Source organism: Arvicanthis niloticus, chromosome 8, assembly GCF_011762505.2.
Source record: "Arvicanthis niloticus isolate mArvNil1 chromosome 8, mArvNil1.pat.X, whole genome shotgun sequence".
NCBI classification, from domain to species: Eukaryota; Metazoa; Chordata; class Mammalia; order Rodentia; family Muridae; genus Arvicanthis; species Arvicanthis niloticus.
The window spans coordinates 3,972,201-4,044,289 of NC_047665.1; the positions used below are offsets into that span (position 1 = coordinate 3,972,201).

The 72,089-nt window shown below is 45.5% G+C and overlaps 1 long non-coding RNA gene across 1 annotated transcript; it reads left to right on the forward strand.

Moving 5' to 3' along the window:
* Nucleotides 1-18,863: 18,863 nt before the first annotated feature.
* LOC143443236 (uncharacterized) lies at nucleotides 18,864-25,710 on the forward strand. Its single transcript, XR_013112020.1, has 4 exons — nucleotides 18,864-21,193; nucleotides 22,290-22,342; nucleotides 23,367-23,515; nucleotides 25,280-25,710. It is a non-coding gene; the product is annotated as an uncharacterized LOC143443236 (long non-coding RNA).
* Nucleotides 25,711-72,089: the final 46,379 nt, after the last annotated feature.

Genomic DNA, 72,089 nt, shown 5'->3' on the forward strand with positions numbered 1-72,089 from the left:
AATCACTCAGAACTGTCCTCATCCAATAACCCAGAGCTGCATTGTCCAATCACCTAGAGCCACCCCCATCAATAACCCAGAGCTGCCTCTTCCAATCAAGCTCTCCTCATTCCCCACAGTGTGAGCAGACAACATCTCAAAGCTATTTTGATTCTCCTGTTTTTCACCAATACACTAAGTACAGCCTACTGTGTGAAGCCCCTGGATGACTCCACTGTGGGTAATTCTGTCCCTCAAGGAGCATTTGGTCTGGAAACCAGGGCTAGTTTAATGCAGGTCACTGTGCACTGGCTCATGGCTGTGGCTCCCTGGTCCTGGGCTTAGTTTAATGCTCTGGTGTCTCTTATAAGTTGTCTTCCTATTTGAACTTTGCCATGTGCACATAGCAGAGAAGCTTGATAGGTGGGCAGCCATTCCTTCCCCCTGATGCCCCGTGATCATGACTCTAGTGGTCATGACTGAACTGGACTTCAGCAAGATGCAATCAAGCACATCTCACACATAACTGAGGAGTAGGCCCACATGGAGCCCCCAGATGCCATACTTTCTGCTAAACCAGAACTTTCTTTGAGTGCAGAAGGCTGATGCTGTTGTTCTAGGAAACTGTGAGCAAACACAGACCCCTTCCTGTCATTCCTCAGACAAGCAATCTTCCTGTCCCAGCTGGCAACCTGTGCCTCTGAAAATGATGCCAGGGAAGGAGACCGGAAAAGGTGAACCATAGCTCTTTCCACTCAGGCTCTCGTTACTCAACAGTGAGCTGAAGGTGAAGTGTTCTAGAATGTGCGTGCTTCCTGCAGGATTTAGGCTTCTTGGCATCTCCATAGCTCCATCGACAGCCCCTGAGGTGGGGGGAGCCGTGCACTGTGTACTAGGTACATGTGCTTGTACTTACAAATCCAGCACTCTGCAACTAAGAGACAAATAGTAACATTGTAATAATAAGGTCTTCATTGTAATGTAGACTGGGGGAGGGACAGGGGGGATAATTGATTGATTTCTATTCTGTACCTTCCTGTGATTTTGAACAGAAGCCTACATCTTATTTTGTAGTAGGCCAAGCCATGATATAAGCAGCCAGAATAGACAGCTTTCTGAAAATCTCACAACTGGGGCAAGTAGATAGTTTTGGCTTCAAGGGGGATCTTAAGATGGCACACACACAAAAGGGCACAGAGCTGCCCTCTACAGGAGAGAGTCACGCCTAGGCAGAGAGATCTCCTGCCCCAGCTAGACCTAGTTATAATGTGCACTATGGCCATCTCACTTTAACACATACTGATAGCATCCAGCGTGTTCTCCGGTACAAGAACAGAATTTAATAAACATTATCAATAAATACTTCTGCTGAAAGAAGAGAGGAACAGCCTTTCTATGGTGTCACTGCTGTTACAGCCTTGATCACACCAACAGCCTTTGCAGTCAGCAGCTGGGCAACACAATCCATTTACATGAGTCAACTCTTCAACAGAGCTGGAAACGGGAGTGAGTGTCAGGAGGCAGAGGCTGGCGGAAGGAAGTCCGAAGTCCATGAGTTTGAGGCTAGTCTGGTCTACATAGAGACAATAGAGAGGTGGGGTGGGGGGAAGTGAGAGTGAGGGAAAGGAAAGTGTCAACTGTTAGTTACCCTGATTTCTGACCTGAGGTTTCAGCACTGGATACTCTTCAGTTGTCAGGCCACCGTTATAAACAGTGATCTTGTGTCCTGTTTCGTACTGAGCTGCTCTGAAAGTTAGAGACTCACTCAAATCCCTACGTTGAAAAATGAAATTCAGGTTTGCATTTCTCTACACCTGTTGCACACAATTCCTCCTCAAGGGTTCAACTTGAAACTCCATTCTCCTTCCCAGCTCACAAAGTGCCCCTGCGTGGGAGGCCACGGGCCAAAGAAGATGTGGTTCAGAGTCCAAAGCCGTACGTGGCCCAGTTGGCTGGGACGGCAGGGCTCATGGGTCTAACCTCCATGACACTGGGCCATCTTAAATGCTAGGAGACCTGCACCCTGGAGGCTCTCAGTGCTGGGAGCTGACACAGCAGTGAAGAAGAAGTATCCCGCATGCACTCAGTGCTTTTCCTGAGCCAACCATACAGTCTGTGATGGTAGTGATGGAGTCTTCCTTCATGGCGGCCTGCACCTGGTCCACTGAATGTGGAGGGCGGAAGTGAAATCAATGTGAAGAGGATGAGAGGTAAACAAGCGGGTGGCGCCTCAACTTCTTTGAAAGCAAGCATGAAGTCCCACTTGTTTTTAAAAGCATTTGCTTAAACAGTTCAGCTAGAGAACGTGTCCCACAGCAGATCTCCAATACAGGAGAGCTTCTATTTACAAACCTTGACCAGACATCCCTCCTACCCCAGTGGTGTGTCGTGCGCATGCAAATGTGATGAGATGGAGTCAGACTTCTCAGGCTTTATCCTAGCCTGGCTTGTTAGCCGGATAAAAGGCGTGAGCAAGCGCGCTCTCTCAAAACCATGTTCCTCCTCCTCCTTCTCTTATTGAGATACAATTACTGAAATTGCATGCGAATTAGACATGCCTTACTGGAAGAAACCAGAGGAAAAGACACTAATAATTTTAGCAGGGCAGAAGGTTCAAATTCAGGGCAGACCCCCAGAGCTCCTTCATTTGAAAGGCCTCTGCTGTGAGTGAATATCCTGCTCACACCCTGCCACCGAAACTTCTGCTGGGTGCCAGCCAGAACTCAGAGGTATGAATTCAGAGGTGTGGTGGTGAGCCTGCGTTCTTGTTCCCGTTCTTACGGATTCCTGTCCGTGGATTCAGAAGTTAGAATCAGGAGCGCTGGCTTCCTTCTGTGGACATTTTTAAACACCAGTTTGGTGAGACAGCCATGGCTGGATTTGCAATTTCATGCTTCAGAACCTCCTCGTTTGAGGCAGGGTCCCCGGCATTGCTGAAGAAGGCAGTGGGTCTTTGTCTGAGGTCACAGATTCCTGGCAACAGACACTTCAGTTTGGGCTAGCTAGCTGCTGGAGGCCTGCCAAGCCTCACACCAAGAAAATGACGTTTAATTGGGGGGGGGGGGGGGAGACTTGCTTTAACATGAAAGAAACGAGGGAGATGAAAAAAAATTAATTCATGACTATGTAATAGGTGTAAAACATTTTAACTATGTGGAGGTTGTCATTTGACAAAATAGGAAAAGAAAGAAAGGAAAGGAAAGGAAAAGAAAGGAAAGGAAAGGAAAGAAAAAGAAAAGAAAAGAAAAGAAAAGAAAAGAAAAGAAAAGAAGAGAAAAAGCTGTCTTCTTATTAGACCACAGTAAGGCTGTCTTGACCACTCGGGGCTTTGGCAGCCAAAGGCAACATGGAAGCTCAAAAGTCATTGCAATAAACCTCTGAGCTTTGCCCCATTAAAAATGTCAGAGTCATAAATCACAACTTTAATGACCAAGGGGGGAGGAGATCAATAAGTTTGGAGAAGTCATCTATAGAGGAATCATATGGTGTTATTTAACACAAGATCACGAAGGTGGATGACGTCTCCCAGCAAGCCAGGGTTCAGTGTGAAGGTCCACATTGGAACTTGATTGATTAACTCAGATTAGAACTTAGGCTTGATTAACTTTTAGGCCAGGAGTTTTGGAGTAAGAGCTTCTAATCCTAGGCAATGATTGGTCTTTTAAGTTGCATTTTGTTTAAAATTAAGCAAGCTTGTTTTCCAACTTGTTTATTTATTTATTTTTTTGAATCTTCAAACTGCAGTTTTGTTTTGTTTTTTGTTTTGTTTTTTTTTTTTAAAGAAACTGGAAATTTCGTCAGTTTTATTCATCGGAGTCTTTAAAAACCATCCTTAAACGTGGCAACCATTTAGTAGGTGGAAACAACAGGAAGTTAAATTAAACAAAGGCTAAAACTGTCTGTTTAGGGCACGAATGTAAAATAATGTGCCAGTAGGTCTGTGGCTTCTGTCCCAGAATCAAACTGTCAAGCCCAAAGAAAAACGATCCCATAAAAGAAATAATCCAAGGCGTAGAATTATCCCTTATAGCTTTTCCTTCTGTCTTCCTCGCATCTTCGTATCTCTGAATGACAGCTGTGGTCACAGACCTTCTCCCCAGGAGGAGAAAAAAAATCCCACAGTTTTATAAGTTATTGATTTTAGCAGAAAGTTTCAAAATCGCCTTATTTAATGAGTTACACTTTACAATCACAAAAGAGATAAACCGAGACACAGGGGTAGCAGGCAAAGGTCTTCTGGGGTCTTGGTGGAACCGTTTAGCAAGGACTGAAGACCACTTCTGATGCTCATTCTAAAAGAAATATTTTAAGCAAACCATAAAAGTAGGCTTGACCCTTCCGTGAGCCTATCGTAAATCAACTGTTAAAGGAAGGGTAAAAACTGGGGAGGAGGTCAGAGGTGGCAGAGAGGCCACAGAGAAAGGACAGTGTGAGAAAGCAAGGGCAAAAACCAGAGGGGAGATAAGGCATCTGCGGCTGAGGAGCAGTGTTCATTCCCAGCCTTCAGCTGTGTCACAAAGGAAAGAAAGGCCACAGGGAAACCTCACGTTCCAAAGCAAAGGACAGATGCAAAGATAAAGCCTTTCACGGCAGCAGCCAGAGGAAAACTTGGTTGGTAGTAAACACCAGCAAGTCCTCAGGAAAGCCCACAGCACCGCCATGGGAAGCAGACATTAGTCTCACTGGAAGGTAGACTTTAAAATATTCAGGAGGGACAGAAACCTTCTGCAGGTGTGCTGTCTCACAGAGGTCATCCGTACAACATCTGTGATGGCTGGCATGTTTTTAGTATCTTGACGAACTGTCCTACACACACAAGAAACACTTTGTTTCTCAAAGAGAAAAAAATGATACAGAGGTTGATAACAAAAATAAAACTTGCTTTTATGGATATATATGTCATATATAATATATGTTATTATACATTTTATATATAATGTATATCATATATATGTCATATAATTATATATATTATATATAATATAACATTATATATAATATATATATATATATATATATATATATATATATTATATATATATAATTAAGTCTTAAATTTGACCAAACAACATGCCTAAGCATTGTGTCCTCTGAGTGCAAGCAGGTTTGAAGCCCAGACAATTATCACAATTCACATTTAAATGAAAGCCGGCTGGATTGATTGGTAACACCACAATTTATTTGGTAATAATGGCATTCCTTGAGTTGAGCCAGCAAAACAAAGGTTGATTTACTCCCTAATAACAAAGACAAATGGCCCTTCTGCTGGCTTCCTCCTTCATCTCTGGGTGAAGGGCCAGGCTGCCAGCCGACTCCTCTCCCTCCGTCAGCAGGAAGATTCTAGATAGACTTAACAGTAGTTTGTACGGATGTTTTCAAGTCTGGAGGACTAGACTATCCCCTGGACCGGGTCCACAGAAGTACCATTTCCTGGTGGCTGAGTGAAGAAAGGCTGAAGAGCCGGCTGCTCTGAGATCTTGTCTAACTGTGGATATGAGCCTTATATGAAGATGCACAGGCCGGTAGGAGCGGCTGCTGGATGGAAGGGACAGAATAGGCAGAAACCTGCTGAGCCCTCGGAAATGAGGTTCTGGGGGTGACATACAGCACAGGCTGTCACAGTCGTGCTCCTGGTGAAATCACAGGAGGCATGATCATGTTGGTACCAGTTGGAGAGTCATAGGACCTTGAAACAAAACTGAGCAAGTGGCTTCCTGGCCGAGCTGTCCCCGGGTGACCACGTCTTCCCAGTTTCCTGGTCAGCTTTGCCCTGAGAGTCATCAGCCTTCTTTCTATCTGTGGATCTGCCCTGGAGAGCAATCAGAGCATTTGGCAAGCCTCTCTCCCACATACCATTCTGCTTTTCAAGATCTATTGACATAATGAGAAGAACTTAGATCAGAAGCCACCACTTGAGTAATTAAACCTTGAGACCTCATTTGCATGTGATTAAAATGTGATACAACCTATTCACTTAATGAGACAGAACAGCTGCCATTCAGTGCTTAGAAATATGTCAGGAAGTAAGACCTGCCTTCCTCCTGCCATACGGAAGTTGTTGTGGCCTGTGTGGGAGGCGTCTTCGCTACCTAAAAAGCCCAGGGTTCTGGCAACCCTGAACCTTGTCCTCGTGGCAAATCCAGGTCACTACAAGGATGATTGGAGGAGGCTGAAAAAAAAATATGGCAACATTGGTCATCTGACTTTTGAGTGTCGTAATTTTCTAGTCCCCCAAAGGGACATTGTGTTAGATGTGAGCAAGCGAGGAGCTGAGGGGCTGAGGAGAAGACTGCAGCCTTGGCGGGAGAAAAGAGGAAACCAAGAAGAGGGCCAGAGCAAGGAGAAAACTAAATTGCAAAGTAGAAAAAAAAAAAAAGAGGGAAAGGTCTTATCCAGCTCCACTACAGAGATCACTTCATAACAGAAGAAATAAAAGTATCAGAAAAAAAAAAAAAGAAAAAGAAAAAAAATTTAAGAAGGAAAATGTCCCAAAGGCAGGGGAGGGGAGAGGAAAAGGGGGAGAGCGTTGTTCCCCTAACCATCCGGAATGTCCCCCTAAAGTAAAGGAGTCTTCGTCCTACCTTGGGAAATCTATTTTTAAAATAATTTTTATCTTTCCTTAGAATTGCTATATAATTACACCTCTTCCATGTAGGCATTCTTCACGTGTTAGGACCTTTCTCCTCCCTCTGGCCTTCTGTATTCAGTCTGTCTTGTTACTGGACAGCCATGTCTCAGGTATAGACATTCACACATGCAGAGCAGGCCATTCTTGGTATTTGTGTTTCTGTGTGCGTGCTTGTGTCACTTGATAAGTTAACTATAAGACAGCTTTCCCACAGTCAAACAAGTGATCTGCACAGCAGCTCCTGAGTCCTGCCCAACTTCCGGGGGGGAAGCTGAGTCTGTGGAGTGATTTATATGCTGCATCATGAATAAAGAAAGTGAGAAGCTTCACTGTTTCTCTTAAATCACTGGGCTTGGAAAAAAATATCACTGAAGATCAACCTGTGTTACTTCAGTAAGTTTTTAACTGAATGTGATCTACAGGAAGCTAAAAATGAAATATAGTGTCATTGTATTTTTGAAATGTGTGTTTCTAGAACCTGCTGGGGATGTTTCTGTAACAAATTAAAATATTTCTTCTTTTTAAAAAGAGAACCACTTAGCTTATACTACAAAGTCTGGCAGGAAGATTCTGTGCTGGTTGGGGTTACGAGGGTCGATCCTGGGTTGATTCACTAATACAAAATATTGACATGTCTTACAATGACACCTCAAACACAGAACACTGTGTGGAAGCAGAAAATTGTCATCATTAAAACAGATTTTCATTATTTCTAGTGCATGTGATGCTCGTGTCCATGAGTACTGTGGTAGTGTTTAATGCATGTTTGGATATATTTGTTTGTTTTCCTTTTTTTCTTTTTTTCATCAATTTATTTATTTATTCACTTTATATCCCCATCAATGCCCCCTCCTTCCTTACACAGTCCCTCCCTCTATCCCCCTTCCCCTCTCCTCTGAGTATCCCCCACCCTGGCATATCAAGTCTCTGCAAGGCTAGGCACAACCTCTCCCATTGAGGGCAGACAAGACAGCCCAGTTAGGGGAATGGATTCCACAGACAGGCAACTGCTTTAGGGACAGCCCCTACTCCAGTTGTTCAGGCCCCACAAGAAGATCAAGATGCACATCTGCTACATATGTGTGGGGTGTCTAGGTCCAGCCAGTGTATGCTTTTTGGTTGGTGGTTCAGTCTCTGAGAGCCCCGAGAGTCCAGGTTAATTGATTCCGTTGGTCTTCCTGTGGAGTTCCTATCTGCTACCGGGCCCTTAATTCTTCCCCCGACTCCCTGAGCTCCACCCAATGTTTGTCTGTGGATCTCTGCGTCTGTTTCAGTCGGCTTCTGGATAGAGCCTCTCAGAGGACAGATATGCTAGGCTCCAGTCTGCAAGCATAGCAGAGTATCATTAATAGTGTCAGGGATTGGTGCTTGCCCATGGGAAAGGTCTCAAGTTGGGCTGGTTAACTGGTAGGCCATTCCTTCAGTCTCTGCTTCATCTTTATCTCTGTGTTTCTTGTAGACAGGACAAATTTTGGGTTGAAAGTTTTGTGGGCCGGTGGGTTGGTGTCCTTATCCCTCCACTAGGGGTCCTGCCTAGCTACGGGAGGTGGCCTCTTCAGGTTCCATACCCCCACTGCTATGAGTCTCAGCTAGGTCACCCCTATAGACTCCTGGGAGCCTCCTCCAACACAGATCTCTGGTACCTCCTAAAGATGCTCCCCCACCCACCTATCCACCAGATGCAGATTTCCATTCATTCTGCTGTTTCTCTGTTTATCTCTGTACCTCGTTTCTTCATTTGGTTTGTTGGTGTCTAACTTCTTGAGTTCTTTATATATATTGGATATTAGCCCTCAGCCAGATGTAGAATTAGTTAAGATTCTTTCCCAATCTGTAGGCTTTTGAAGGAAAATTTTAAAATTTTCTCTGTATCTGTTTTTATATCTCCCTTTTCATTTCTGATTTTGGTCATTTGGATACTGTCTCTCTGCCTTTTAGTTAGTTTGGCTAGGTGGTTATCTATCTTGTTGATTTCCTCAAAGAACCTGCTCTTTGTTTTGTTGATTTTTTTTCCTTATTGTTCTCTTTGTTTCTAATTGATTGGTTTCAATTATTTTCTGCTCTTGGCTGTGTTTACTTCCTCTTGTTCTATGTTCTGGAGATTTCATGTGTGCTGCTAAATTGCTATTACGAGAATTCTCCAATTTCTTTGTGAAGGCACTTATTGCTATGAATTTTCCTCTTAGCACTGCTTTCATTTTGTCCCATAAGTTTGAATATGTTGTGCCTTCATTTTCATCTAATTTTAGAAAGTCTTTGATTTCTTTATTTCTTCTTTAACCCAGTGGCCATTGAATAGAGCATTGTTCAGTTTCCATGAGTTTGTAGGCTTTGTGTTGTTTCTGTTGTTGAAATCCAGCTTTAATCCATGGTAATCAGATAATGTGCAAGGGGTTATTTCAGTCTTCTTGTATCTGTGAGGCTTGCTTTGTGACAGATTATGTAGTCAATTTTGGAGAAGGTTCTGTGAGATACTGAGAAGGTATATTCTTTTGAATATATTTTGGGTGAAATGTTCTGTAGATATCTGTTATCTCCATTTGGTTCTGAACATCCATTAGATTCATTATTTCCCTGTTTTGATGACCTGTTCATTGGTGAGAGTGGGGTGTTGAAGTCTCCCACTATTAATGTGTGTGGCTCAATGTGTGATTTAAGCTTCAGTAACTTTTTTATGAATGTGGGTGCCCTTGCATTTGGGGGCACAGATGTTCAGAATTGAGATGTCCTCTTGGTAGACTTTTTCTTTGATGAATATGAAGTGTCCTTCCCCATGGCTTTTGACTACTCTTGGTTTGTTAGATGTTAGAATGGATACTCCAGATTGTCTCTTGGGTCCGTTTGCTTGGAAACCTTTTTTCAGCCCTTTACTCTGAGGTAGTGGCTGTCCTTATTGCTGAAGTGTGTTTTTTGTGTGCAGCAGAATGATGGATCCTGTTTGTGCATCCAGTCTGTTAGGCTGTATTTTTTTTTTAATTGGTGAATTGAACTCATTGATTTGAGAGATATTAATGACCAATGGTTTTTAGTTCCTATTATTTTGTTGTTGGTGTTGTTGGTGTGTGTGTGTGTGTGTGTGTGTGTGTGTGTGTGTGTGTGTGTGTATTTCTCTTCTTTTGGTTTTGATAGGAGATGATTAATTTCTTTTGTTTTCTTGGGTGTAGTTACCTCCTTGTATTGAAGTTTTTCTTCTAGTATCCTGTGTAAAGCTGGATTAGTACAAAGATATTGTTTAAATTTGGTTTTCTTATGGAATATCTTGGTTTCTCCATCTATGGTGATTGAAATTTTGCTAGGTATAATTGGTCTGATATCTGTGGTCTCTTAGGGTCAGCAAGATATCTGTCTAGGATCTTCTAGCTTTTAGAGTCTCTGTTGAGAAGTCAGGTGTAATTCTGATAGGTCTGTCTTTATGTGTTACTTGGCCTTTTTCCCTTGCAGCTTTTAATATTCTTTCTTTGTTCTGTATATTTAGTGTTTTGGTTATTATGTGGTGGGAGGGTTTTCTTTTCTAGTCTAATCTATTCAGTGTTCTGTAGGCTTCTTGTATGTTTATGGGCATTTCTTTCTTTAGGTTGGGGAAATTTTCTTCTATGATTTTGTTGAAGATGTTTTCTGGCCCTTTGAACTGGGAATCATTTCCCTCTTCTACTCATATTATTCTTAAGTTTTGCTTTTTCATAGTGTCCCAAATTTCCTGGATGTTTTGTGTTAAAAAGAAATTTTAGATTTGGCATTTTATTTGACTGATGTATCAATTTCTTCTGTGGTATCTTTTACACCTGAGATTTTCTCTTCCATCTCTTGCATTCTATTGGTGATGTCTGTGTCTGCAGTTCCTGTTCACTTTCCTAGGTTTTCCATCTCTAGCATTGCCTCAGACTGTGGTGGTTTTTTTTTTTTTTTTTTTTTTTTTTTTGCTTCTATTTCCCTTTTCAGATCTTGAACAGCTTTATTCATTTCCTTCACCTGTCTGGATGTATTTTCCTGTATTTCTTTAAGGGGTTGATTTATTTCCTCTTTAAAGGCCTGTATCATTAACTTGACTTATTGTGCTATAAAGCATTGAAAACCAACCTGTTGTCATGGGTCAGCACCAAAGGTTCTAAGAACCTTGCTATAGTGTGCTTACACAGTTTCAAATTAGCAACTACAGATGTGGCTGTGGGCAAATTCATAGTGATAAAATCAGGTAAGTGCATGACATTTTGCAGGTTGGAGAGGTTTACCAATTCTCTTGCACCCAAATTGGCTTGCCCAGGTCAGACTTGGGGCCCCATGAGTCCCTTAACTTACCCTTACAGCTGCTCAAATTTCATGGAAGCTGTACCCTCACCTTTCCTAACGGTGCATCCAGGAAGCTTGCAATCTTCAGCTTTTTCATAAGCTGATTACTCTTTTAGCCCATAAGAAAGAAATCCTTTCGTCTAAAGTTTAGTTAGCTGTTAGGACTAAAGCATAGAACTGTTAGATTTTTAAGGCTTCATTTTGTCTATGCTAATCTTGTAAAAATTTAGTTCTTTGGTTATCCAGATTAGCAAAAATAAATTTTAAAATATCATTTAAAAAATCACTTTTTTTAAATAGCAAGGGTCTGGCAAGGTGGCTCAGCAGGTAAGAGCTCTTTCTGCTCTTTTAGAGGACTGAGTTCAGTTCCTGGCATCCACACTGGCAAGCTCATAACCACCTGTTGCCCTGCTACTCCAGCTTCAAAGGACCCAGTGATTTTTGGCCTCTGTGGCATCCATGAGCACTTAGTAGATACTCAAAAGACACATATATGTACTTGTAAATGTAAGGTTTTTACATTTTTAAACTTAAAAGGAAACAGCAAATACTACATAAGGAAATGGCCTCAGCCCGTTGTAGGTAGAAGCCAACAACTATTAACAATGACTGTAGTTGTAAGTGAAGAGTTCATAATATTTGTAAATTTTATTTATGCTAATTGTAAGACAATATAAGTTGACTCATTTGAGTATTTTTTGAGTTGTGACACAGTAATTCATAAAAATTATATATAATCAGTCTTCCCTCATTAATCTGCCATAAAAAATCTTTTATTTTACTTTTTAATGGACCTATCATTTTCCCCTAAAGAGCACTGCAGACTTTTCTGAGGTCTTAGAAATATAACAACTTAATTATGAAAAATAAAGACTTTTAATACGTTCCTACCATCATTCCTTAGCATGTAAATATCAACTTTGCATTAACCAAATTGTATCAGATTACTTGACTTTTAAAAAAAAAAAGCATGCTTTTTGAAGGCTAGCAAAATGGCTTACTGGGTAATGGTGCTTGCCAGGAAGACTGACAATCGGAGTTTGATTGGTGAGACTCACTTGGAGGAGGAGATAACTGACTCTACACATATACTCTGATCTCCACAAGCATACTGGTGTGTGTACGTGTGTGTGTGTACAAGTGTGCATGTGTGCAAGTGTGTGTGTGCAAGTGTGTGTATGTGTGTGTACAAGTGTGCATGTGTGCAAATGTGTGTGTGCAAGTGTGTGTATGTGTGTGTACAAGTGTGCATGTGTGCCAATGTGTATAGTATGTGAGTGTGTGTGAATGTATATATGTGTGGGTGTATGTTTGAAAGCGTGCATGTGTGCTAATGTGTGTGCAAGTGTGCATGTGTATGCAAATGTGTGTGACTGTGTGCATGTGTGCGTGTGAGTGTGTGTGTGTGTGTATTTAAATATTGCTGTTTGAGTTGCTGACTTGTTCTTATATAACAAATTTTGGCAAGGGATCAGAAATTTCCAACAGCTTCTGGAAAGGTCTTAAACATCCCTCAGTCATTTTGTACAGCATATTTATGTGAAGCAGAAGCTCTATATTAATAATTACAAAACACACATTGATATTGAATTTAAAAAATATTGACAGTGGTGCTTTGTATCCTGGGGTGCCAAAAACTCAGTTAAGATTCAATCCCCTGAGTAAAAATAATTAACATGCAAATTTGTTCTCACCTTCAGCCACTCATGAAGTTACATGCATAGCAAATAATTGTTTTAAAATAAATTGATTTGTGGCTTATTAAAAGTAAATGTTTGGTTTATAAATCTGTATTCCAGGGATCATATAATAATTTCTGGGGTGAACAAGGGGTAGCCAACAGAAAACAATCCAGAAGCCATCCTCTCCATGAGGACCCCCTAGGACTCCTCAGACAGAGGGCTTAAGCATTGATACTGTATAATCTAAAACTACGTACCAATAAAGCTTTTTTCTTTGTAAGTGAACTGTCTCAGTTATTTTTCGGCAGTAATTTGAAGCGAACACAACCAATACCCCAGAAATTCCTGTTCCCATCACCCTGTGTATCATGCCTCTGAGGTTATCCTCCGTTGTAGCCCCAGGGTGTTGTTTCATTCCTAACCTTTTCTCCACCTGAAAATATTTGTTCATCTTCTAGAGCTTCTTTCTTCTTATCCCCAAACACTTAGAACCTAGACTTAGGAAATGGCGAGAACTGACGAAATGGGTAAAACAAATCGCTCTTCCGCGAATGCGCGGTTCATCTCTAATGGGGACAGAGGCATGATCAGAAAGGCTTTTCCTTATATGGCCCCTGAAAGGTTTGGTGATGGTAGTGGGTGGCCTGACATACTTCTATTTGGTCCTAAAGCTCTGGCTTCAGAGGCCGAAGACACTGAGAGTCCACCGCCTCTACATCCCCTCCGTATAAGCAGAGACCAGACTGCTAGAATCTTCTGCCCCTTTCTCTGCCCCGGTCAACACAGAGTAAACAAGGGAGAGCTGGGGAGATCAGCCGAGCATCAGTCCAGGAGTCCAGGAGTCCAGGAGTCCAGGAGTCCAGGAGTCCAGGAGTCCAGGAGTCCATGCTGTCCTTGAGCCAGCGATCAACTTGGTTAGGGACTGAAACCCCCTGTGACTCAGTGACATTCAGTAAAAGCACATGGAGCTTTGAGGAAGAAATCCACAGTGTGAGGTGCATTCTCCAGCATGTAAACACACACAGCGTGCACAGAGACAGGAGGAGTTGTATAACTGCGGGAACAGACGAGAAGGCAGGGAAAGATAGGTGTCAAATCAAGAAGAGGAATGCAGATAGCTTGGTGAATGATTACGACGGAAAACTGGAGCAAACAAAGAAAAAAAATCACACTTTTCCCAAAGCTACCTCAAAGTGGATATGACTGTTACTTGCCTGTTCTTACACTGGGGAGGACTCTGGCAGTTGACTGAGCCCTAACACAGCAGTATTCCCTAAAGCCCAGACTCCAGTCTCTGTTCTCACACAGGGTGGGTGGCAGCCGAGGACTCCAAGGTTCTCTCTTTGGCCAACCTGAGGGAATCTTAGGGCTTGCCCAGACAGGGCCCACAAGACACTTTTATTTTGTGTCTAGCATGATTAATCTAATTTGTTTTAGGTTCTGGGAAACAGGCTATACTACAAGGTAGCCTTCTGGAAACTTAGGAGAACTTACATCCAAAAATTCTTGAGCAAATTAAATGATAAAGAGCCAATTGTTTTGAAGCAATACGCTGCTACCCCGGGAAAGGCAAGCCATTCAGAAGACAGTTCAGACATTTAGGAGAAAGAGGGTCTTGGGCTCCATGTCTTTGGTCCTTTGTGAGTTGTCCTGGATTCTTCTAAAATCTGTCCCCAAAGTGTCACCATTTGGAAGAGACTCACCTGGAATAGAAGTGGGTCTGTTACACTCTGGCAGAGAGTCCTTTCCATGTATGCCTATAGCCCCTGGAGCAGAAGGTCCTGCCCCCCAAAAAAAGATGGCTCAGTGGTTCAGAGTGTATACTGCCTTTACAGAGGACCCATGTTCAGTTCCTAGAACCCATATCAGGCAGCTCATGACCATCTGTAACTCCAGTTTCAGGGTATCTGAAACCCTCTTCTCCCTTCCACAGACACTGACACTGACATGCAACTCTCTCTCTCTCTCTCTCTCTCTCTCTCGAGAGAGAGAGAGAGAGAGAGAGAGGGAGAAGAGAGAAAGAGAAACATGTTGGCACAATGCCTGTGGTGGCAACAAGGCTCAGAACAGGCAAAACGGCTTCCTGAGTGTGGGTTTGAATAAGTTTGGCCCATAGAAAATGGCACTATTAGGAGGTGTGGCCTTATTGGAGTGGGTGTGGTCTTGTTGGAGTGGATGTGGCCTTGGTAGAGGAAGTATGTTATTGTGAGGGTGGGCTTTGGGGTCTCCTAAAAGAGCTCAAGCTCCATCCAGTACAGAAAAGCGTCTCCTCATAGCCATCTTCATAAGGCAGTCCCTTCCTGGTTGCCTTTGGATCAGGATGTAGAACTTCCAGCTTCTCCAACACCATGTCTGCCTGCATTCTTCTTTGCTTCCTGCCATGATGACAGTGGACCAAACCTCTCAAATTGTAAGCCAGCCCCCAATTACATGTGTGCCTTTATAAGAGTGGCCTTGGTCATGGTGTCTCTTCACAGAAATGAAACACAAATGAAGACACCGGGTAAGACAAGCATGGCCCACCACCAAACGGGAAAGTCTTCCAGAAATTCTATCCTTCAGTTTCTGGCCCTCACCATCTTGATTCTGTGGTGCTGACAGATATATTAATCAGTCACCAGGGTGTGCATTTCTACAGTTGCCCACCACGGGCCTGTTTCCAAACAGAATTTGACAGGGTAGTTCTAGGAGATGTGTCTGTCAGTCCAAGATGGCATAGGAGCTGGTATTCATTGATTAAGGTAGGGTGGCTAGGCAGTGAATACCAGGAGTTTGCCTCCCACCTCCCTGTCTCTCTATGCTGGGATAACAGGGGCACACCACCATGCTCAGCATTTTGTATGGACGCTGGAGATAGAACTCATGTGCGAGCATGTTTAAAGCCATCTCTCCTGTCCCCAGAAAGTATTATTTGGTTTTTCTGGGATTTTTGTTTTTGTTTGATTGCTTGTTTAAGACATATTTACATCATCTAGGACAGGACTGAACACCCAACCCAAATCTCTCTAAAAGCCACAGACTGAGAGCTCCATTTTTACCCCGCTAAACCTTAGTTGTTCAGGCAAACAACTGGGGTTGCAGATGTCTGAACACACATTGTACTCCTTGCCCGGGAGAAGATATTTTGGCAAGTACATATTGAGTTTAGTTTCTTGGGTGTCCTCTGAAGACAATCTCACTTATACACAGAATCAAGTGTCATGCTGCATCTCAACAGTAATAAAGCTACAGCAGCTATTGGCTTCTCAAAGCAGCCTTCTTCTACTTCATACAGAACACTATTTAACCTCTCTTTCCTTTCTAGGAAAAAAAAAAAAAAAAAGAAACCACCCCATAACAACAGAACTTTGCTTTAAAGTGAGAAAACTTGTATCATCTACCTATGCCAAAAATAAGAGATTAAAAACACGCCCAGTAGTATGGAGTGTGGAATGCAGTACTTTGTTCAGAAATGCATCCCGAGAGACAACAGTACCATCGGCAAAGCACAGGCATGATCTGATATCAAAGCTGGAGGATCTGATATTAAACAAAGCCAGCCACCTCAAGGTCACCATTTATTCACATAAGTTCACACCTTCCAAGGGCTCCAGTTTCTGCCCAACCTTCTGGAAATCTACCAAGATAGTTGGCAAAATCATTTGATCAACAAAGCAGCTATTGTTGTTCTCTGTAAGATCCAAGATAACGACATGAAAGACTTAAGAAAAACATGTCTTTGGTGAGAAGCTTGCAAAACCATGAGGTTCGACCTGGGAGCACCCTTCTGTGCTGGGATGACAGTTCATGAGGAAGGGCAGACTTCACAACCACTTAGTTCTTTGAGGCTTGGGTACTAGATGGCCACACTAGCTATGGACTAGGGGACAGGAAAGGTTTTCCAAAAAAGGATCCATCTCAACCACCTTCACCATCAGGTTAGGAAGACCAGATTGGATTTTTACCTGTAAAACCCTGCTCTCCTTTGCAGCAACGCAACTCAAGGATGCAAGTTCATTTAGCCAAGACAGCCAAAGAGTTTTAACCTCCCCGAGTTCTTGCTATAGGAAGCAGTACAGAGTTTGTATGTATACCAACTGAATTCAGACATTAAAAAAACAAACAAACAAACAAACAAAAAAACAAGTTCTTGTTACCTGCTCGACAGCATTTAAAAAATATTGTGTATGTTCTGACTTTCTAGGAAGAAGAAACAAACAAAAGACCTCATGTAGCCAGAGTCTTGGATGCCATAGTTTAGAATTTGAGGGGAAATTCTTTCATGTGAACTTATTTGAACTGGTGTTTGGAGCTTAGGCAGCCACAGTGACCCCACCCTGAAGAGCTTGTTTCCAAGAGGGCGTCTATGAATGTATGTGCTGAAGGAGTTTCTCACTCGCTCTCCTCCCCTGGTCTGTGCACCTCCTGAGAGTGAGACCTCCAACAGTTTGCTTTCTTTTCTTTGTTCCTGGTTAACACTGCTTTTCTCTGGGAATTTGGAGTAGGGATAAGTCTTCTAAAGTGGTATTAAGCCTTCAGTAAACACCCGCTGAATGAATGAATGAATGAATGAATGAATGCGAGCTTTCCATACTGTGTGATTGACTAGGTGACTCACTTCCAAGGTGAAGCACTGCTGGGTTGCTCAGGTAGCCTGAGGGTTTTGGGTAAAAATCATAATGGTTTATTCCAGGGTGTTTCCATCCTTACTGCCTTTTGATGTCTGAGTTGTGTTTCTAGAAGCTAAACTAGTCTCTTCCCTTTTAGACTTAAACAGTGAAACTAGAATATTTTTATAGCACTTTCTTTATAGAAATGGCAGCATGTCTTGGTCCTTTGACTGCTGCAGTAACTACTTTGGACAACAGACTAGGTAGGCGACCAAGGCATCTTGATTCAGTTGATACAGAACATATCTCAGGCAGATATACCTAGAGGCCAGAAAACCAGCCCACAGGTCTTTCTGAAGCCCCTCTGCTCATCCATAGGATGGAGAGTCAGGCCAGGGTAAAATCTGATGAGGATGATCTACTGTGTCTATCTGGATTTGACTGGTCAGAGGCTCCTGCCTCACCTTCCCACAGGTATCACAATATGGAAGCTGCATGAATGGGCTTCCTTAGTCACTAATGGGTTCTACTGTTTGAAGACAGAGGAGACAGAAAGCCAGTGACAGATGGCCCTTCATTCCAACCAAGATGGTAGTCAGAGGCCGAAAGGGGTCTCACCCAGAGGAGCCTGGGCTCATAGCATCTCAGGAGCAAACATAATACCCTTTATGGTCTCTTATTAGACCTGAATACACTCGAGTAGACAGACAGGTCTGCTGTCAATCCCACTAAATTACCAAAGGAGATGGGACTGCCCGAAGACGACAATAAGACTTGGTGTTGATGCCTCTGTAGAGCCTGGGATTTGTGCAGATGTGAAGTGGTGGTTGCTGGATACACAGTGACCAGCTAGTCCTGGTGTGCCTGACATTTCTCAATTTTAATAGTAAATCTCTCAAGTCTCAAAAGGCTTATGCTCAGATCAAACTGAGACAGTCAGTTGCTTTAAACACAGTGACAAGCTGGGCTGGGCTGGGCTTCCCTTGGCAAAGCTGTATAGTTACCTGTCTGGTGTGCTGAACCTTCAAACAGCCAGCAAACATGAGGTTTCCTAGCAGAACAATCATATTTTTGGACTGCTTATTTTTTTCCCTCAAATATCTGTCTGAATAATAAGTTAACACAAAATTAAAAGGTGACTAGAAAACACTTAAAATCAAATAAGAACAAAGGCAAAAGACTTTTAAATGATAGGCTCAATAATGTCAGCCTTTTCTCCAAATGATTTGCCAAGCAACTTGCTTCAAACATATTGCTCCATACCCACGAGGTAAAGTGAGAGAACAAATGTTTTGGTATACAGAGATAACAAGACAAACAAACAAAGAAATACTGTCGAGTGAGATGATGACCCAAATTATTCTCCCTTTCTTTCAAAAAGGAGAAGAGAGACTTGTGCAGAGCTCACTCACCATTTGGTTAATTCTGCTGTAAATTCACTTTGCACTTTCAGAAATTTCCCCCATGAAACACACACACACACACACACACACACACACACACACACGACAGGGAGGGGGAGTGTGTCTCTGGAGAGAGAAGAATGCACAGCCTACAGTCTGAAGCATATTTAATATGCTGTTTTTACAGCAGCCGCTGGTTTCAAAGAACTTTAACCCTCTTGTGTAAATGCGTCACCAGGAACATACCCAGGTTGTCATGGCAACAACCTCAGTGCAAGGCCCTTTGCTCCGCAGAACGGGTGTCAGCTTTCAGTCTCCTTGCATTCCAGGCTGGCATCAACCCCGGGCTACAGCTCAGACTTCATTAGAGGCCCCGTGAAGGACTGGGAAAGAATCCTGAGCAATTCCGAGAACCGTGAGGCAGCTTTCCATGAACACACCTGAGGGGAGAGCCTGGGAAATGCAGAGAGAAGGAGCACACTATGCAAGATTGTGCTGGCTTGTTCTTTAGAGAAACCTGGATAGACCCAGCAGCCTTTCCTAGCTAATTCTAGGCACATCCATTGTCTCAGCTGGAAGAGACAACATCTAAGCTGCTATCCGGAAGTTTACCACAAGCGTCACATGACCCATGCATGCTACAGGTGCAGGGGCAGCTCCTGAGTGCTGCTCAAAGGTTTGTGAGCGTGTTATGGATCATCGAGGGAAACACAGTGCCAGGCTGAGGGAATCCTGCAGCCTGGCACACGTTTTCTGACATATATGAATCTAAATAATGTGTTCAAAGAAGTGGCCTAGAAAATAATTAATTTAAAAGAAAAATTTGATAGTCCCGTGGTTCTTGAAATGCATTGGACTAAAGGGAACGAAATGGACTGTTAGTTTGACTAGTTACTATAGACGGGACTTATAATCAAATGTTTCTGCAACAGCTGGATTCTTGATTATCCGTGCAATCGTGGGCTGTATTCGTGTTAGCCCTAATACATTCTTAAATTTCTTCAGAGAAAGGTCTGTTGGATAAAAGTTATATACATGTGATTTATCCGAAGAAGCACATTCTTGTTTTATTTATTTATTGCATTCATTATTGTATTATTTATTTATCGCACAAGGAACTTTCCAAAAACGGTCCTCAGTGAACTGGCCAGGAGTTCTGAACCACAGAATAAATGCAGCCATCAGAATGGAACGGGAGTATTTGCAAAACCAAAGCTTATGCAGATCCATCTTCATGGGGTAACAAGAATGGGCCCCATCAGGTTCAGAAGCATGCATAATAAACCTGATGGGTACAACAAACTATGTTCAGTAAACTGATTAAAGAGGGGAAAAGATGAGTCAACTTGGTTTTTTCCTACATGTAGAAATCCTTATTCACTCACAACATCTTTTAGCACAGGCCAGGTGACAGCCCCTAAGAAGAGTTTATTAAGAAAACTCAGTTGTGTTGCAATTCTTTAAGGGATTTTTGTGTTTCCTCTTTAAGGGCTTCTACCTGTTTACCTGTGTTCTCCTGCACTTCTTTAAAGAGTTATTTATGTCCTTCTTAAACTCCTCTATCATCATCATGAGAAGTGATTTTAATTCTGAATCATGCTTTTCCAGTGTGCTGGGGTGTCCAGGGCTTGCTATGGTGGGAGAACTGGGTTCTGATGTTGCCAAGTTACTTTTGTTTCTGTTGCTTACGTTCTTGCGCTTGCCTCTCACCATCTGGTTAACTCTAGTGCTACCTGTACTCACTGTCTCTGACTGGAGCCCGTCTTTCCAGTTATCTTGCTTGTGTCAGAACTCCTCAGGGTTCAGATGTCTCTGTGATCCTGTGGTCCTGAGCTCTAGCTGCTCTGAGTGCAGTGTCTCCTCCAGGATGTCTCAGAATATGGTGTCTCCATGGTAGCAGACCAGCTAGGTGTCTGCTGCTCTGGATGCAGTGTCTCCTCTAGGATGTCTCAGGGTATGGTGTCTTCACGGGAGCAGATCAGCTAGGTGTTTGCCCCAGCCACAAGAACCAAGCGAGGGGCAGAAAGGGAATAGTATTCCGCAGAGGTGGGGTTTGGGTGCCTGGACTCCTGGGCATATACCCAGAAGATGCTCCAACATATAACAAGGATAAATGCTCCACTATGTTCATAGCAGCCTTATTTATAATAGCCAGAAGCTGGAAAGAACCCAGATGTCCTTCAACAGAGGAATGGATACAAAAAATGTGGTACATTTACATAATGGAGTATTACTCAGCTATTAAAAATAATGAATTCGAGAAATTCTTAGGTAATGACCACATGAAGCTCATGAAGAAGGAAGACCAAGTGTGGATGCCTTGGCCCTACTTAGAAGGAGTAACAAAATACTCAAGGGATCAAATATGGAGACAAAATGTGGGACAGAAACTCAAGGAGAGGCCATCTGGAGACCATTCTACCTTGGTATTCATCCCATGTGCAGTCACCAAAGATAGACGCTGATATGGATGCCAGGAAGTGCATGCTGACAGGAGTCTGATATAGCTATCTTCTCAGAGGTCTACCAGAGTCTGACATATCCAGAGGCAGATGCTCACAGCTAACCATTGATCTGATCAAGGGTTCCCAATGGAGAAGTTAGAAGTCTGAAAGAGCTGAAAGGGTTAGTGGCCCCAAGAAGAGAGCAACTAATACCAATCAACCAGAGCTCCCCAGGATCTAAACCACCAGCCTGGGAGCACATAGGGAGGGACTCATGACTCCAGCCATATATGCAGGGGAGGATGGCCTTGTTGGGCATAGGTGGGAAAGGAGATCCTTGGTCCCATGAAGGACACCAAGTGGGGGGTGGAGATTTGAGGGTGGGGAGGTGGGAGTGAGGGAGTAGATGGGGCACATCCTTATAGAAGCAGGAGGAGGGGGTGAAATAGAGGGTTTCTGGGGGGTGAATGGAGTAAGGGGATAAAATCTGAAATGTAAATATAATATGCAATAAAAAATGAAAAAAAAAAGAAAAAAAGAAAACTCAGTAAAGGAACAAAGAGATGCTATAGTTAAGGCTACTGAAAACCACATAGCATAACTACTATTAAAAACAAGATGTTTCTTAAGTCAGGCCATGCTACATAGTTTTGAAATTTTAATCAAATGTCAGTTGTCCTCTGTGTAAATAAGCATGGTTCTCTGCCCATTGTCTCTGGCAATAATAGAACTGCCAGGGCTAATGTAGAGGAAAACACTGATTTGTTGGTTTGTTGGTTGGGTGGGTGGGTGGGTGGGTGGGTGGTTGCTTTTGGAATCAGCCTCTTGAATTCTGGCCTCTTGGGGTAATTTAGGGATCCCCTAAAGAAGGAACACTCTGAGGAACCGATGATGAGAGCAGCCCTTCAGTACCAAAGCTGGGGCATCTGAAGTCTCCCCAGGGTTGATGAGGGAACCTGACTAAAGGCCATGATGGTGGGATAGCAAGGGTCAATCAGGGCTGGGGAATAGAACACTCAACCTAGTGGGGACTAAGCAGAGAGAAGCAGGGGCCACTGCTGCAGAAGACCATGGTGAGAGACTGGATGCCTGAGCCAGGGGACTGGGTGGGCCCGGAAGACCACATAAACATATCTGCTACCCACTTAGCACAAAGCATATATCCTCAAGCAGTCTTGTCCCTGTTTAATGTAGTTGGAAACAGGCTGAGTTATGCTGTAGTTACAAAGGGTCTTGTAGATTCCCCTCAACCTGCAATTTCATTTTCCTTGTTTTAGTTACCAGCAACCTCAGCCTACACTGTTCAGTTGAAGAATTCCACAAATGATTGGTAAGTTCTAAATCCTGTGATGAAGCCACAACCTTTGGGACCCGAGTTGTTCCTTTGTCCAGTGTATATACTACCCACTCATCAGTCACTCAGTCATCACATTTATAGGATCACCTGCTATAGTAATCAAGTAACTCTATTTTAATTAATCACAACCCTAAAGCCAAGAATGATGATGGTGGCATTGAATATGCCAAAGAGAAGCTGTGAGTAGCTTCCTGTAAATGAAAGGGTGAAAGCTTACCTTACATATGCACGAATAGGAAGAAAAATCACAGTACCTGTAGGATTCCATGCTGATTGAAGTTTGAGTCATCCCTAGGGCGCCGGATCATATGTACGTATCCCTGTCATCAGGGGGTGGAACAGACTCTGCTCACTACCCTGGCTGTAAGGCTGGCTTTTCATCATCCCAGCATGCATTGGGGCAGAACTGCTCACCACCCTGGCTGGAAGGCTGGATTTTCATTGTTCCAGCATGCATTGGGGCAGAACAGACTGCTCACCACCCTGGCTGGAAGGCTGGATTTTCATCATCCCAGCATGCATTGGGGCAGAACAGACTGCTCACCACCCTGGCTGGATTTTCATTGTTTCAGCATGTGTTGTGCTCTCCTGCAAAGTGTAATTGTCATTGTAAAGAAAATTTACCTAAGTTTCACAATGGATTTTTGAGAGAGAGAGAAATGAGACCAATATCTGCAACAGAATATCCCACTGTGTTAACTTATCCCTGGTCATCTTCTTAAACTGCAGCCTCATTTTTAAGAGCCCTTACCCTTTTATGTCATTCTCCCCCTAGGAAGTCATTTCCAATCACACACTGAAGAACTCTGCTCTGAAGTCCTCTGCTGTGAGGTTTGACCTTCTTGAGTGGTTATTAAAGTATTTTATGTAACGCTGTCTTCATCTCAGGGACTCAGGCTTTTGCTTTCTATAAATCCACCTCAAACCTCTTCACACTTCTGTAGTCTCTGTGGAGAGCCCCAGTGAGAGGCTAATATGAAGTCTCCTCTCTCCACAGCCACTGCTCCTGGAGGACCGATCAGTGCTTGTTAACGGAATGGATGGAGCCTGTGAAAAAGGATTAAGCAAAGGACCCACCAGTACAAACACCTTGGTCGAGGGAGGGAGGACATAGGACCGCATGGCAGCCTGCTCAGGTTACACGTGGTAATTATAGAGATTCTGCTGGTACTTTTTGGAGAACTTATATACACCAATAATGACAGCAGAGACTCAGAGTCATCTCTACTGAGCTCTGTGACGTGCACACAAGAGTGCACGGTGAGTTTCCGAAAGTTACCTGTGAAGGAACTACAAAATTTTAAAAGTAAAGATGGACCATATCTTTCCCTCATAGTCTATGGTTTTTCTCTGTCTTAAACATGATGAAAAGAACATATCGTCCTCATCCAAGCACATCACAGGATGTCTTTAAAGTTGTAGATGTCCAAATCATTTTATATGTTTTTAAATTTTAATTAAATTTATTTATTTATTCACTTTACATTCCAATATCAGTACCCCATCATCCCAGTATCCCTCACACAGATCCTCCCCCATTCCACCCTCCCCTTCTCCTTTGAGAACGGGATTTCCCCCTCTAGGCATTACCCACCCACCCACACACACACACTAATCTACACACACATCAAGTTGATGTGAAGGCACATCCTCCGTTTTACATTCTTAACACATAGAACAGTCCAAAGGGGTATAAGCTTCCACAGCCCCGAGTGTGAAATCAGACGAAGTAACACACTCAGGGAGAAAGAAAAACCTCTCCCTTAGGTATTTTACTTGCACTTAAAACAAGAATTATTATTATCAGACATATTAATGGTTGAGGTCCTAAACATAAAGCTTGCTAGTGTTTATTCATAACATCTGTGCCCCAAACCTACTTTTTCCAGAACATCTTTGAAGTCTCAGTATTAATCTGATTCATGGAGTATAATCTCTTAAATCGATAGGAAGGCTGCAGAGACATCTGTGTGCACACAGACACATGGGTGATCCTGAGACAGCCCATGGGTGTCATACAACTCAACAGAGAGTGTTTGATATCTGAAGGCTGCAGCCTTCCCACCTGAGACAGGAACATAAAAAAGCTTGTACTACATCCCACTCAGCTTTTCCGAGGCACACCATTCTGGGACAGGAATCTACACATTTCAGGTCTAGATACACCTTGACACAGCACAGATGGAGTCTGGAGTTCACCGATGGAATTTTATGTCCCTTTCGGGGGAAACAGCTCTGTTACTCCTCTGCCTCAAATAACAAGTCTAAAATTTCAGCGGCAAAACTTCAAGATGATTATTTAGTTCTTGAGAGAAAGTCTGGGAGGTGATAACAGACTTCTCTTTCAACTCCAAGGAAGAGGTGTTTGTGCAGAGGAGACAGAAGCTGGGGCAGAGCTGAATGGGTTTCCTAAGGTTCTTGGAATGGCATCTAATAGCAGTTAACATTACAAACCAACGCTATGCAATCTGCAGTCAGCTTCAAGGCCCAGCACCAGTGAGTTTTAGTTTCTTTGTTTTTAAAAAAACAGTCTCTTGAAAGTACTGTATTACCAATGTCCTTGTTAACATAGCTGGTGTGATGGGGGAAATGCCAACGACTTAGTTAAAAAGTAATTGAAAATCTAAATTTGAATAAGTTTAGAAGTAAACTTTGTCTCGTTTTGCTCATGTTCCTCTTTCTGTGTATAGCACCCCACACGACTGGGAAGATTCAAATGAGATTTTGGGGGGGGGCGGTTAAATACAGAGAGAGAGAGAGAGAGAGAGAGAGAGAGAGAGAGAGAGAGAGAGAGAGAGAGAGAGAGAGAGAATTCCGAGTGCTGAATTTTGTCTGGTGCCAGAGTTTTCCTGGCAGCCCTTGCCTGCGTCTTTGCCAGCGCTTGTTTTGAATCTGAAATGTCCCACACAGGCTCATGCTTTCAATGCTTGGCCCTCGTCTGGTGCTGTGCTTCTGGGAGGCTGAGGAACCTTCAGGAAGTGGGGCTTAAGGGCAGAAGTAGGCCACCGGAGGTTGGCCTTGGAAGGCCCCGCCCCCATTGCTGCCATTCCTTCGGTTGCTTCGTCCTCCAGGCTATGAGGAAACACAACCACACCAGCTCCTTGGCAGTGAACGGAGCCTGGCCGCTGTGCCTTCTCACAGGAGCTGGACCCCTGAAAGCCACGACTCTTTCCTCCAGCTGTTTCTGTCAGATCCCGTGGTCATCATCACACACAAGCCACTAACTAGTACCACCACGATGCCTAAAGAAAACCTTCCTTTTCTCACCACTAGGGACTTTGTTTTGAATAAAGGGCATATGACAGTGCAAAGGGTGCCTAACGTAATAAAAAAACGCTAAACATTTGTTATTATTTTTCTTGGTGGTATGTTTCTGGATATTTCATTATTTTTTCCCAGAATCTTTGTTTTCCAAAGTGTCCATATTTTTTTTTTTTTTTTTTTTTTTTTTGGTTTTTCGAGACAGGGTTTCTCTGTGTAGTCCTGGCTGTCCTGGAACTCACTCTGTAGACCAGGCTGGCCTCGAACTCAGAAATCCACCAGTCTCTGCCTCCCAAGTGCTGGGATTAAAGGCGTGCGCCACCACCGCCCAGCCAAAGTGTCCATATCAAATACGTTTTTAATTTAACCTAGTGGCTTCTTTCCATAACCCTCTAGAACACTGTAGAAGGTCCATACAGACCATGAGTATGCTCTGATCATGTGACAGGGAGCGTGTGGACCCACAGCCGCCAACCTCAAGTGACAGACTTAAATAACATGAATGGGCAACTCTGAGCAGATACCTATGCTGAGTACTGTGGCGACTTAATCTCAGTTGCGCTCAGCAGCGGAAGGCTTAGCACATGGCTCATGGAGACTCTTCTCTCTCCTCCTTGCCCCTACTCCATTCCTGGAATCACTGCCCAAATAAACCACCTGCATGGAATCCTTGCTTTAGCTTCTGCTTTAGGAAGACCTAGCATAAAAAAAAAGTTAAGCTCTGCCTTTCAGTAAGAAGCCATTGACGGCTGAAGTGGCTCAGTTGTGGAGTTCTCGCCTAACATACAGGAAACACTGGGTACGGTGGCCCATACCAGGCCATCTCTCCAGCCCCAACTATCACATTCATAAAGGGACCAACTTGGTGAGGCTGTTGTCATGCAGTGTACCTAAATGTTTTTGGTCAGTAATCATACCATTAGGAATATTATGGAACACAAAGTTCCTGTTGCCTAGCGGCATTTGACCTATTTGATTAGAGCACAACACATTTCCACAGGTTGGCAGTGATGTGGGCATAAGGAAGCCTACTAGACTTGCAGTTGGAGAAAAGTACAGAGAGGTACTACCATTAAGCACAGCCCAGAACCCAAATGATGATAACAAGCAACTGTTACTGCCCCGTGTGTCTTACGGTTGCTTTAGAGTGTACTCCCTCTGGTCATGAAAATACATGTTGGTCCATGTATCACTATGTCATGTTACTCCAGCAGGAGCCTCAGAAGAGACTCAAAGTAGTGAGAACAGATAAACTATTGCACATGCTCACAGGTTGTGGATGAGGAGCCAGCAAGACCGTCAGTCTAGAACAAGTAGGCATCGAAGCCCATACAGCAAAAGAACCAAGGGACCTGAGAGAGGGCACCATGAAAGGCAGCACTGGATGTTCAACAACTTGTCTTAGTTAGGGTTTGACTACTGTGAACAGATGCCATGACCAAGGCAACTCTTATAAGAACAGCATTTAATTGGGGCTGGCTTACAGGTTCAGAGATTCAGTCCATTATCATTAAGGCGGGAGCATGGCAGCATCCAGGCAGGCATGGTGCAGGAGGAGCTGAGAGTTCTATATCTTCATCTGAAGGCTGCTGGCAGAATGCTGGCTTCCAGGCAGCTAGGATGAGGGTCTTAAAGCCCACACCCACAGTGACACACCTATTCCAACAAGGCCACACTTTCTAATAGAGCCACTCCTTGGGCTGAGCATATACAAACCATAACACAACTGTTTCACAGAATAAATGGTACTGGTGGTGAGGGCGCCTGTGGGCTTGGAGAAGAAAGAATAAAAGACGGGATACAGATACACAACATAATGTTATCTAGTGTGTTCCTCTTCTAAACACAAAGTCTGTTCTGACAAGTTGGCACATAGTTCCCCACAGGAGATTGGCAAGTTATTGATATTCAAGAGGGCTGAGTAAGAAAATCTGTCACACAATGGGAATCTTAGGGACAGGAAAAGGAGATACACTCACATGCTCGGGAACCACTATGTTCTCTAGGGATGTTTGTGACACTGTCCAGTCACCTGGGAAACTCCTACGCCTTGAAGACCCTTGATGGCAGAGATATCACCTACCTTAGAATTTGGAAACATAAAGTCTCTCCCCAACCAACTTTGCTAGCTTGGTGGCAAGGACATGCCTGGCCTCCTTTGTGACAGATATCTGAATCTTTCTCTCCAGGCTCTTAGAAAGGGTACTTTCTGTTTCATTGGAACGTTTTGCCATGAAGAAGTCCAACCCATATGAGCAAGCATGCACGTGCACTCAAACAGAAAACAAATCCCCCCGGTTTCTCAACCAGGCTGTACCAGCAAGTGGACTCTGTCAAGGCTGCCTTTGACGGCCCTCTGCTCCCTCCGCTCTCTCTGCCTTCACTCATTTCTCTTTTTCAGTACAAATTACAAATATTGTGTTATTTTACCTGTTAATGCCTTAGAATGTTAGCATGCATTAGGGACTCTCTACAAGGACATGGCCACCACGCCAAATACCCCAAACAGTGTCCACGGTCATTCTACAATGAGTGACGCTCTGCCATACTCACAACCTCTATTGTCCTCCAGCAAAATCACGATCCATGTGAAACCCACGGGCTGCCCTTGCGTTCAGTCTCTCATAACCACCAAAATCACGATCCGTGTGAAACCCACGGGCTGCCCTTGCGTTCAGTCTCTCACAATTCTTCCGTTCAATGACTGTACACACCCTCTCATTTTTTCAGCCCATTAATTTGTTGGTGAAACAGTTCGGTTTTTTCCAGTAGAACTCAATATCCTTACCATAAATATCTTTTCTGCTAAAACCAGCCAGGATGAGCTTCATTTGGTCAACAGAAAGATGGGCCTTCGGGCCTCAGTTTCACAGAGGAGGAAACTGAAGTTCAAAGGGGTCTAGTGTCTAGTGTCTAGTGTCACAGCTGGAGCCGAAATTGAACTCTCTCTCTCTCTCTCTCTCTCTCTCTCTCTCTCTCTCTCTCTCTCTCTCTCTCTCTCTCTGTGTGTGTGTGTGTGTGTGTGTGTGTCTTTATGTCTTTATCTTCTTTCTCTCTGTCCTCTCTCCTCCTCCCCATCTGTATACTGAAGCCATCAGACTTTTCCTAGCCTCTCCTTTTTCTGACCCCTCCCTCTCCTCTCTCCTCTCTCATCCCCCTTCTTCTCTCCTCTCCTTTTTTCCTTCTTTCCCTTGTCCTTTCTCTGTCCTCTCTCCTCTCTTACCTCTTTCCCCCTCTGTATACTAAAGTCTTCTGACTTCTCCTAGACACTCCCCCCCTCTTTCTTTCCTCTCCCCTTCCTATCTCACTTCTTCCACATCTGTATACTGAGGCCAACAGGCTTCTTCTAACCATTTCCCACAATCCCAAGTTCATTTTAGCAGTGGTAAGGCCAAGGTCAGAGCCCCTGGATCCTCACTGTAGCAATTGCATCTGTTCAACCAGGATCTCCTGAACCCTCCGGCAGAGAACTGGAGAAGGGCCCAGTAGGTAAGCACTGGCCTTACTGCGGCCTGGTATGTTTCCTGCCACAGGTACAGATGTGGGTACAAATAAGTGTGTTTTATGCAAATGTCTTTATCACAAGTGCAGCCTAGACCAGCCCTAGCACCTAGGAACTTGCTAGAAGACACATTGGCTCTTCTAAGTCAGACACTTTGGGGGTAGAGCCAGGCTCCTAAATGATGCTCCTGTCTAACTCAATTTCAACGTATACATTTCTGCCAATTCCTATGAACATAAAATCTCCGAATCTAAGACCCTCTCAAGGGACACCCACTCTGCACTTCCAGAGCTCCTCCTCAGCAGCTGGCCTTCTCCTGCCCTTGGTGGTTACCTGCCAACTTTAGCATTTAGGGAAACATTACTCCTTTTGGATGCTATAATCTGATCTCTCCTTCCTCTGTACTGTTTTCAGTGCTATCATCAGAAACCTTGGATTTCATGAAAATGGCTCAAAATGACCCTCAAATCTACAGAAACTCCCTGAAGGAGGGGGCTTACTAAAGGGCCTGGTGAAGCTTTCTGTTCCTGGCCTGATCTCCTGTTTCAGTCATCTGTGCAGGCTAATGGGGGACTGGGAAGAGCACACAGAAATTTTGAGCGTGTGTGTGTGTGTGTGTGTGTGTGTGTGTGTGTGTGTGTGTGTGTGTGATAAGTTAAATAGAGATCTGACTGCTAAGCAAGGAGATGTCTGAAGGCCTTGCAAGACCGTTCATTTGTACTGTTTCTCCACTCCTTTCTCCTCCCCCATTTACCCTGGGCTACCACATCCCTGTTCTTTACAGATAGCACACTGCCAAAATCCTCATCCATGGATTCACATTCTCTCTCCCAAGAGTCAGGCACTTGGCTCCTTGTGCCTGCTGGCCCCTGTCACATGTCCTCCAGCTGGGCTGTAACTGTTGAGTCTTCCCCAGGGCACCACTGGGCATCAGACTCGGACATGAGGAGCCCAGATCATCTGGCCCTCGGTGGCCTGCCCTTGGTGTGTTCTTGGATCATCGCTCAGACTCATCTCTGCTGCCATATTGTAAGTCCTTTGGGGACACAAATTAAAACCTCGGGACCATTCTTTGAAAGACACCATCTGTCGCTCTTCTCTGGTACCTTCTTGAACTCGTGAATCGTTTTACGCTTCTCTTCATGACCAGCTCAGATTTCTCCCTCCAAATTTCTCACCAAAAGGAAATGAGCAGCTCTCATACATCATGTCCTATAACAACTATGTGGCATATACACACACGCACAGACACAGGCTCCCCTCCCTCTGTATTTTCTCTTCGAAGAGTCGATGAAATTCTCCCATAGCAGCTAACCCCATGGACACAGATTTTACATTGGACCTCAGACATAGAAACATTGGACATTTCTGGGAAGGGTTGATTCCATAATGTTTGGACTTAGTATTTTAGAGTTTGTGTCGGGTCATGTCTTATCCATGACAACGCCCCACTTCATTAAGTGGAAGGGAACTGTATCTCCAGAGTTACAAAAACAAGCTGTTCTTTAACAGAGGCAGTTATCAGAGCCCAGACCCTCCTTCTTGGAGCCTGAAGAGGTAGGCTGGCGGGGATGGGGGTGAGAGCGGGTGTGTGTGTGGGGGTGGGGGGACTGTGGACTTTACAAAGTGAGCAAGCAGTGATGCGTGTGCCAAGGTGCCTGGCCTCGGAGAACAATAAAGAGAAACTCTTTTATCCCCCACCTTTGCTGGTTTTCTCCATTTCTTTTAGGGCTGTCACGGGCTCTTAACATGATATAAGGAGGCGCCTGAGGATCATTTGCTTCTCTTGGCATGCGAACAGTGAAAGTCTCTGTTTGCCATCAATCTTCCCTCTCTCCCTCACTCCTTCTCACCAGGCCCCAGAGTGAAAAACGAGAACGTTCCGATCTCGCATGCTAAACCATAACTAATTATTATTAGATCGGTTTTCGCTCTCTCCCGGCCCAAACGTCAAAAGCAGAAGTCTTAATTTACTAGCTCCAGTAGGTCTCTAGCCAGGGTGGGGAGGAGATGGGATGCTTCCAGAGACAACTCATGTTTAACCGGCTACATGAGGGGGCCAGAGAGATGGCTCGGAGGCTGAGATCACGGATGCTCCCAGCACCCACATGGCGGCTCACACCCATCTGTAACTCCAGTTCCAGGAGATCCCACACCCCCTTCTGGCGTGTATGGGTACTGCATGCATATGGTATATACATATGCAAGGCTGGCAAAACATATCAGGTAAAGAAATAAGTCTTTTTTAAAAAGATACTCAGGGTCAAAGAGTACACATAGAGGGGCCTATGGCTCCAGCTGCATATGTAGCAGAGGATGGCCTTATCTGGCATCAATGGAAGGGGAAGCCCTTGGCCCTGTGGAGAGGCTCAATGCCCCAGAGTAGGGGGATGCTAGGGCGGTGAGACAGGAAGTAGGTGGGTGGGTGGAGGAGCACCCTCATAGAGGCAAAGGGGGCGATGGGATGGGGGTTTGCAGAGGGGAAACGGGGAAGGGGGACATTTGAAGTGTAAATAAATAAAATAACCAATAATTTAAAAAAGATATTCACCGGGGATCCCATCGCCGAACATTTTTCTTTCTCATTGTGGCTTGATGGGCGAAAAGGAAAGAGGATTGGCTGGGAGGAAGGACTCCTTGAGGGTCGCGCTCTCCCCATGGGACCTGAGCCCATTTGATGTTCATGTCCTATTAGGGAACAAGCCCGGCTGAAGGCGTGCTTGGTGGATCAGGACACGGAGGCCTGGCAGTGGGACCCCAGCTTCTCTGACCTGCAGAAAAGAGCATGGACTTGTCCTTTGTGAAAGGAGACAGTGTCCAGGCCTGAGCTTCCCTGGTAGTGCTGAGCTACCCAGAGCGCAAAGTAACCTGGGTAGAATGTTGAGCCCGGTGCAGTTCAATCATAGGCAGAGCCAGGGTACAGTTTTGTAAAATTTACTTTTTAAAAATACTCCCCCCCACGTGTTTATTATTTATTTATTTATTTATTTATACGCTAGGAAGCCGACTCAGGCCCTTGAACATGTTAGGCAAGGGATTTATACACTTCCACCTCATTTGCAGAGTTTAATATAAGGTTGGAATGTCTTTGAAAGAAAAATTTTAAAAGCAAAAAGCTGAGGAAATGTGGTCACCAGGATGTATGTGGTGTACATAAACTCCCACAAGTCTACAAATTCCTACACAAATGGTTGATTAAAAGTAGTTTCTAAAGGATCAACAGACAGAAAAAAAGATATTCAGTAAGGGGAATGCCAACTAAAATCACAACATTCTATTTCATGGTCACCAAAATGAACCCAGTTGTCAGCACCATCACTTTAGAGAGTTGTATGCCATTGTCTGGTCAATGTGGGGAAAGAAAGACATTTTGTCATGACCTTAGTTCCATTGAATGGAGATTATTTGGTAACCTCTGAGGTACCACATCATGAAACTGACACCAGAGTGTGGTGCCAGCAGCAATGTCCCCCAGAACTGTCCTAAGCACGGCCAACAAAATTCATGGTTGTAATGTAGACATTCCCACTCTACAGCTGAGAAACCCAAGGTGTAGATGTTTCGGCTAATGTAGACAAGCCAAGTATAAGACAAATGACTTACATCCAGCAGCTATTCCCCAATGCTACAGGGTGTTTAGTTGGTTCTGTTGTTGTTGTTGTTGTGGTGGTGGTGGTGGTGGTGGTGGTTGTTATTGTTAAAATAGGATCTCACCATGAAGTCTGGCAGATCTGAAATTTGAGATCCTCCTACCTCTGCTTCTGAAGTGATAGCCTATGCATGTCTGAGGCCGTGTGATACTCTGGGTCACACTGAGGCAGCAGACAGGGAACAGAGCTTAGAGCAGAAGTAGGCTGTGCTATGACTCTCAAAGGCTGCCCCCAGTAACTCACTCTGACAAGCTATGCCTACCCCAAAGTCCCACACCTGCCTTAAACAGCACCACTAATTGGGGAACATGTGTTCAACACATGAGCCTGCAAGGGACATTTTACATTCCAGCCATAAAGGACATTAAACTCCAAAGTGTTCCACAAACGCAATCTTTATAATACTGGCTCAGAACGATGTTAAGTGCTTTGGAAAATGAAAGAACAACCCCCCCTTTTTTAAAAAAATGGCTGAAGAGATGACTCAGAGTTTAAGAGCCCTCATCCTTCTAAACTTTAAGATCTAAAGGATTCAGATTTGATGCCCAGCATCAAAGGTCGGTGGTTCACTGATGATATCCATTATTTCAGGTCCATGGCATCTAACACTCTTTCCTGACCTATGTGGGGACATGCATAATTACACACTCAAACAGGCACATGCACAAACACATAAACGAAAATGAATCTTAAGAAACCTTTTTTAAAAAAAAAATGGAGCCAAATGTCACACCAGAATATCTCTTGTGTTTAGAATATCTAAACGGGGGGGGGGGGGGGGGCGTGGTGACAAAATGCAGACATGGGCCATATTAGCTGCCGTCTGGTCCGGTGAGGACCAGTTTCCTGGCACAGCACCATGCCCTGTTGTTTATAATGCAGTTACAGCTTCTTGCGAGCCTCGGGAGTCAGGCAGTTGAAGTATAGTCTATGCTGCACACAAGGCTGAAATCTGTCTCTCTTCTCTGTACAGGAAAGGTGTGGTAGCCCCTGACCTGAATGCATGGAAACAATCACCCTTGTGGAATGATGACCAAGGAGTGACTTACAGCTTCCTCGGCCAGCTGTTTCAATAGTCACACTCTGTCTTAGGCACTGGTCATGCATATGGCTTCCTGGAAGGGGGGGAGGTCATGTAAATGAGCAATATTACCCCTGAAATAGGGGAATTTCCCAAACCTTGATTGCGTCATTTCCTGTGTGAACACCAATACAATAAATAAAGATGTGCTGCGCTGTGCTGTGCTGTGCTGTGCTGTGCTGTGCTGGTCGGCTGTCTTCGAGGTACGGAAGATTGCAGTCAATGCATAAGAGGTGGGTTTGCGTTTCTGGTTGGCTGACTCTATTGCTTCTGGGCCTGAGCTGAAGTGTGTATCATAGCAGTGTAAGTGTGGCTAGAAGAAAAGGAAAAGAGAGAGGTAGAGAGCATGCCTCCATTACCCCCTTCACGCTGATCTAAAAGCCATCGATTAGGCTAGGTCTCGCAGTGGGTTGGTGCTGCTAGTAGCACCGTACGGCAGAACCTGGCCTTCAGCTAAGTTCCTTGCTCTCCAGACCTAGCCTGGGCACTGTCCCTGGGTAACTGCACACTAGCTTGTGATATTGTCATAGTGACTCCTTTTCTGCAGCCATTCAGTTCACCATGATTTCCTAGAACTCACAAACATGACTGGAAAATAGAGAAAATGAATTATACTCAGTATCTCAAGTGCCAGGGCTTGTTATTCCTGTTCTGTGGAGGACAGGAAAGGGCCCTGAGACCCATGGATCCCCTTGGATCCCATGAGGAGTGTGGTCAGCCCATGAGAAATGTCTCTCAAGGGCTCTTGTATTTCACAGTAGGGGGAGAAAAAAAGATTGAACGATTTTCTGTATATTTGCAGCGGTAGGTTGGTAAAAGTTTGCTTCCCTGAAGTTAAGACTAATTAATAGTGAGATCTGGAAGCTAATGTCTGCACTGATAAAATCCTCCTCTGAAACTGCAATATGAAGACATTTTTCCCAGAGCAGTGTCAGTCTAAGTCTACCACTTCAGGAACGAGTCATATCAAACACCGGAAGAAACATGGGCTCTACCCCAGTTGCTCATATTATTTATGAAGCAGTGTCAAGACTAAAACAAGCTAACCCTCATTTAACTCTTGAGCCCGTGGTAAGGGGCAGAGACGGCGGATGCTCCCTTACCAATGCTGCCTATGCATCCTGGATACTAATTAGTGATGACTTCTGTGCCCTTCTCCAGGGAAGAAGAATGCTTCATACTTATGTTTACTTCTGGGAAATTCGTGACTTTCTGTTGTATGCTCAGGCATTGATTCTGAAGTTAATTCTCATTTTTGACAGAAGGTACACTGGGTGCCCATATCCTTTGCACATGGAATGTTTCATTGCCACTTGGTAAGACAGGAAGTGCATCTCTATGCTGAGTGACCTTGGCACCCTTTCTTGAGCCTGCCTGTGGGCCCTCTTCCCAGATCTATCCATTTGTCTGACTGGATTGCCAAGTGTTATTATCACAAGTCAAACATGTTATTGTTCACACACACACACACACACACACACACACACACAAATGTCTTTTGCAGGTAGGGGAGCAACTCAGGTTTTCAGTTTTTCAAAGCATAGTCATGTTCAGTGTTACAGCCACACAACTAGGATGGTGGAGCCAGAAACGGTTGCTGAGGTCCGTACCCTCAGCAGACCCCCAGTCCCAGGACTAGAGGTGAGGAATCCCATAGCAAAACTGCAGGGTTCCTGTAAACTTCTGCACCCTAATGCCTGGCGTTCTGGTTACCAATGTCTCTAGAACTCCAGTTAGCATTGAGGTGGAGACCAGGCACCTCCTTCCTGTAGGAGGGACAGGAAGACCAGGAGCCCATTAATAAATGGGCTAAGTCAAATTCATCAAGATCTTCAAAATCTCTGCTTTTTATAGGTCACTGTTAAAAAGAATAAAAATGCTGGACCGGCAAGATAGACCAGCATGCAAAAGCACCTGTTGCCAAGCGGGATGACCTGAATTTGATCCCTGGAACCAGCATGGTGGAAAGAGAGAGCCCACTCGTGCATGTTGCCTTCTGACAATTTTTTAAAGATCATAGATCATATTTTTAAGAAATGGAAAAGCAAGTCACAGGAATGGCTGGGGTGAACATGTGTGTTGGCACAAAGCAGAGAAACTGAGTTCCCTAACACGGTAGTGGGCACTAGCACACTTTGTAGCTAATCTTAGAAAGAATTATGTGCTCAATACACACTCGCTGTGTGATCCAGCAACCCTGCTCCTAAATATTTATTCCAGTACCATGAAAACACTTCTATATAAAGACTCGTCCAGATCATTCATTAAAACTTTCCTCAGAATAGCCAGAAACTAAAATCAGCCTAAATGACCACCGACAGCCAAGAGCGTATGTCAGGGTGCTGTGTGAGACTTCTCCAGGGAAGTGTCAGCAGACATCTATTCACCCCCAAAGAAAACCAAAGGCAGACCAAGCAATGATTCTACAAATCAAAGCAATGAGCTTATTAGGATTGCCTATAGGGGTTACTCACAGGAGCAGGGGAAACTCAAGCGCAGCCAGATCTCCAAAAGCCCAGCTCATCATGGGTGATGCATGGATGCTGAGGCCCTGGAGCTCTGTGCAGAGTTAGTGCAGCCTCTTCTGCAACCTTGGGAGGGGCCCCATGAGTCCTGTTCCATTCAGCTTCCCTGTACTTGTGACTTTTATTTACTTCCTGGGTCACCTCTCTCCGGGAGGGAATGCACCAGTTCACAAAGGAAGTTGATGCCTAGACCAGGAAAGTTGTAGCGATTGCTAGAATTCTACTCAGCAGTCCACGGGAGCAAATCACACCCACACAACGAGGGAAAGACCCAGGCCACAAACAGCATGTCCACTGTGATTCCATCTATGCAGAATTTCATACTTTAGTGGTGGCAGAGAACAATCCATGGCTCCTGAGAACAGACATGGCTGGAATGTAGCCGAAAATTGTATGATAGACTGGAGTGATAGCACGTTCCCTGTTGTCTTAGGGTTTTCATTGCTGTGAAGAGACACCATGACCAAGGCAACTTTTATAAGGAACAATATTTAATTGGCACAGGCTTACAGGTTCAGAGGTTCAGTCCATGGCATCATGGCAGGAAGCATTGCAGTGTCCAGGCAGACACTGTGCTGGAGAAGGAGCTGAGAATTCTGCATCTTGATCTGAAGGTCACTAGGAGAAGACTGGCTTCCAAGCAACTAGGAGGAAAGTCTCCAAGCTCACCCCAACAGTGACACACTTCCTCCAACAAGGCCACCCTACTTCAACAAGGCCACACCTTCTAATAATGCCACTCCCCAGGCCAAGCATATTCAAATCACCACATTCCACTCCCTGGCCCCCATAAGCTTATTCAAATGTATGTATCTATGGGGGCCATACCTAGCCATAGCACAATGCAAAATATATTAATCCAACTTCAAAAGTTTTATAGTCTATAGCAGTCTCAAGAACATTAAAAGTCCAAAGTTCAAAGACTTTTCTGAGAGTCATTCAGTCACTTAACTGTAATCCCCTATAAAATCAAAATCAAAAGGCAAATCACATACCTCCAACATCACAGGATATACATTACCATTCCAAAATGTCACAGTGAGGAAATACTGGACCAAAGCAAGACCAAAAACCAGCTGGATAAATTCCAACCTCTGCATCTCCTTCTGATGTAAACATGCTTTTCATATCTCTAACTCCAAAATCCACATTCCTCCAAACAAAAACATGGTCAGGCCTATCACAGTCCCTGGTACCAACTATCTTAGTGTTTCCATTGCTGTGAAGAGACACCATGACCACGGCAATTCTTACAAAGGACAACATTTAATTGCAGCTAGCTTACAGGTTCAGAGATTCAGTCCATTGTCATCATGGCAGGAAGCATGGCAGTGTCCAGGCAGACACTGTGCTGGAGAAGGAGCTGAGAGTTCTGCATCTTGATCTGAAGGCCACTAGGAGAAAATTAACTTCCAGGCAGCAAGGAGGAGGGTGTCCAGGATCATCCTCACAGTGACACACTTCTTCCTACAATGCCACGTCTCCTAATAGTGAGTGCCACTCCCTGGGCCAAGCATATTCAAATCACCAAACCTGTTCTGTATGGGACACACACACATACACACACACACACACACACACACACACACACACACATTCAAATAAGAATTAATACATTAAAATATTGTACAAGAACAAGTCACCAGGTGAAAATCCAGAACGTGAGTAGTTAAAACCTCCAGTGTTTAAGCTTATACGAAGTCTTAAGGATATAGAGAATGAGTGTAGCCCCAGTCGTGTCCCAACCACGTGACCCTGAGGAGGTCTGCAATGTTGCAGAGCTTCTGTTTCCAAATCTGCACCCATGTTCAGAAATAAAACCCTCCTCACAAAGCTTCAGAGACAGACATCAGTGTTTAGGGCAGCACTGGCCAGGCACGGAGCATTTGGAGCTAGGGAGTGCTGTCACTGCCGAGGGACCCTCAGTTTCACATGTCCCTCTGCTCAGGTAAACACACCACAAATGTTGCAACCATTGTGGGACCTGAAATAGGAAACATGTTCTGAGCATCTGCTCAGCTAAGGGTCTGGGACCACCTATACACACTCCCTCATAGCTGACTGGGTACTGCAGCTTCTTACTAACTGGCCAGCTCGGCACCGTGAGAAAAGGCTGGACCACAGAGCACTGACCCCAGAAGAGGCACAGAGCCAAAGCACACTTTCTAGTGAGCACCATGGTGAGGCTGTGCATGTGTGGGCTGGAGCATTGTGGACTAGGGGCCATCTTCAGTCTTTTCTGGATCCTGATGACTACGTTACATTTAGTCTCCCGAAATTAGGAACAGAGGGAATGAATTCATAAACAGAGACACGGCCATGCTCACCTTACCAGTCAGCCTTAATCCACCAACTCCCTGTGTTCTCAGGACTTCAGCACTTTCATGTGTGCCTACCTTTGGATTTCCATGTTCACGAACATTGGCTGCTTGAATCTTTCCATTGCTGACATCCAACTCTTAGCAGAAACTGTTCTCTTATTTAGCAGATGACAATACAGTGTTTTAAGCAGAAAATCAGGACAGCAACTAAGAGCAGAACAGCTTGTGTGGATGTGTGGTCATGTGACCAGCATGATCATGTGGATGGAGTGATCATGTGAACAGTGTGATCATGTGGATGGTGTGGTCATGTGGATGTGTGATCATGTGAATGGAGTGATCATGTGGATGGAGTGATCATGTGAACAGTGTGATCATGTGAACAGTGTGATCATGTGGATGGTGTGATCATGTGGATGGAGTGATCATGTGGATGGTGTGATCATGTGGATGGAGTGATCATGTGGATAGAGTGATCATGTGGATGGTGTGATCATGTGGATGGTATGATCATGTGGATGGAGTGATCATGTGGATGGTGTGATCATGTGGATGGTGTGATCATGTGGATGGAGTGATCATGTGGATGGAGTGATCATGTGGATGTGTGATCATGTGAATGGAGTGATCATGTGGATGGAGTGATCATGTGAACAGTGTGATCATGTGGATGGTGTGATCATGTGGATGGTGTGATCATGTGGATGGTGTGATCATGTGGACGGAGTGATCATGTGGATGGTGTGATCATGTGCATGGAGTGATCATGTGGATGGTGTGATCATGTGGATGGTGTGATCATGTGGATGGTGTGATCATGTGGATGGTGTGATCATGTGTATGGAGTGATCATGTGAACAGTGTGATCATGTGGATGGTGTGATCATGTGGATGGTGTGATCATGTGGATGGAGTGATCATGTGGATGGAGTGATCATGTGAACAGTGTGATCATGTGGATGGTGTGATCATGTGGATGGTGTGATCATGGGGATGATGTGATCATGTGGATGGAGTGATCATGTAGATGGAGTGATCATGTGGATGGAGTGACCATGTGAACAGTGTGATCATGTGGATGGTGTGATCATGTGGATGGTGTGATCATGTGGATGGTGTGATCATGTGGATGGAGTGATCATGTGGATGGAGTGATCATGTGGATGGAGTGATCATGTGGATGGTATGATCATGTGGATGGTGTGATCATGTGAATGGTGTGATCATGTGGATGGTATCATCATGTGGATGGTGTCATCATATGGATGGTGTGATTGATGGTGTGATCATGTGGATGGTGTGATTATGTGGATAGAGTGATCATGTGGATGGAGTGATTGATGGTGTGATCATGTGGATGTGTGATCATGTGGATGGTGTCATCATGTGGATGGTGTTATCATGTGGATGGTGTCATCATGTGGATGGTGTCATCATGTGGATGGTGTGATTGATGGTGTGATCATGTGGATGGCATGATTGTGTGGGTTCTTCTGCCCACCCCCACTTCTCCCAAGTAGCGAGGTTAGGGTGTGGTAGGTTCTCCTCCAGCATCTGTGACTAGAGTGACTTAAGGGAGAGAGGGCTTCTTCTGACTCACACAGGAGGTGGAGGGAGTGACCACCTGGGACACGAGGGCAGCAGGAACCGGAAGTAGCTGCTCACACTGCTTCCACATCAGCATTCCCACACCAGGGAATGGTCTCTTTCCACACCATGAATCTAATCAAGAAATCCCCAACAGGTATACTCAGACCCACATCTCAGGTGATTCTAGGCCGCTCAACTTGACCATTATCACTAATTCTAAGAACTGAGTATAGACAAATTTGGGGGCATAGACACTCGGCCTATTTGGCCCACCAGTGCTGGTTTCGATCACTGTGGTCTTCTCTGGTCTTTCATTGTTCCATTATGTCTTAGGGTTTTACTGCGGTGACCAGACACCATGACCAAGGCAAATCTTATAAAGGACAACATTTAACTGGGGCTGGCTTACAGGTTCAGACATTCAGTCCATTATCATCAAGGTGGGAATATGGCAGCATCCAGGCAGACATGGTGCAGGAGGAGCTGAGAGTTCTGCATCTTCATCTGAAGGCTGCTAGCAGAATACTACTTCCAGGCAGCTAGGATGAGGGTCCAGAAGCCCACACCAACAGTGACACACCTACTCCAACAAGGTCACATCTACTCCAACATGGCCACACTTACTCCAACAAGGCCACACCTACTCTCACAGGGCCACACCCACTTCCACAGGGCCACACCTTCTAATAGTGCCACTCCCTGGGCTGAGCATATACAAACCATACACACATTAGTACTCTCTGTCCCTCAGAGTTCACACAAAGCCCAATGCCTACTAGGGCAGATCAGTTCTTTAACCTTGGCTGGGCATTTTTGCCCATTGGAGTATCACTCCGGCCAGTAAGCCAGACTGGTGGTATAACATGAAATTGCCCTTTGGCACTCATGCCTAGAATAAAGACTGCATAGACCTGGCCAGGTGCTGGATCCCCACAGGTTTCCCCCAATCCCTCCTCCACATCATCCAGCTGTCAGGCTGGAGTCCTCAGGTCCCATCTCCATATCCGAATCCCATTTCTCCCCACTGTCCTCCCCTATCCATGGCAGAGCACCAAGGTTCCCACCCCAGTCTCCAACTCTTGATGATCTATCTGACTTAACATTGGAACTTTATGCCTGTGTAAAAGAGAAACACACTCATCAGAACTAAATGCTAATCTTGACTTCACTCTTCTGCTCATGAGCTGTCTGAAGAAGCTAGCAGCATAAAGCGTATGTCCTCAGGCAGCCATGTAGCCATGCAAGAAAGTAACTCACACGCTGCAGTTCTGGTCTTCCCAGCACTCTGGAAACAAATATCTAATATTTCATTAATTGCATGCATTATCTTCAATTATAAACTAGGGTTTGGGCCAGGTGCTCTTTCTGGGCTAGTGAGAATGTTTGAAGAGACAGGGCTAAGTTAAGCTGGTCAGTGAAATGAATACTTGGCTTTGGGAAGATAGCAACTTGAGCTGAGTTTAGAAGGGTGCTTTCCTATCTTAAGTCAAGAAGCATTTGTAGTCTCCGTTCTTACTACTTATTGTTTTATAACTTGTGGAAACCAAATCCAAAGTAATCCAGAACCAAAAAGAAAAAATAAAAAAGGTTTACATTTTCTCAGAGGAAACCAGACAAACAGTATCCCCAAGCAGACAATGTTGCTCTCGTGTTACCCGGGACAAATACCACTTCCATCTTCTCACTCCTGTATTATCTCATTTAATGTCTCAGAGCTGTAACTGGAGGCAGATGTTCCTCATCCTTCTCAGCTGGCAGAACTGAGGCTGAGGTAAGGGGCCCCAGTCATGGACAGGTGGTTGGGGTGGAAAGCCAGGCTGTGGATTCATGGGTTCACAGAGCTGAGCCTCTCTCCTAGACTCTGCCCTGTTCTGCTTTCATCTGCTTCAGTGAAAAAGCCATTTCAAAGGCTGTCGGAAGGAACAATCTAGGAGCCAAAGTTTAGAGAAAGCAAAATCCAACGACCGACCAACTGTTCTTGGCCACTTGCCTGGGTGAAGCAGATGCCTCCCATTGGGCAGCAGAGTGTTTGTGACTGCAGAAGGGGCGGCTCAGGCACATCTGTGGCTCGGCTGTCTGCAGGATGTCCTTGAGTGGCCTCCTGGCAACAACACTTGGTCACGGCTTCCTCGGCGATGAAATGGGTCCACCAAAAGAGAAAGATTTCTCTTTTGAGAAATCAGAGACCCTCTGCTCACTCACTTTTAAACCATAACAATCTTCCTACCCTCTTCCCCAGCCTGGATTTGGGGGCGGTGTACCATCTCTTAGTTAGAGGTGAAAGTCATGTTGACTTTCTGATTTTTGTACTCAGATCTCTTAATTGATTAGCACAGGTTGCTTTGGGTGAGAGAAAGTGGGTTCAGGAGGAATAGTCTGGGAAATGCATGAGAAAGAGTAAGTTGCAAGAAAGTAAAGGCTGGGGCTAGAGAGATGGCTCAGTGGTTAAGAGCACTGACTGCTCTTCCAGAGGTCCTGAGTTCAAATCCCAGCAACCACATGGTGACAGAAAGAAAGAAAGAAAGAAAGAAAGAAAGAAAGAAAGAAAGAAAGAAAGAAAGAAAAGGCTGAATTGAGTCGGGACCATGAGGTACATCCATGTGGCAGCATTAGCTGGGTGAAAAACCCTGTTCCTCTACCAGCACCTAAGGTATCCCTCGGCTGGAAGATGATCCTGACTTGTGTACTAACTCCTATGATCCTGTTTCTCCAGGTGAAGAAACTGAGAAACAGCAGCTTATACAATCTAAAATGTCATCAGAGGCAGGACCCTTAGGTCCACTACATCTTCAGATGCTAGAGTATTCTTAATCAATGAAGCCATCATTAGCACTGCTGAGATGCTTGACAAGTCAGCCCACTAGAGTTCCATCCTGGGGCCCCATAGGGTGGAGAGAGAGAATCGCATCATCCTCAGACCTCCCATAAGAAAATATGTTTTAGGAAAAATTATAATTATTCAGGTGCATGTAGGAGGGGAGCCCTAGATATTGTCAGAAGGGATACCTAAACATAATAAGTACATTGTTCCTTACAGTAGCACTTCACAGCTGGGGAGGGAAAGTCCCGCTCTTCTGCTAGGGAAGTCAGATCTTAACTGAGAGGAAAGGAATCCTTACATAGTACCCAGTGTCTGCAGACAGGGATAGAGACCCAGCCAGATGCAACCAACCTGGGATTCTCTTTACCATAAGCAAAAGGCACACAAGTCTCAGGCCAAGTATTCTGGAACTTTCTCCCATGAAAACCAGGCATTCGGCCATCACCTTGAAATCTGTTGAAAATTCCAAATACATCTCTTTTCACAACTTATACAAGCCTCAATCTAGACAGGAATCCCTGCAGGTCCACTGGAAGTGGAACCTGGCTCCTCTGAGCCAGCCCAGAATGCCTAAGGAATGCCTGAGAAAGAAACAACCTGCTGCTGGGGGGGAGGGGGGGCAAACCAGAGCAGGCAATTCAGTTATACAGAGGGGCCTGGCTGGCCGTTTAAAGGAGACACCACCTCCCCTTAGGATATATAGAATTTCAGAACTATCTTATGAACACTTGTAAACCTGGACATCTTTTCTGAATATGGAGCTTTAAAATATCATTTTTAAGAATCCCTCCACTGTGCCCAGTTGAAGGCTCTGGCAGAAATGGTGCAGGCAGTTCCAGCCACATGGAGGGCCCTGACTCAGCTTCATCCACCAGCCTGCGAATCCATGATGTCATCCTTCCCCGAGTTTGGGCTTCCAAGCCCCAGACCACCCACGCTGGCAGCCCATTCTCTCCTGCGTCGCCAGGGAGAGACCTGCCTTTATAAATGGTTCGAGGTCGGAACAGAGGACTGGCCTGAATTGTTCCACAGAAGTGCCGCTGGCAGCAGCGATAAGCATTTGGACATGTAGGCGCAGTGATTCTTTCTCTTATTTGAACTCTGAAGCTCTCTGTAAGGCACAGTGGAAAAGGCCGTGCACAGAGTGGAGCAGGGAGGTTTTAGGAACAGGCCTGAAAAATCTGAAACACAGCAGCAAAGGGGGCTGGGGAATTACCAAATAAGAGGTAAAGAGGGGCTATTGAATAAGAGGTCCACGGTCCTAGCTTTAATGCCCAGCACCGCCACCACCAGGAAGAAAAAGCAAAAAATTGGGACTCTTTATGCCACCGTCCTGCCTAGGTAATCAAACATTCAGACTTCCATTTAGGATTTTTTTGGGGGTGGGGGGAGATTAGTCATTAGCAGAGGAAAATTGTGGGGTGTGTTGTGGAATGCTCAATTTAATGGGAGGTTTCAAAAATACCCACACATCCCAAATCCAATTTTCAAGCACCAGAAAACCGGGGCACCGAATATCTTTGCTTAATCTTCAGCCGTGGAAGAGGAAGGCGCTCATCTGGGGGCTGGGGTGGGGCATGCAGAATGAAGGGCACCATGAAGGCCTGTGCTACCTGCACATCTAAACCTGTGACACGGGGCTCTTGGTGACGGTGTCCACGGGACAGAAAGGGGGTGTGGATGCTCTCCCTGAGGAAACAGGACCAACTACGTGAAGCTTTCCTCCCTTACCTGTTGACGGTACTTCGGGTGCCCAGGGTAAGTTGAATCATTAGGGTCATTATCTAGAAGGGATTATAGAAGCCTTGCCTCTCTACAGTCACAGGCTCCCTGTCCTGATGCTCTGTCATACTCTAAGCCTCAAGTAAGGGGCCCATGTGACCATGGATTAAAGCAATACAATACCATGGGCCAAAGTAATTTTTTACCTCTTATCCATTAACTATCGCAGGTATTATGTCACAGTGATGCAGAACTCATTAACAGTATATGTCTGTGTATATATTTGTATACATTTATAAACATGTATAGAAGTGCATACATACATGTATATGTATATATATATATGTGTGTGTGTGTGTGTACGTGTGTGTATGTGTGTGTGTGCGTGTGTGTATGTGTGTGTGTGTATGGGGGTACATTTCCACTCAAGATCATAGTTATCCCAATTAGGAACTACACTTCTTAGGAATTTGGAACCAGTAGGCGACCAGTCACTGGTCTTGAGCTCTAAGGAGTCAACTTATTCTCAATGAAGTGTCTAACCTACTGCACAACGAGGGTTGCTAAACATAGTTTAAGAAAGAAGGCACAAAAAACATATTTTGAGACCTTTTTGTCAGTTTCAGACAAATGTCTATTCTCCTTGAGGCAGAACAGTCCAATGGCTGAGGCAGAACAGTCCAATGGCCGAGGCAGAACAGTCCAATGACTGAGCCCTAGTGCGATGAGAAAAGGCAGTGGGTAGCAAAAAGAGGGGCTGGCGCACCCCAATTTCCAAGCCAGCATGCCGTGGCTCTGGAAGCCCTGGTGAACATGGTAAACCTGAAGAAGAGAAGAAATGGAAACCAACATGGAGATATTTCGGTTGGGCTAATTAAACCAGTTTGTGAGAGCATGTGTACCACTGTTGGGCAGCCTCAGGAATTCACAGAGCAAAGGCAGTGTCACCAGGTTGTGCCTTATACAAAGACAGAAGGGGGAAAAAAAACCACCAGGAAGCTTAGTAAGCAGGCCCACTGCTGCCTGCCTGTCATCCCTCCCTCCGATCACCCCCAACACTTCCGTCTCATACGGCATCCATCATCCTCCCCAGCCCATGTTGTCTCTGCTGTGATGGAGGCTCAAGAGATGCCTGTCCCCATGGTCTAGTCTCCTGGCCATGACTATCAGCTCAGGGCAGGCATGTCACCCAACAGATGTATCAAGGTGACCTTCAAAAGTCCTGGGAGAGCTGGGACAGAAAGAAGCATTCTCTCTTTCCCTGACTTGTCAGGTGTAGGTGTGTGCCTGAACCAGCACTGGTCACTTCGCTGTTAAAAGAGAGCCTACAGTGCAGGGCATAGCCCAGGGCACCGGGTCCCAGGATGAGGTAACAGAACTCTACTGTATCCATGGCTTAGAGGAGCATGGTACTTCTCCAAGCCTCAGTGCTGTCACTGGAAAATGACACAGATAAAACATCCGAGTAACCCCACAGCCTTTCCAACTGACCAGGCATATCACTGAAGCTAAGACTAGTTTTAATATTCACTGTAGCTTGACGTGTGACTTGATAAGGCATTCTCCACACCCTCATCCCCGCAGGATACTCCACAGCCTTGTCGCTACTACAGAACTGAAGAGTTGATGTGCCCATGGATGCACATGCCCCAGAGAATATAAAGTGTTAGAGTTAGATTCTCAACTCTCTGCACATGAACCTCTCAGTGATCCCCACATGTAAAGAACTACAGCAATTAGCCAGGCCAAGGAAACAAGAGGTAAACACCACCCTTGTCTTTAAGGGGCTCCCATTTTGGCAACACCAATATTTGGATTGCTATGAATGGTTCCACAAGGCATCTGCTGAACAACTTTGAGATATTCTTTCACACAATGTTATGGAAGGACTTCGCAGACCAGCCAGCGATTAAACAATGGCAGGGAGTGGAGTCTTCTGTGTAGCTCAAAGCTTAGGCCTTTCGATAGAACAGTCACCAATCTACCTCATGTAAGTTAACCTGACAATCTTACCCAGGACCCACCATGTGGTTAGCTGTATGCCTTTCTCTGCTCTGCTCCCGTTCCCCTGTGTCAGCACCCAATTCTCCCACAATTTCTTCCCCCACACCATCCTTTCCACCCAGAAGTTATTTCCCCTATTTCCTGCCCATCTATTGGCCATCAGATCTTTATTACAACCAATCTGTAGCCAGACAGGTGAGGAAGGATGGATATTTACAAACTAGGAAACACAATGATGGAAGACAGAAATGACAATACTGGAATCCTGCTGGCACTAAGCTCTTTGCTGGTACAGAATTAACAGTTGAAAATTACAGAGACACACGTTCACACTGTGTGAAGAAAATGTTACCTGACACAATGTCATCTACACAACAGTTTAGGAAAGCAAACAAGTAAAACGAACACTCACACACGCACACGCACACACACGTGCACACATACACCAACATATCGTAAAGAGCAAGATGTTGGACAGTAAATAGTGTATGATGTTGACTGCACACGGAGAGTCTGTGAGAATCCATAGCTGCCCCTGGGTCATCTCTGAGAAGTGACACGGATGCTGTTGACAGATGACATGTCTGGGCCAGTGAAGAAGGGGATTTTTATCAAGTACTTTGTGCCCTTTGTCCTATTTCATTTTTCTCCCATGAAAGCATTTTACTCTCTTTTCAGCACAACTTTTGAAAGTTGAAGAAAGACCAAAGCATGGATGCTCCGGTCCTTCTTAGAAGGGGGAACAAAATACTCACTGGAGGAAATATGGAGACAAAGCATTGTAAAGTAGAAACTGAAGCAAAGGCCATCCAGAGACTGCCCCACCTGGGGATCCATCTCATGTACAGTCACCAAACCCAGACACTATTGTGGATGCCAAGAAGTCCTTGCTGACAGCTGAGCCTGATATAGCTGTCTCCTGAGAGGCTCTGCCAGACCCTGACAAACACAGAGGCAGGTACTTGAAGCCAACCACTGGACTGAGCACAGGGTCCCCAATGGAGGAGTTGGAGAAAAGACTGAAGGAGCTGAAGGGGAGTGCACCCCCATAGGAAGAACACCAATATCAACCGACCAGAGCCCCCCCAGAGCTCCCAGGGACTCAACCACTAAAGAGTACACATGGAGGGACCCATGGCTCCAGCCACATATGTAGCAGAGGATGGCCTTGTCGGACATCAATGGGAGGAGAGGCCCTTGGTCCTGGAAGGCTCGATGCCCCAGGGTAGGGGAATGCCAGGGTGGAAAAGTGGGAGTGGGTGGGGGGGTGCTTATAGAAGCGGGGGGGGGGAGAGTGTGGGATAAGGGGTTTCCAGGAGGGGGGCAGGAAAGGTGATAACATTTGAAATATAAATATATATGCCAGTGTTATAAAGTGGTTGGTTCTGAATTCTGCCCCCTCACAGAAGTGAGCCTCCACTTCCCAAGGCTAGCTAATGGAGTCCCCGGCTCTCACCCCAAAACAATGGGTAGGAGTGTTAGGGTGGGGCTCTGTGGGCAGAGTGCTTGCCTACCACACATGAAGCCCTGGATTTATCCACAGCACAGCATAAACAGTACATGGTGGCGCACATGCTTGGCACTTGGAAAGTAGAGGCAGGGAGAACAGAAAGTTAAAGGCCATCTTTGGCTACATGGTGGGTTCCAGGCCAGCCTGGGCTACTTGAGACCCTGGTTAAAGACAAAACAAAAAAAGCCAGTCAAGACGTGTGATACTGAACTGAAGGTGGAAAGAAAACATCCCAGGAGAAAAGAATTTTGTGGACAGGGCACAGAGACAAAAGAGGCAGCTGTTCACTCAAAACCTGAGAATGTGGCACAGTCGAAGGGTAGAGAGTCATTAAAAAAATGACAAGTGGAGGCTGTGGTGACCACAGGGAGAGCTGCACACGTGATTCCAGGAAGGGAGGGGAGGTGCATCCACAGCAGAACTTCCAGTGAGCCACAACACCCTTCCATTGCCACAGATCATCTTCACCGTCCTATGGCGGCCATGACAGGAAGCACTCGTGGGCCTCTTCACCCCTATAGGCACATATATGTGCCCTGGTCAGGAACCCAGAGTCCTCTGCTTCCTTTGTCTGCTTTTTTCTTTCTAGTATCCCAGTCTCTGATGCTCCAGGGCCGGGGTTTGTTTATGATGCTAAGTAGCTCTCCATCCTGTGAATAAAATTAGGTCCACTCTCTCCTAACTTCCAGTTTGTTCAGTCTTGGCTTCAAACACTTCAGGTAGGTGAGTGTCTGGGTCAGGCCTTCTCAAGACAATCTTGTCAGCCTGTCCCAGAAGTGCATGCCTTGAATCTCAGCACTTGGGAGGCAAGATCTTCTGCCTGTGAATTCCAGGCCAGGCCAGCCCAACCTACATGCTGATATGAGATGCTCTCTAAAGACCAAACCAAAACCACCAACAAAATAATACGAATGCATAAATAAATACCCATGGTGACTGCATATGTTCTGTGGATAGCTGGCCAGTCAGTGTCTCCGGTTGGCTTCATTTCTGAAGCCAGTCTTAATTGCTTTCATGCGTTTGTCCTCTGGGTTAATAGTTTTATTAACTTTCCAAGTTCAAAAGAATGAAACCACTGGAGGAGCCTTCCTTGGAGCCTCGGCATGTCCTCCATGTATTTAATATAAAAGCATGAAGCAGAATTTGGCATTTTTACTATTATAAATCCTTAAGTTCATTAAAGATGAGACTGCAAATAAGCTTATCCCTCACTTTTTAAAAGAAAATAATAGTACATTATTTTAAATATATATGTATTTAGAAAATACAGCTTAACTGTTTGCCTGTGTCTCCAGTGTGCCCCCTATTGTGTGCCTGTGTGCCTCCAATGTGCCCTTGTGTGCCCCCAGTGGACCCCTGTGTGCCCCTGTATGTCCCTGTGCTTCCCATGTGCCCCTGTGTGCCCCTATGTGCCCCCCATGTGCCTCTGTGTGCCCCCGTGTGCTCCCGTGTGCTCCCGTGTGTCCCCGTGTGCCCCCGTGTATCCCTGTGTACTCCTGTGAGCCCCCACTATGTCCTCTATGTGCTCCACACGTGCCTCCCCTGTGTCTAAATTGATTTTCTGTCAAACAGCAAACAGCCTGTCTGTATTTTAAGGGGTCTCACTGAGTTTTTGTTGAGTGCTAAGAGTTGTCCATAGGAGACACTAAAACAGCTTAGTTTCCCACCTCGAAAATGATAAGTCCAAGAACAGCGGGTCTCTCCGGGACTTTGTACAACTTCACGGAAGGACATCTGCCAAGAGAACATTAGGAAAAGCAAGCAAACTTGGCAGCCAGATCCCATGGCAACAGCTGCCGAGCCACAGGTGCTGGCCAGGGGAGAACTCCAGTCCTGCTTAAATGTTCCAGAGAGTTCTTTATTATTTTAAACACCACGTTCAGAGAGGGCTTAATTTGCTCAGATTCAAAACATTCCCTCAAGGGCAGAGTGCAGAGTAAACAAGACTGGGGAGAAAGTCCGGTCCACCTAATTTTTAATTTGCAAAGCAGAGCAGTTAAAAGCACTCGATTTCTGACAACCTTGCTGCCTGCTGCCACTGTGGGGTAGCTTGGGAAGGAAGGCTTTGGTGGAAAATAATTCTCTCAGTTAAGCCACTCGTGACATGGGGGAAACCTTTGGTGTTCTCTGGAGAAGTGGAATGTTCTAGAAGAGCACAGTGCATCTTTGCAAGGTGGGAGAGGCAAGCTCCAGAGAAAAGGCTGAACAGTGGACAGCAAATGGGTAGGACCTTCAGACAGCAGAGGGGTGGGACTTTCAGACAGCAGAGGGGTGGGACCTTCAGGCCAGAGGCTCTGCTCTCTGCTTGACCCAATAGCATACCCGAGAGCAGGCATTTTATTTTATTTTATTTTATTTTATTTTATTTTATTTTATTTTATTCTTACACCCGAGCAAGCCTCTGTTCCCTCATACAGTGCTCGCACGCTCGCTCGCTCACTCATTCTTTCAGCGGGTGTTCCTCCATCACGGAGCCTGTGCTTAAAGCAAAACTGCACGTTAGCGATTAGGTCACCCTGATTCCCCAGGCTGTGTTTAAAGAGGGGAGATGGACAAGCCAGGATTCTGACATCACAGGGGCTCAGTCCCTTCTAAGAGGCGCGAGTTGAGAATATGCTCAGATTGTAGGGTGGCTCCATCAGCATTGTCTCTGCCTGCCACTCTGCCACTCAAGATAGCTCAAGCCCATAGTTTCTAGGAACAGCCTCTGCCACCTCTCTGACCCCTCCAAGTAGTCAGGAATAAACCTGTAGCCCTAGCTAGTAAAATTAGAGCCTTCTCTGCGACAGTACCAACCTAGTGTAAACAAATAGACCGTCTGTCTGCTCACACATGATGCCAACCACAGCAGGAAGGAGTCACCCCCCCCCCACTCCCCCAGCACAGTAAAGATGAGGCAGCACACACAGGCAACATCTTACTGCAAACAAAGGCCATGCAAGCCAACTACACCCGAGGCCTTTCGGTAACCTGAAGATCTGATACACAAGCTCCCGACTACTGTTATTTTGTGTTTTCTTGAGCTAACCTGAACCAGGGAGTTGTCTCTTGTCACTATGGAAGTATTGTTGGATATGCCTACCAAAAAGTGGTTAAATAAAGTAGTTATCTATGAGAGAGAGAGAGAGAGAGAGAGAGAGAGAGAGAGAGAGAGAGAGAGAGAGAGAGAAGACCTGAATGACCTGAATGGAAAGGAGCCCCCGGCCATGGCATGAGGGAGGCTTCCTGGTAAGAGACATATAGACAGACAACAGATATGGAGCCATAATTAACAACAGACTCTGATCCCATTTCCCTCATCAAACACATAAGCCCCTCTCTTTCCCTTTCACACATATTCACAAAGCCACAGGAACAAGGAACAGGTTGTACATCCAGGTGAGTGGCCAGGTTCTAGGGGACAGTACCCAATGTGATGGGAGCAAGCTGAGTGTAAGGCTGCTCAGAGCCCAGGCATCACGTTGCTAGAATGCAGGGCATCCCTGTGGACTGTGAAGTCATCTGCGATTCGGTCTACGTCACTCTTAACTGTCCACAGGACTGCCGTCACCAGCCAAGCCCGTCCCTCTGAGGACTGTGCTCACTCAGACCTCCACCACTACTCCTGTGGGGAAGTGCAGCAAAATGTCCCCAGGAAGGCTGGACCAGGTGGCATCTGTGCCAGCAGAAGCCAGGAGAGCCTCTGGCAGAAAAGCTGAGGCGGATCAGGAGAGAGTGAGCTTCCAGTGGTGTAACTCACAGCCTGTTCTGTGGAGGGAAAGTGCAGGCAATGGGAGTGTGCCTCCAGGCACTGTTTTCTGCCACTTCACAGGCCTCCAGCTGAGACCATACTCTCACTCTCTCAAAGCCAGAAGAGTATTGATCTTGTGCTAGCCAGCAGACTGTCCAGGGTACAGAAAAGTACAAATAACGATTTCTCTCAAATCCACAATAAACATTTGTATAGCAGGCACTCTTAAAGATTTATTTTTATTTGTATGTGTCTGAGTGCTTGCCTGCATGTGTGTATGTGCACCGCATGTGTGCCTGGTGCCCTCACAGTCCAGAAGAGGGTTTCAGGTCCTCTGGAACTGGAGTTCCAGACAGTTGTGAGGTGTCATGTGGATAGAACCCGGGTCCTCTCAAGAGCAGTAAGTGCTCTTATCTGCTGAGCCATCTCCCCAGTCACTACTGGAAATTTTAATGAAAATATTTCCCACTACCCATTTATAGATAAAGATTTTATTGCTTGCTAAAATGGTTCCCTGATCCTGACAAACTATGTCATGAAGCTTCATTTGGAAGTGGGCCATGATTACTCTGCTTCTTTTTAATTTAACGTATCACCAGTCTCTCAATATGGCCGCTGATACACATGTGTGTGTGAACACATACATGTGTCCATGTGCAAGCATGTGAACATCTATTTTTGTTGTTTCTGTCTTCCTTGTCAAATTCACACACAAATCACTTTTCTTCACACTATCTCTGTTCTCCTGGAACAGTGGCTCTCAGCATCTGTCTGGCCTCTCAGTGTCTGTCTGTGCAGCCTCTCAGTGTCTGTCTGTGCAGCCTTCCAGTGTCTGTCTGTGCAGCCTCTCAGTGTCTGTCTGTGCAGCCTTCCAGTGTCTGTCTGTGCAGCCTTCCAGTGTCTGTCTGTGCAGCCTCTCAGTGTCTGTCCAGCCTCTCAGTGTTTGTCTGTCTAGCCTCTCAGTGTCTGTCTGTGCAGCCTCTCAGCATTTGTCCAGCCTCTCAACCATCAGTCCTGCCTCTTGGCCATCTGTGGGGCTCTAGCCTCTCACCTGTCTACTGTCAGGCCCGTCATCCCCACCACTGCTCAGATCAACTGTATTTTAAATATCTCATCAAATTTAGGCATGACATTGGTTCTTTCATTGTGAAAAGACATAAAATGGAAATAAAAGTTCAATTACTGAAAAATAAAAGAAGTACTGGAGAGATGGCCCATCAGTGAAGAGTGAGTGCTGAGATAGTCCATTATTGAAGAGTGAGTGCTGAGATAGTCCATCAGTGAGAATGAATACTAAGATATTTTATCACTGAAGAGTGAGGACTGAGATGGCCCATTGGTGAGAATGAGTAGTGAGATGGCCCATCAGTGAAGAGTGATTACTGAGATAGTCAGTCCATCAATGAGAGTGAGTAGTGAGATGGCCCATCAGTGAGAGCAAGTACTGAGATGTCCCATCAGTGAGAGTACTGAGATAGCCCATCAAGAAGAGTGAGTACTAAGATGGCCCATCAGTGAGTGTGAGTACTGAGATGACCCACCAGGGAAGGGTGAGTTCTGCTTTTTGCAGAGAACCCAGTTTGGCACCCAGACATTTGGGAAGTGGAAGCAGGATCAGAAGCTCACAGTCATCCCTACCATGCAGTGAGTCCAAGGCCAGGCTACAATATATGGGACAATGTTCTAAAAATAAAAAGAACCAAACTCCACAGTCTCTCAGTTTCCAGTCTCTCCCCTCTAACAATAATAAAGGTGAAACATACACATCTTTGCAGACCTGAGCCTCAATCATAAAATAAGTGTTCACGCTATATCCCTGCCCCCTTCATGACATGTCCTCTTCCTCCTCAGAGAAGGTTAGTGATCCCAGCCACTTCTCTGAAGGATGCTTGGAACTAATTCTTTGTACATCTACTGTGTCCCCTTCTGAGGAGACTTCCCTAGAGAAGGGACAGCCTGTTCTCCAGAATGTTTAATCTCCACTTCCTGCCTCAGAATAGTGTTTGTAGCATTAATAAATGAGAAATGGGTTTGCCTCACTGTGAGGGTTTCTCTGCTGCCAGTCCAAGACTCAGTTGCAATCATTTGCTTGTTTTATTTTACCCTTGCTTATGCAGACACTCAGAGACCAAACAGACTCCCTTGAAGAAGGAGGGAGGACCAGAGGGGGGAACACCAGTGAGGCCAGTGATCCTGGCGGAGAAAAGACTGTGCTGTGGAGAGACGGTGACATGGACAAATGCAGGTACACACCAAGGAGGAAGAGGCAGAAGGGGCTGCTGCTGACAGGACAGATGCATAGATCAAAGCAGCAAATGACTCCTATCCTGTGGGACCTGCAGGAGACTGATTCCAGGACACTTCACCCTTCCCTGGGAATACCCAATCCATAGAAGCTCAAGTCCCTAAACTGGAAGTGGGTAGTATTTATGTCTATGCTGCATGCATGCACACACTTTAAGTGATCTCTAGATAATGCAGAGTACTGAATCATGCAAATCCCACCCCAGTGGTTGCCAAGTACTATGTATGCTAGAGAAGAATGAGATTTGAACATCTGCCCGCGTACAACAGTGATGCTCCTCTTTCGTTATTTTGATCCATGGTTGGTTAATATGTAGACATATTTAAAAGGTATGCTATGGGCTCCCAGCCACACACTTTAATTCCCAGAACTCTCAGTTTCTGCTACTAAAATATCATGAAAAGCAACCATAGTCAGAGGCAGGCATAGGTTAGTGAGTCCTCAGATCTTGTAGGGAGTTCACTAGGTCTTGGGGCATCCATGTGGACATGAGACAGTTTCTACTCCAAGAGCAGGCCCCCACTGAGGTATAGTTCAGCTCTGGCTGCCATGGATGATGCTAAGCTACCAGATTCTAACTGGGCAATTAGCACTAAGGCCTGTTGGATGAATCACTGGAATGATAGTTACCTTTAATTGTCAAGCCTAGCCATCTGGGAGGGGAGTATGAATGAGAGATTGTAGTTGGTCTGTGGGCATTTTGTGGGTGGAGGCTGGATTATCTTAACTTAATGAATTTAGGAAGGCCCAGTCCACTGCAGGCAGCACCATTCCCTAGGCAGAGACTCTGAACTACCTAAGACTGGAGAAGTTGCCCTGAGCACAGGTGAACAAGCAAGTGAGCATGTATGGATGCGTTTTCTCTGCTCCTAACTGTGGATATCACATGACCAGGTGTCTTGTGATCCCATCTCTGTGACTTCCCCACCAGGGTAGACTGGAACTGTGAGCTGAAATAAGTCCCTCCCTCTCACAAGCTGCTTTTTGTTGGGGGTATTTTTTCGCAACAGCAGAAATAAAGTTGGGACAGTGGGATTAAATGGGGATTTCTATTTAAGGTAATTTATAACAGCGGCAATTATATACAAGGAAACGCACTGGGTGCCAGATGTTACATAAGTCTCTTTTCACTACGGCTAAAACCAAAAAAGCTAAAACCCCAATGCTCAAAGACTTAACAGAGTTATTTTTGAGACATACCAAGCGAGACTCTGATGACCAACAGTGGACCATGGAAGGTCCCTGAGCATGGAAGCTGACTGGAGAAGACGGAGCTGGAGAGGCAACAGTCTAAAATACTGATATCTGTTGCCACTGAGAAGCAGCATCTGCTCATCCTTGTCTTCCAATTGTTTAAAACTAAGCATGCAGTATCTTTTTACAGCTGGAAAGAAAGTGGGGAATACTGACAAGAGCTTGTGTTTCCAGTCAGTGAGTGGCCCTGTCCTGGCTGCTCCCTGGAACCACACAGTATCTCTGTGCGCACAGACGAACGGATGGATGGACGGAGGGCCGATTTCCCCGAGAATCTGTGAGGTTTGCCCATCTCTCTCTCTCTGAGAAGGAGGCGCAGGCCCAGATCCACATGCTGTTCTCATTTCCTCTGCTCCACGGCCCTGGAATATTTGGGAATTTGGCCCTCAGTGCACACTTCCAGTCACCATGCCCCAGTCTGCGAGCATTTGCGTCTGTGAGACGCAAACTGTAGCCCCCGAGGGAGGACACTCCTAGCTTCCTGCCTCCTGGAAGAGCACACAACCTTGTGCACAGCTGCCTCCACACTCTGGCTCCGAAAATGAGAGTGACTGGAAGAAGCTGCCAGATGTCTGTGATAGTTGGTCACTCGCTGTCTCAGAAAACACATTTTCTTTTTCCTCACCAGAGGCAGCAGATGACTGGAAGAGGGGTGTCTCCCCTCTACTGCCTGGGAAGACTTGTGGATTTATTGAGAATTTTAGGATAGGGGAAAATGAGAAGCAGTCACAGAGAATGTCTGCACAGGTGCTTGTTTACTTGCTTGTCAACCTCCTCCAGGTCCCTGCAGGTGGAACCAATGTTCTTTGGGATGTTACCAAGATCCATTCAATCAGACTCTCCGTGTTCCACTGCTCGTCATTCACCTTGCGACAAGGTTTGTAGATGCTGGTGCTTACTAAGGTGACCTCTGTGGTGACATGCCAGAGAGCGATTTAATGGAGAAAGACGACGGTCTTCAGCATAGGGATGAGGTAGAGCTCAGTGAGAGAGCATAAAGACCGGTGTTTGAGTCCCACATAAAAGAAAAACAAAAACAAAATGTCAGGTGCTGTGTTGTGATCTAGTAACCCTGGTACTTCTGAGGTATAACAGGCAGACGCCATCTCTTGGGCCAACCAGCCTGACCGCCTAGCTCTCAGTTGGGTGAGACTAGAGGCTAGAGGGACGCTTTGTCTCGATTTTTAAAAGAAAACTAGGCAGGGCAGCATTTAAACACAACACTGGATGTGGTTATCTGAGGTCTACACACATGTACATACATGCACCCACATGCTCACATGCACACACTTTCTCTCACCTAGGCGTGATGCTACATGTCTGTAATTCTAGACCTCAGAAGGCTAAGACAGGGGGATCATGAGTTCATGTCCAGTCCAGGCTACATAGTGAGACCTTGTCTCAAAAGACAACGAAAAACTGGGGATCTGGCTCTTCAGACTAAGAGTGCTGACTGCTCTTCCAGAGGCCCCAGGCTGGATCGCGCTCTCTCTCTCTCTCTCTCTCTCTCTCTCTCTCACACACACACACACACACACACACACACACACACACACACACACACACAGTGCAAATAAATCTTTAAAAACAAAAGGAAAAAATGTATATATAGCATTAGCCAGAGAGATCTACTTTACAAAGCCTCAGAATTATTTTTTGGAAATGACTGCCTCCTTGGGTAGAAAGGTTTATGTGCTGTTACTTCACTTCATTCATAAATCTGAATCAAACATAATGTAACTCAAAGGCACACTTGGTCACAGACACAGGCCACCACAAAACTCAGTCAGGCAAGCTGGACCAGGCAGGGGAGGAAGGAATACAAAAAAACAGTCTCTTTGGTGACCAAATTTTATTTTTTTTGCATATTAACCACATATGTTGACTTTGTGTGGGGAACTAGAGAGTCCAATCACCACAAACATGAGGGTCAACAGACACTTGGCAGCCTCTCATACTGAATTAAATCAAGCAAGCACGGGACTAGGGAAGGGTGTAGCTCAGTTGGTGGAATGTACGAAGCCCTGAGTTTGATTCCCCAGTACTGAATAAACAGGCCACAGAGCACATGCCTGGAACCTCAGCACTCACCCTCAGGGAGGTAGAGGCAAGAAGATCAGACATTCAAGGCTATCCTCAGCTACAGAGCAAGTTTGAGCCCAGCATGGGCTACATGAGACTTTTCCCTCAAATTAAACAATTAGGTCAATTCAACTTTGTGAGCATGCACCCAGCTCTCCAGCCTCCTAGACTACTGGTCCTTACAGGTTAGATAGAGGATGGTTCCGATGGGTAAGAGGAGCTTCCCCCTTATCCAGCTGTATAGATAACCCGTGCCCCCTCCAGTTAGAACTATCCTGATTCTGAGGCTCAGTCACTGGGTCACTAGATCTGAAAGTCAAGGAAGTGGTTTGTTGGCCGTAAGACCCAGAGAAGGAGGAGAGCTGGGAATTGTGCTGTGCTTTTCCAGACCTGAAGCAATCCCGACTCTCCCAGCTCGCTGGAGCCTCCAGGCTTAGCAAGCTGCAAGTTGAACCCTAGAGGCCATTCCCTTGCTCTCTTTCTCCCCCACTTCCTCCCAGGCACAGTGTTTAACTCTCTCAGCTCTTTGGTGCCCACGCAGGAGTGCACGGCAGTAACCCCTACGTCACTTTTCACTTTGTGGCGTGCGCTCCTTATTCCCCAATTACCCGGGTAACCTAAAGAAGAGAGAAAAACGCACGAAGAATGACAGTGACCATCTGGAATGCATAACGCGGCCGGATCTGCAATGCATTACATGGTCTGGAAAGTGGCTGGGCGAATTCCAGGGAGCTCAGATAGACTTCAAAGTCTGGCCGCACATCAGTGAAACTGCCGATCTGCTCTGATATTTAAAGTGGGTGTACATGAATGAATTTATTACACTTTTTATCTTCCAGGCTCAGATGGGGAGACAGGATCATAGGCGAGTTTGCCTTTAATTTCACGCTACACTTTCCCCCTAGATTTTAGGGTCCCCCCCTTAATGTAGTACTGTTTTTGACTTTTTTCATTTGGACGGGCACATACCTTCCTTATCTCTACTGTGTGTCAGAAAATGGACTGGAGGCTATGGACAGCACAGCTGGGCAGGGTCATCTCACTGGGAGATGTTTGAAATTAGGGGAGAGTCTCAGTTCCAAAGTATATACAGCTTCGTGCAAGCTCACAGTCTCTTTCCCTCCCACCCCTCCCTCTCCAGATCCCTCCCTCTCTCTCCCCAGTCTCTGCCTCTCTGTCTCTGTCTCTGTCTCTCTCTCTTTCTTGCTCTCTCTCTCTCTCTCTCTCTCTCTCTCTCTCTTTCTCTCTCCCACTCCTGCTCTCCAAGTCAAAGGTGGATTCTGGACTCCCCTGTGTGAGATTTATCTCCATGACCGAATCACAGTTGCATTTCCTATGTCTATTATGATTCAACCCTGGGCTCTGAAGCTACCCAGAGATGTCCATCTGAGTCCTGCCTGCAGAAACATCTCAGAAGATCCATTCTTCAGGTTGACAGCCTGCAGGTACCTTTGAGAAGCGAGCATCTCCTCACTTGGACCAACTTCGCTGCTTCAGCATCTTGCAAACTTGCCATGGCCCACAAAGAGCCTCAGCAAATGTGATCCAATCCCATCACAGTAAATGTCAACACCCCTCTGCCTCCCAGAGCGGTAGCCTCTCTTCTGCCACCCTCTGCCTCCTAGAGCTGTGGCCTCTCTTCTGCCACTCTCTGTTGGGTGTCTTTGGGACTAGGAAGAGAGGAAATGTTTTTTATATGCACATAAAGGCTAGAAGTGGGCCCAAAAGATTGGGCCAATGTCACTGCAATAGCTGCCAGCGTAGCCTCTCTCTTTGCTGGGCCAAATGTTCACCTGAACCTGAACCTGAACCCTTTTGGGTTTTAATGAAATCATCCCCATGTGGCTGAAATTCCTATGAATGTGTTCACTGTAGAAAACAGGTTTGAGGCTCCCAACATAAGTAAATGTAGAAGTAACGAGCACAACACAAGGTACCCCCCTTTGAGCACACATAGGCAGAAAGAGGGGTCAGCAGGTTCCACAGAACCACCATCACCATGTCAACCAGCTTTCAGTCCCGGTGACACAACGCCTGAGGAGATCAGCCTGGGGGCGGGGGTGGGGGGGTCAATTTGCCTCCCAGTTTCTTTAACTTCAGGACAGTCACTTGGAGCTACTGTTCTGGAGTCTGTGGTGAGAAAGAACTGATTGTGGGAAAGATCTAAGAGCTGTTCGCCTTGTGGCAGCCAGGAAGCAGAGCAGGAGAAGGTGTCTGAGGCTCCAGTACCATCTTCAAGGACAAGCCCCTGATGACATAACCTTCTTCCAGTGGACCAAAGCCCCACACTGGTACACCACCATTAGCAGTGCTGCAGGCTGCTGACAGAGACACTGAGAACACAAGGAAAGTGTGAGGTGTGTGTGTGTGTGTGTGTGTGTGTGTGTGTGTGTGTGTGTGTGCAAGGCTCATTACTGATGTAGATGTGGAATTTTTACACCGTGCCAATCATACAGAGAACAGCGGTGCATTGCCAGGGTCCACTGGTGAGACGGGAGGTCCGAGTCAAAGGGCACACATTCCTGTAAGAAGGACAATGTCCAGGTGGCATGGGCATGACGGCTGAAGCTGAGAATGCTTCCAGTCTTTCTGGAGGTGCTGATGTGTACACGAGTGTGAGGCTGTGCACGGGTCTGCGTGACCCTCTCGACCTCTTTGCTGGGTGTGAATGCGTAAACGTGCTGCTGCTTTCCATCCTCGGTATGTGTGGCTAAGCAAAATAATCAAAGCAAAACAAAACAGGGATAGGAACAAAACAAAGGAAACTGGCCTGGGACAGGAGGGTCCAGTCCAGCCTTCAGCTCTCCCCAAAGTCCCTGTTCCCTTCTCTTTTTTCCCTATTTTCCGTATTTATTTATTTATTTATTTATTTATGTGTGTGTCTGAGTGCATGTGCATGCACACATGCACACATATGCACATGTGTGTACAAGCATGTTCCTGTAAGCATGTGTAGAAGCCAGAAGATTGGAGGTTCCATCTTCATCCCTCTGCATATTCAAGTTTTTCACTAGCCCTGGGGCTTCTGTGTTCCCAGCTATACTGGAAGCCATCAAGCCTAGAGACTCTCCTGTCTCCTCCCTCCTTGGAGCTGGAGTTATAGGTTTATATGGAAAGAGGAAGAATAAAAGGAGTGAGAGGTGGAGAAAAAGAAACAGGGGGCGGAGGAAGGGGAAGGGGAGGAGAAAGAGAAGAGAGGAAGGCGAGGGGAGAAAGACAGGGATGAAGAGGAAATGGAGAAGGGGAAGGGAAGAGGGGGAAGAGGAGGAGGGGAGGAGAAGATGGAAAAGGACAAGGAAGAGGAGAGGGAAGAAGAGGGGGAAGAGGAGGGGGAAGAGGAAGGGCCCTGCCGCACTCAAGAAGGAAGTCCAAGATGCTCCCTCTGGCAGTGATTATCTGACCGTGCACTTCCCAGGCTTTCTGCATCCAAGGAGTCCATTTTTCTCCCTGGCAGCCTTGTCGGTAAGGCTATGGAAAGGACTTCCAGCTGATGGCCCCTCCAAAGACTCAAACCTTCATTTTATTTTATTCCAAGTGAATTCCCTTTGGACCTAAGCATGTTCAAAAAAACACATGGAAGACAGTCATGATCCTCTGGTTCTGTGTCAGATGTCATCAGATGATCTTCAAAGCACTCAAGGCTGTACAGAAGGGTTGGCACAGCCCTGAGAGACATTTATGGGGCTTCTGCGCCTCAAAGGCCCCTGATATGGGCTGGAGATAGAACATGAACCCACAGAGCTATGGAAACTACCGTGGGAGTAATGAGCCTGCACAGCACCAGGCTCCCAGCAAGTGCCCCAAGTGTTGCTCACTACATTCTCTGTAAACACAGACTCCACAGGTCCTTTCTAACATCCACCCTGTGCTTCAGTCTTCTGAGAGTAACAGTCTCTCTTCTCCTGTCCCCCATGCTCTTTACTATCGTGCAGACATGCAGGTAAGTCATTTTCCCCTTGTTTTCTAATCTTAAATTCCCTTTTCTTAAAACTGTAACATCTTTGGTTGGCACGATACCCCTTCCTGTGCTGAATGTCTGAGGCTGGATAATTTGCAAAGAACATAACTGACTCAGCCTTCAGGAGGCTGGGGCAGCTGAAGTCAAGATGCTGGCAGCCCTGGTATCTGCTGAGGTCTGAGGTCATGTTTTCCTGCAAGATGGAGTCTTGTGTTTATCCCTCTAGAGAGATGGGATAAATGCTTGTAGCAGAAAGCAGAAGGCCAAGAGAGAAAGTCTGCTCCTGAAAGGCCCCTTGTCAAGGCACCAAGCCCACTCCTGACAGTGGCGCTCCCTCTGCCGTTCCTGCCTCTGAAGACCCTGGCTGCTTATATCATTCTGACAGCACCAGGTGTCCAGATGTGTTTGGGAGAGGGAAAACACTGTGACTGTAGTCATTAGCCCATAGGAGGGACAACATTGGACATAAATAAGAGGAGATGCAGGAATTTAGACCCATTATGTCCTGTACGGATGGCCAGCTAGGTGTAGCCCGGCTAGGGTACAACCTGTACTAGTTTAAATTAAATGACTGCTGAATGCAGCTGAATGCAAGCTGTTAATTTCCTGGGTATACATTCCAACAACACTCTCATCCAGGTATATAAGGGGTTTTATATAAGACTGCTGAGATGGGTGGGCAGGTAGGGGAGCACCCTCATAGAGGCAGGAGGAGGAGGAGAGGATAGAGGGCTTGTGGAGGGGAAACTGGGAAGGGGGTTAACATTTGAAATGTAAATAAATAAAATAACCAATAAAAAATAAAAACAAACAAACAAAAAAGATTGTTGAGAGGAAATAGAACTATAGAACTGAGCCAGAGGCCCCTGTTGCTGGAAGCTCAGTCAGTACATTGCGGTCAATGCACAACCCAGAATACTCCCCATGGTGTTTCATTTGGGAACAACAATGTAGGTGAATCTTACCCAAGGCTGCCTCAGTGGGGAAAGTGTTGAACTGGGATATCTAATATAATACCATGGTGAAGAAATCAAAATTCCTGCCCCAAGGAGGCATATTTATAAAAATGTAAACTAGTAACTTAAAAACAATCCATCTTCCACACTGTGGATGGCTGGCAGACGGGACGGGCAGAGCAGCAAGATGAAGATAAAGCAATCACACCAACAAACAGAGCAAAGGAATCCACATCTACATGCTGGCCCCAGCTGCCCCCGTGGCAGAGCTTGGGTCTGTTCCTCCCTTCTAGATGTACAGGGGTCATTTCCTCACAGACCCCTCTTGTAGCCTGGAATTCATCCACCCCCAAGCCCATTCTGTTAATATGAATGTGGGACCTTCTCCCTCAGGAATCCGCCTTTGGAAATTCTCTGCACATCAAACTCCAAGCCTTTATCCCATCACTTCTGCATGTCGAGTCCCCTGTTGCAGGGATCACACGTGACTTTGGCATCAGTTGCCACTGTGCAAAGGCATGAAGGAGAAAGTAACGGTGCCTATGGCACCAGCCTGCACTGGTCCACCAGCTGGACAGGGACTCGGTTCCCACTCTTGGAGAGTCTCCACATCTCCTACTCTATTTTCAAGGGTCTTTTCAAAACCTATTGATCCTCCCTCACCTTTAAAAATCAGCATTTGGCTTCCAACTTGAGGCTAATGTGGTTGGAAGAAGAATTCAGAGTTGAAGATACCAGGGACATTTTAAGAAAACAATTTGCAGGCCAGTGACGCTTTTTTTTTTTTATACCCAGTAGATGAAGGCAGTTAACATAATGCACCTAATAAAGATCAGGTCTGTGGAATTTTATGCATACTAAAATGGTAATAATGAACACTTTGGAGTTTGTTACAGTCTCTCATTGTCAGTGATCCAGAATGTCTCCTCAGCAGCTGCGAGCTGGCATTCCTAGTTCATAAATACAAAGGGTGACAGTGCCTACCACTGGCAGATTAGCTGGCCTGTTTCCAGATGTGAATGCACCCTGCAACCACACAGCAGAGACTCCTTATCACACAGTTGAGGAGACAGAGAATCAAAAGCAATAAAGTTCTTTCCTCCAGGTCAGCAGCTGGTCAGGCACAACACTGTTTCAAACCATGTGCTTCTGACATCAGATGAACTCACCAGGCTCAAGACTTTTTCGTACTGTTGCTCTTGGCCATTGTCTTTCTAAACTAATTGTAGCAATGGTTTCCATTTTCCCTTCAGCCTGAGTAATTTTATCTCTTTCCCCTCTAAGGTCTTCATGTCTTTTTGAATATGAACTCTCGAAGTGGAGATCATCTGGAAGCACCTGACAAATGCAGAGGATCATAGCAAGGACGCTTCCGCAGAGCACTGTTCAAGATGGGCTAACTGCCACCACCATTGATGCCCTCCTCAAAGTTTAACACAGTAGGAGCCCTTTCCCACCCTGGTAAGTTCTGCAAGCCGCCTTCTGCGTGGTGACTCAGGGACCCAGGCTTTGCTGGCTTTACCATCCTCTAGAACTCTGATTTCATTCATATCCTGTTTTCATGATAAAGGAGGAGAGAATACCACCCTGTGAGGAAGGAGCTGAGAACCATTCCTGAGGACTGCACAACTCAAGTGCTGCTAGAATCTGAGGTGGCAATGTTGGGGCACCCATAGCGCCAGCGGTTCTGGGGCCCAAGACAGGTTTCAGACCAGCCTGCACACATCAAAAGCCTGTCTCTAACAAAACAAACATTATCAGATTCTGGCCCAAAAGTTGTCTACACCTATCTATAAGATGAATCAAGGAATGTGGCCTTGTGTGTCCAGAAGAATATGGCATCAGTTTGCCTAGACTGGGCAATACTGGGCAGTCCTAGGATGTTGTATCCAGGCTGGGGGTGTGGGGTAGGGTTACTCATAGGAATAGTAGGGACTTTTGCCATCATAGTTTTATTTACTGTTTTGGTGCAGTCTCAAAGAAAGATACAAAGAAGCATCTGGAAGCACCAGGGAAGGCCACTGAGGTACTGCAACTATCCAAGAAAGAAAGATAAATGTCTGAACATGATCTTTGGAGTGGACAGAAGAGCCCTCTCAGAAGTGGACTGGGTGCTTACTGTATCTGAGGAATTTGGGCGAGGGAACAGCAAGTAACTGTGGCTCCCACACTCTAGGACTGGGCACCAGGAGTGCAGTGGTAGCCATAATTAGCAAGAGCCCCATTAGAGGAATTCACAGCAGGAAGAAGAGGGAGATGGATGAGACAGGAAGAAGGATGTATGCAGCGTAAGAGAGCTAAAACAAAGGCCTTCCTTTAGTTTTGGAGGATGATTGTGGACTTGCTCCCACTGCCACATGCGTTTGCTTGGGCTACTCAGTAGTGATTCTGGTAGCTGGGTGAAATAGTCATATTTGGCTGAAAGACGAGAAAGGATTTTAAAGATCGGGCCTAGTTCTGACTTGCCACTGGCTGGGTGACAGTAAGAAACTTGTCTCTTGATTTTTGTGTCTCACCGTATTGATTGCTAAACCAAGGCTGTGACAATAAATGACCTCCAAGACGCAGCTCTGCAGAGGGTGTGTCCTAGCACAAAATGAAAAGTTCCCTAGAAATGAGGGGAATAATACAACAGAATGCACACGCGCATTTAGATATATGTTTAATAGCTAGGTAACTTGACAGCTGGGATATTCATGGGTAGATGGATGGATGGATAAGTAGATGATGAATACATGGATGGATAGATTAGTATATGCTGGGTGGATGGATAGATAAATAGATGATAAAAGCATTGATAAGTAAATGATGGACAGATGGATGGACAGATAGATGGACAGATGGAGGGATGAATGAAAGGATGGATGGACAGACAGTTGGACAGATAGACAGATGGATGGACAACAGATAGATGGACAGGTAGATGGGTGGCCGGAGAGATGGATGAAAAGAGCATGTATGACTTGTAATGCTAACACTGAAGCTTCTGCGATGAATCTTGCACTGTTCCGAGAATGCCTCCTTTCTTCATTTTCTTGATTTCCCTTAAAAGTAAGCAGTGCCCATTTTGAACCTTCAATAGAAACTTGAAGCTTTTCATATTTCCACAGTCCTCACGTTCCCACACATCCTGTCACCCTGTTTTTTAAAGCTCTCCTAATCTATTAGAAATCAGCCATCTGGGAATGACTTTCCCAGCCATCACCTCTGGGGCGGTCACTCTGAGCTGCGTTTGCAGAGAGCCCTGTATTGTCTGTGCACTGCCTCACCAAGCACACAAAGCACCTCATGTCCTGTGAAAGGTGATCCCTTCCCAACCCAGAAATTACAGGATTTGCTGCTGAGGACCTTCAAAGACTTCCCAAACGTCCTGTTCTGTCTTTTCTCCTTTATTCTTTTCCTTCTCTCACATACATACAAAAGAAAGAGAAAGAGTGGGAGGGGAGAAAATTTGTTCTCCATATGACATTTCTGTTCACGCTAATAGCCTTTAAACCCACGATGCCTCCTTCTGGCATTGAGCAGAGGGCCAAGTCTTCTGTCACGTGGTCATGGAACTGTTGCCCATGACAAATTCTGTCTTCTAAAGAGAGACCTGCAGCTGGCAGGCTTCAAGGTCAGCCACTCTAATGCTTCCTTCAATACATGATCAGATGACACACAGTAAACTGAGGGGCATTAGGAGGGCCCTGGCTGAAGCTAGTAGGGTAGCAGCCATTTCCCCACAGGGAAACTGAAGTACACTGTGAGGCTAGACAACAATGGCCCCAACCGTAGCATGTGCCTCCTAGTCTTGACATTGTCACTATTCCATCTTTTGCTATGGACCCAGCACCTCTATAAAACCTGGAAAACTTGGAAGGCTCTGCTCTGAATTTACAGTGGAGACCTGAGTTCCAAATTAGAACCTTGCCCACATGGGAGGATTAGTCAGCAATGGAGGTGGCAGCTGAATTCAGTTTTGCCTAACTACGAGATAAATTTGAATGAGTCCCCTGGCATCCTGAGATCCAGATCCACTGTCAAAGCCCAAAAGGATAATTGTCGCTAAAAGATGACTTTGTTAGCAATCTGCCAGACTGGACTTAAGCTGATTTCTGGCATCACAGGAAGGGGTGGATGTTGGAATATGATGTTCTTTGTCTTCAGGGCTGTTTTTCACTTGTTTCTCAGAATGAGAACTCCATGATTACTGATTTTCAGGGAAGATGGCTGAAGTCCTGTCTGAAATTCTTTTCACTTTGTTAGTCTTCAGTAGAAGTCACAGTTTTTCAGGTGTGCTTGCTCCTGAGGTAACTATGGAGGACAGCGTCCACAGCTCATCATGCTAGTGACTGAACTGAAGCCAGCCACCATCATCAGCCTCAAAATCAAGTCAGGACACAACCTGTACCTCCCAAAAAAGACCAAGCGTGGTCTAGAGTTCCCTCTAGAAGAGGCTACAGGATTGAATCCAGGGTGGGTGAGAAAAGTTGATATACCCCAATCATTCAGCAAGTCAGGCAGCAGGGTGAACACCGTGCATCAGACAGGCAAGCAGGGCAAGCACCATCCAGTTGGATACAAAAGGAAAGAGATGAGCCCATGGAGAACCTAGTGTAAACAGGAAGCTGGACCCTCAAAGTTAAGGAATTTCCAACTGAAGACTTGCTGAGTCATCTCTATACTGCAACAGCAGCAGCAATGACATGGCCAGCTCTTGAGTTTTCTTTTGGCTTTCAATCTGGGAGATCCATGGAACCATTGCTTAGGGCCCATGATATGGCAGCACCTCATGGCAGAAACACATGGGAGAGCCAAGGAGTGTCAGCCTCTCAATCCTTGTTGTGGGTATTCTGCTGATGGTGGAATAGCTCTTCTCTCCTCCGAGAACACCATTCCCCATGAGCAAATCTTTAATACCAGCCTTTGGTGGACATTCAACCCCCATACCAGAGCAGAAGAGCACGAGAGAAGGGTGGTTTGAGTCCGTTCAAGCTGACACAGGAGGGGAGCGGGAACACAGAGAATAGAGAAGCTTCATGCTGTGGGCTAGGAAAATGCAGACAGGGATGGGAGGGGCCGTGAGTGATGAGGACTCAGAGAAGACACCGTGGGGCAAACGTAGATAGGCTTTTATTTTCCTGTGAGAAAGACTAGAGCCCACGGATGTTGTCTTTTCTCTGTGAGGGAGTTGAGGCCACACAGCGGGGATATGCTTTAAAGTGTACGGAAAGTTTAAGTGGAGGGTGGCTGAGTGCCCCGATGTGAGACAAAATCCATGGGGTAACAATGGGTCCTGTAGCATCTCTGCCATAGGAGGCCAGAGGTATAGGACAATATTAGGGTCTTCCCAGGCAAATAGTGAGCCACTTTGCAGGAGAATCAGCAAGGGAATCAGAAAGGAATGCTCATTTCTATGCTGGTTTGTATTTTATATATTACATCAGACTGTCGCGCCCCATTCAACCAGCAAGGAAGACGCGAACAACCGGATCCTTCTCAACAGCCTTTATTGTAGAAGTGCTTCTTCATTATACAGGGGACCCCAAGTGCCCAGATCGAGCTGCTTATATACCCGCAGCCATGGGCAGGGAAAGCGGGTGGAGGTGCGCGATTGGTCAGAATTGCAGTGCTTCATTAGCATACCCCGTTCAGGAGGGGGAGATTGGTCAGGATTGCAGTACCTCATTAGCATATCCCACTTGGGAGGGGTTGGCGCCAAAACTGAGTTGGCCCAAAGATGATCGCATGCGCAGTGCACTTGTTTACCAGTAGATCATACCGAAAGCCGGCACCATCTTGACCAGCCGGGTCGGGTCAGTGGCCTACATCAGACAACATATATTTTTCTGTAATTGCTCTTTTCCCTTAACAGAATTTCTGAATCTTTTATGTCAAGAAGCCTACCTATATTTTGTTTTTAAATTTTTATTATGAAATACTAAAAATGTAGACAAAACAAACTCTAATGCAAAAAAACATGCATCTAACAACTGGATTTATATAATATTAATATTGTCTGCAGTTCAGCAGACTTTAAGAAATAAAATCCTACAGAGAGAGGTAAATTGTCCTTTTCAGACCAATCAAACACATCTCTCTAGCCATTTAATTTCTGCATTGTTGAAAAATGGTTGGGTATTCATTTTATACAAGTTTTTCTCTGTCTATCCACATATGCATATTTCTATAAATACATTACAGTACTTTTCTGAGAATTGTTTTTAAGTCACATGTTGCCTGTGCCCTCCTGTGTCCTACCTTGCTTGCCTGGTGCATGAAGAGTAGTTGACACTCATTGTTAGTTGTTGTGGTTTCTGTTTTTGACAGTGGTATTTTTGCTCTCTCTCCGGTGGATTCTTAAGTGGCTACAATCTTCACAGTAGCAGGTTCTGTTTCAGGGAGAGCAATGCATTTGTTCTCATGAAGATGTGTGAAAGTTTCTCAAGCTTTCTTGGGCACATGTCTGACATCTTCAGGGATCTTGAACATGTGTGTGTTCATTAATCTGATTTTTAAAGAAATGGTGTGTACATATGCGCAATGGAGAATTACAGGTTCTCTACATGAAATAGCTTGAGCTAATTGCTTTAACATTTAGCACTTTAGTAACCCCCCAGATTCCAAGAAATCTAAAATAAGGGTACAAATCCTCTTCCTAGGCTAAAGTTCAAGTCTGCAATGAGAGATGGTATCACAGATGAGGCCACAGTCTTGACAGACTCATACATGAGTCCCAAGTCAGGCAGAGTTTAACTGTAAGGCAGAAAAATTATTCAGACTCTAAGGAAAGAATATGGCAGCCAAAAGCTTCCCGACTTTGAAACAGAAAATGGAAAGCCCTTGGAAAACAATCCAACATGCTGGGCCATACTGTTCAGAAGAGGGAAACTGAGTGTTTAGACTTGTAAGCTAACACCATTGAGAGACAGCTGGGTCTGTGGGTTAGTCTGTATTCTTCCTGGCCATTTCTTTGCCTCTCCTTGATTTTCTGTGAAACACTGTACTGGTCATCAAGGCTTCAAACACTTCCACATCTTTATAATGTAAAACAGTAAAACTGGCATCTTAATTTGGACATCATGCTCACACAATTCTCAGAATCCAATGAAGATAGAGCTTGAACAACAAAGACCTTGGGGCTCCAGACCTGATCTGTTCTGAGGAGGTAACGCGTACCTCCAGCCAAGTCCAGGGTATTTTTTTTTCTTCCCGAGCCTACATCTTGTTGCATGGTCATAAGAATACGTTTCCTATCATTGGCACATTCTGGGCTCTAGGAATCCTGAGCAAGGGCAATCATTTACCTCAGCCCTACCCCTACCCTCATCTCCACCCCACCCCCACTCCCTCCTACACCCTTATTCCCCCTCCACTCTCCTCCCCACCCCTACCTTACTCCCACCTTTCCTCTACTCTCACCCCACCCTCACCTCCACCCTCACCTCTACCTCTACACTCACCCCCAAATCTACCCTCACCTCCATCCTCACCCCACTCCTTCCCATGCTGACCCCCACAAAGGAAAGTCACAATGACCCCAAATCTCAGTAACCCTAAGGAGACAATATGCTAGCTGACTGCCTAGAGCCAAGCCCTATGCTTTAGCCTAAAAGTAGTTAGTGCACCAGAAGGCACCAGGGAGGCTTGATCTGAGGAGAGGGTGTGGGCTGTTGAAAAAGCTCTCAAACCCACCTAGGCTGAGCATTTGCAATCTGAGCATCTGTAACCTACAAAGTCAATGCTCGAAACACTGGATTTTGGAACATTTCAGGTTTAAGATTTTTCAGATTGGGGATGTTTGGTTGAAGTCTGTGGAAGTATCCCTGAATCTGAGTGAAGTCAGAAACATTTTGGACAAAGGGCACTCACTGAGCCTGCTGTGCAGACTGTGGTACTCATTTGCACTATCTTAACAATGAACAATGAGAAATACATCAGCTTGAGATTTAGGGTCATTTGTATGCAGTTTAATTGGTGTGCCAAACATCAGGAAGAACACTTCACTGGATTTAACGAAAACCACATTGCTGGCTCATGAAGCAACAGTACGAAACGGTCCGTCTCGTAGCACGCTGGCATCCGAGAGCAGTTAGAACAAGGAAAGGGAAACGGCTGTGATTTTCTGCCCCTGGACCACTTTTCCAACTAATAACAGCCATTGTAATAATTACTGGTTGGCTCAATACGAATTCGCCCCTTTAAACACACAGAATCACTGGCCGCCCCTGTTGTTGCTTCTGATGTTTTGGCATGACATTTAAAAAGTCCCAGATTTTTAATGAAGGTCAGATTCCTTCATAACAGGAAAACATCTGTCATAAACACTGTGCAAATATTTATAGGGCTAAGCTGGCAATGGACAGCCCCCCTCTCTCCTTTTTAATCACGCTTGAATGTGCAAAGACAAACAAGCAAACAGCAAACATGGCAGGTGACAGAACATGCCTAGGAGGCTCAGTCACACAGGGCAGCACAGTCTCCAAAAACATCCCCAAAGCAAACAAACTATTGTGTGCAGTTCCTTCTTATTTGAGTTATGTCGCCAGGCTCTTTGGTTTATGTTATTTAATGGCAGTCTCTTTTCCTTTCAGGTTTGTTTTTTGTTGTGCTGGTAATCGATTGCATGTCCATGGTACGAGGCTGGTGAGTTCCCCACCGCTAAGCCTACCCTAGTCCTGGTGGTGGTGGTGCTGCTGCTTCCTCCTCTTCCTCCTCTTCCTCCTCCTCATCCTCATCCTCTTCCTCCTCCTCCTACTCCTTTTCATCTTCCTCCTCCTGCTCCTCCTCCTCTTCTTCTTCTTTTTCTTCTTCTTCTTCTTCTTCTTCTTCTTCTTCTTCTTCTTCTTCTTCTTCTTCTTCTCTTTTATTCTTCTTCTTCTTCTTCTTCTTCTTCTTCTTCTTCTCTTTTCTTCTTCTTCTTCTTCTTCTTCTTCTTCTTCTTCTTCTTCTTCTTCTTCTTCTTCTTCTTCTTCTTCTTCTTCCCCTCTCCTCTTCCTCTTCCTCCTTTTCCTTCTTTTTAGTGTACAATAAAGTTTATTCAGGACATGGGGAGGGGAGTTGAGAGTATAGTAGAGACAGAGAATGGGAGAGAGAGAGAGACAGAGAGAGAGAGAGAGAGAGAGAGAGAGAGAGAGAGAGAGAGAGAGAGAAGAGGAGTAGAGGCCAGCCATAGTACATAAGTACGTGGAGAGAGGGAGGAGGGGAATGTGGAGAGAGAGGGTAAGGAGCAGGAGCAAGAAAGCAAAAGCTTCCTCCTCCTCTTCTTCCTCCTCCTCTTCCTCTTCCTCTTCTTCCTCCTCTTCTTCTTCCTCCTCCTTCTTCTCTTCATCCTCCTCCTCCTTTCTTCTTATGAGAAAATACTAAAGTCCCAAATGTGTGACTTTTTCCTGATAAACTCCTCCCCGTATGTAATTTGTATGACATAATTCAATATGCCATGTTCACTATACACCACAGTGAGATA